The 71,472-nt window shown below is 31.0% G+C and overlaps 6 protein-coding genes and 1 long non-coding RNA gene across 9 annotated transcripts; 4 read left to right on the top strand and 3 right to left on the bottom strand.

The window, feature by feature from the left end:
• Window positions 1-14,021: 14,021 nt before the first annotated feature.
• LOC133038703 (cellulose synthase-like protein E6) lies at window positions 14,022-18,191 on the bottom strand. The gene is made up of 8 exons (XM_061116869.1): window positions 18,052-18,191; window positions 17,538-17,757; window positions 17,311-17,445; window positions 16,443-16,908; window positions 16,034-16,358; window positions 15,509-15,637; window positions 15,171-15,311; window positions 14,022-14,761 (listed from the first exon to the last, which is right to left on the bottom strand). The coding sequence occupies exons 4-8, from the start codon at window positions 16,652-16,654 to the stop codon at window positions 14,519-14,521; spliced, it is 1,050 nt and encodes a 349-aa protein (XP_060972852.1). The 5' UTR covers window positions 16,655-16,908; window positions 17,311-17,445; window positions 17,538-17,757; window positions 18,052-18,191; the 3' UTR covers window positions 14,022-14,518.
• On the top strand, window positions 18,116-21,065 carry LOC133038702 (uncharacterized). 2 transcript variants are annotated; one of them, XM_061116868.1, is made up of 11 exons: window positions 18,116-18,255; window positions 18,396-18,536; window positions 18,825-18,869; window positions 18,950-19,116; window positions 19,233-19,311; window positions 19,387-19,475; window positions 19,647-19,776; window positions 19,906-20,038; window positions 20,122-20,276; window positions 20,367-20,565; window positions 20,654-21,065. In XM_061116868.1, exons 4-11 carry the CDS (start codon window positions 18,950-18,952, stop codon window positions 20,884-20,886), a joined length of 1,185 nt encoding a protein of 394 aa, XP_060972851.1. In that variant the 5' UTR covers window positions 18,116-18,255; window positions 18,396-18,536; window positions 18,825-18,869; the 3' UTR covers window positions 20,887-21,065. The 2 variants fall into 2 exon arrangements, with proteins under 2 accessions (XP_060972851.1, XP_060972850.1); XM_061116867.1 differs by having other exon boundaries at window positions 20,651-21,065.
• A 22,594-nt stretch (window positions 21,066-43,659) lies between these two features.
• On the bottom strand, window positions 43,660-47,828 carry LOC133038701 (cellulose synthase-like protein E6). Its single transcript, XM_061116864.1, has 9 exons — window positions 47,689-47,828; window positions 47,175-47,394; window positions 46,948-47,082; window positions 46,080-46,545; window positions 45,671-45,995; window positions 45,147-45,275; window positions 44,809-44,949; window positions 44,187-44,399; window positions 43,660-44,093 (listed from the first exon to the last, which is right to left on the bottom strand). Exons 4-9 carry the CDS (start codon window positions 46,289-46,291, stop codon window positions 43,914-43,916), a joined length of 1,200 nt encoding a protein of 399 aa, XP_060972847.1. The 5' UTR covers window positions 46,292-46,545; window positions 46,948-47,082; window positions 47,175-47,394; window positions 47,689-47,828; the 3' UTR covers window positions 43,660-43,913.
• Window positions 47,753-50,821, top strand: LOC133038700 (uncharacterized). Of its 2 annotated transcripts, none has more exons than XM_061116863.1 (11): window positions 47,753-47,892; window positions 48,033-48,173; window positions 48,462-48,506; window positions 48,587-48,753; window positions 48,870-48,948; window positions 49,024-49,112; window positions 49,284-49,413; window positions 49,543-49,675; window positions 49,759-49,913; window positions 50,004-50,202; window positions 50,308-50,821. In XM_061116863.1, exons 4-11 carry the CDS (start codon window positions 48,587-48,589, stop codon window positions 50,538-50,540), a joined length of 1,185 nt encoding a protein of 394 aa, XP_060972846.1. In that variant the 5' UTR covers window positions 47,753-47,892; window positions 48,033-48,173; window positions 48,462-48,506; the 3' UTR covers window positions 50,541-50,821. The 2 variants fall into 2 exon arrangements, with proteins under 2 accessions (XP_060972846.1, XP_060972845.1); XM_061116862.1 differs by having other exon boundaries at window positions 50,305-50,821.
• A 332-nt stretch (window positions 50,822-51,153) lies between these two features.
• LOC133038988 (NAC transcription factor 29-like) lies at window positions 51,154-51,926 on the bottom strand. Its single transcript, XM_061117721.1, has 2 exons — window positions 51,501-51,926; window positions 51,154-51,411 (listed from the first exon to the last, which is right to left on the bottom strand). The coding sequence occupies exons 1-2, from the start codon at window positions 51,924-51,926 to the stop codon at window positions 51,154-51,156; spliced, it is 684 nt and encodes a 227-aa protein (XP_060973704.1).
• A 2,859-nt stretch (window positions 51,927-54,785) lies between these two features.
• On the top strand, window positions 54,786-55,894 carry LOC115708961 (uncharacterized). The gene is made up of 2 exons (XR_009688189.1): window positions 54,786-55,226; window positions 55,306-55,894. It is a non-coding gene; the product is annotated as an uncharacterized LOC115708961 (long non-coding RNA).
• Window positions 55,895-59,947: 4,053 nt separating this feature from the next.
• On the top strand, window positions 59,948-61,457 carry LOC115725535 (uncharacterized). Its single transcript, XM_061116861.1, has 4 exons — window positions 59,948-60,357; window positions 60,448-60,525; window positions 60,644-60,798; window positions 60,892-61,457. Exons 1-3 carry the CDS (start codon window positions 60,178-60,180, stop codon window positions 60,647-60,649), a joined length of 264 nt encoding a protein of 87 aa, XP_060972844.1. The 5' UTR covers window positions 59,948-60,177; the 3' UTR covers window positions 60,650-60,798; window positions 60,892-61,457.
• The last annotated feature ends 10,015 nt before the right edge of the window (window positions 61,458-71,472 follow it).

Here is a 71,472-nt window from a genome sequence, read left to right as displayed (position 1 = left end):
TTCCTATATATATATATATATATATAGAGACACAAAACCTTTCTTTATATTATGCTCTGTTTTGGATAAATTTGATTAGTGTGTGGTTATAGACGGAAAGCTCAAAGTGGCGAGGTTAATGTAAATATTGAAGAACATGGTTCATTTCATATGTCCACAAAATATACAGCTTCGTATTGATACTGTTATTGTTTCAATGAATAGTATAGTAAGGAAAAGCAACAATATTCTACTCATTTTTGCTATATCAATTCATTTGTACAGACTGAAATAAAAATTAATAATCTGCAATAGCTGACAGTAAAGTTATCACATTTGTCTCTGTTTTTATGTTTTATTAATATTGATGATTGTTTTCTTTCATTGAATGTCACAATAGTTTTCTTTAAACTTTTTTTCTATAAAATTAATTCTTGATTATAGATTGCTTCTTAAAGTCTGATTTTATCTTCACTTTTACAAACAAGAGCTGCTAATAATAATATCTTGCATTTGTATTTGTTATCTATTTTTGCTAATGACAACTTTTATTATTATTATTACTAGTGTGTTAGATTGGGAAGAAAGATTAGCTAACACCAACCTGGGATTGTTACAGTTTTTGATTTTTGTTCAAATTTATTATGCACTATTTAACTACTTCAAATCATCTGTAGCATTCAACAAAATTTCTTGTATTAATATTTTCATATAATTATCAAGTTTTAATTTAGTTTAAATTCATGTATAATAAATTGTGAAATAATGTTACTATCAAAATATTGAAACAAATATAAAATTTGTCCGCTTAAAAAAATATAAAATATAAAATTTCAAAATAACAAATAAAATTAAAATATTATAAATATGAACATTAACTTTGCATGCGCAAATGCAAGCACTGATAAATTTATTCTATTAACGATATGATTGAATTGTGCTCAATTATAGCAAAATTAAAAAATAACATTTATATATTAATCTAATAGAAAAAATAAAGAATATCTAAAGTAAGCCTCTAATGCATCCCCTAGGGATAGTTTGATACTTTGAACTAGTTTTCAATATAGCAACATCAGATGAAGACGATAATAGATTATTATTACTGTTTTTATTACTATTACTGTCACCGTTAACAACATTCTTGTTTCGCGATAATGGTAATGAAAAAGATTGATCATTAATAGAAGATAAACTCAAACTCAAGCCATTCTCCTCCTTCATGTTCCGATCATCATCATCATCATCATCATAATCGTCGTCCAAATAATCATACTTAGAGAAAGGTGGCGTCGAGGGTATTTTCGGTATTCCAGGTTGAGACTCCCACTTAAATGGAATTGCAATAGGCCTTCTAAAGTTATCTTTGTCAAAATTTGATGATGTTGAGTTTGACCTTGCCATAATTTTCTTCAAAAATTCTGGATTTGTAGATTGTAAAATTGAAAACGAATCTGCCCTTTCTCCATTTTTAAATTTCTTATGAAAGTGATGATTTTTTGCCATGGTATTGTTGACAGAGATGGCTTTGAGTAAGTTTTAAATAAAAAATGTCATTAATTAGCAGTTATAATAATATATATTTAGTTAGTTAATTAATAATATTAATTATTTGAAATTTCGTGATATTTATAATCAAAACTTATTTGAAATTGTAGAGTGTATAACATCTTTTTCTCAAAATTAGTTTATTTTATTTTAAATATACTTATTTTGCTCAACCAATCGAGCATGAGTGCATAGATAGAATATTTTTGGGGTAATCAATTAATTTTTGAATTAGCTTTGTTTCAAAAACAAACAATAATTAAAAGATCTTTAAATATATATACTATAAGTATAAAAATGAAAAAACCTTAAAAAAAAAAAAAACTTAATTACCTGATAACTTTATGTTATTTAATTTTTGACTAAAATATAATATTCAGATATAAATTGTTATTAATTTAGTATTAGTTACAACAAGTATTGTAACTAAAAAGTAAAAATATATTAATTTATTTGTGACTACTTTTAGTCGTGATTTATAATTTGTCACAATTTTTTTATAATCATAAATTTTATAAATATTAGGGTTTAGTTAGTCTTTAATTAATTGATTTATTTCAAAATGGTTGGCTTGAGTTCAATGGCTTTGTTTGCCCCCCTCCATTGTTTGTGGCCATGATATTATCTGCCTCCCTTTATATGGAAAAATATTTTGTTTTTTTTTTTGTGTTTATGAGAATTTTGAGTTTTAGAGCAAAAAAAAGCACCCTATAAAGATTACTATTAACTGACAAAATAAGAAAGTATTGTGTGAAATTGATAGAGTCTGAGATGGAATATGAGTCTTGTTTACAAAGGTATATATAAAGCGAAATATATATTTTTGTAATCATTAGGTTCTTTGTTAGAATTAGTTATACATATATATAACAATTTTTTTAATTAAAAAAATTTAGTGATAGAAACACTAAAAAGAAATAAACCAATTATATAAAAATTAGGTTCTGTATATATAAACCCTAATGTTGACCCAAATACAGTTTAACCCTAAAAATTACTAAAATCAAATGAGATACAAACAAATGATGCAACAATTAAAATCAGATATGTAACGTGACAAGCATGTAAGATATTAAGAAGAAAAACTACTTACTGTTTGAAGTTAGGGTTTGGGGCGATAGAAAGCTCTTCGGCCTGTGAATCTTTGAATGTAGTGAGGATCTCTTTGAGAATGTGAAGTCGGAGAAAACTTGCAGAAAAAATGTTAAGGATAGGGATGGCATACAAATTCTCAGGCAAACTCGATGCTGTTTCTTAGCAAAGAAGCTTAAGAGTTTCTCAAAATTTCTAAAATGGAGGAAATAATGAAAGGTGGTTCCTTTTTTTTTACTTTATACCTGTTACAAAAATTCTGTTTATTACGCAAGTGTACGTATCAAGTAGTATCTCACGCAAGTGAGGTCGAACCACAGGGAATTGGATTAAGTACTACTAAACTATACTTATGATTCTATTTGGTAAAATAATAAGTTGCAATTTTAAAAGTAAATAACTCAGAAATTAAAGAGAAAATAAACGAAGATTAATCAAGATGAGAGATTAGGGAGGTGAATCCTATTGATAAGCTACCTATGTCAATACCTAATTGCTATCCTTATCTCAATGTGAAAGACAGATTATAAATTAACCTAACTCTTTTCAGATATTTTAGGTTCTAAATAATATGTTCTCTAATTAACTTCTTAATTAGATCAACACAAAATCAGCATTAAGCAATAATCTATTAGTCACTAAGGTTATGTAAATACTTTCGTTTTACATCAAAACCTAGACTATCCAAATTTTAGCATTCCCAATTCTCACTTTTCAGATTTCGAATTAGGATCATAGAACATGTAAAAGGTGATCAAGCTTGCACATGAAATTAAACACAAATAAAGATAGTATTCACACATAAGATGAAGGAATGGCAATTATTTATTAACTAGGCATAAACTTAAACAATAATCATCATCCTCCCTTATTGGGAAATTTAGTTCATAATAACTCTAAAAACATCCATGATTAATTCAGAAATAAAAACAAACATAAAGAAGAATAAAAATGGTAAAAGAAAGAAACTAGAAGGTGGTATCGCTCCGGGTCTTCAAGATAGCTTCCTCTCCACTTGCCTCCACTATTAGGTCTGTTTTTGCTTAGTTCTGACCTTCAATGTCGTATTCCTTATATAGGGATGAGTGGTGAGCCTCCAATTGAGTGAAAAATAAAAATTAGGTCAAATCTGCGATTTCCGTACCTAGTCGCGACTAGCATTTAAGCTGGTCGCGACTACAGGCAAAACTCAAAAAACCGAGTTTCTGCCAAACTCACGAAGTCGCGACCAGGGTCGCGACCAGGAAAAAGGGTCGCGACCTGGCTCTCTGGAGGTCGCGACTACTGATGCTTCTGGAACCGAATTTTCCAATTTTTTTCCAAGTTTGTCCCAGTTTTTCGCCATTTGACTGAATTCGAACTTTAACACCCCGGGAACCTGAAATAATGAAAATCAAGCGTAAAACTGCTCCAAAAGACACCAATAGACGAGATAATGCTAACTTTAAAGACCCGAAACATAGGCTAATTATAACCTAACAATACCCTTGAAATCAGTTTCGTCGGATCAGAGAGATGTTTGATCCTATGGACAAAATTCAAAGTAGAAGTGGAAAAGATGGTCATTTAATGCTGATGTACCTCGAAACTGCAAAACCGCCAAAATCAGAGGACATGCATTTTTTCAAAAGGAATTATGACAAATATACCCTTTGTAATCATTAAAAAGCACTTTTTAAGGGGCAATTGTTATACCCGAAATTCGGCTAGCACATCAGAGAAAAACACGTGTCAAGCTGGGAAGAATACAAATTAAGGCATGTAATTATAATTACATTTGAGGTGGAATAACTCGTTAAGAACATAATTGACAGAGTATATTTAGAACTCTGTTGACTAAATAGTCTTATGCAAGATAAAGATATACAAACCGTTGCCTTGCACATCAACGAGAAACCATGTAACTTTAGGTGTATAAGACAAGGCATTAACCTCGATTACGTGGATGAGATATACTGACTGTGAAGACACTTAGCGTATAATATGCGGTATACAATCTAATTATAACAGACGGGTGAACCAAAGCAAGTGATTGTGAGGCGTCCACCTCGCCATATGAAGACATGCACACGAAAAAGATCACCTCGTCACTAAAAACTGCGATTGTCAGATAGGGTGTTATGTTCCCAGAGTAAAAGCGACGAGATTTACATTATCAACCTTGAAAAGAAATAGGGAAAGCTCCAGCTCGCTATCAAGGTTACCGCTGCTTTATTTCCAGCGAGACGTCCCAGAACGATACGGTTTACAATGTATTTAATACACGTTTTATTTTGACCCAGTAAAAGCGGACTAGTAATCACATCTGTGTGATATTCAAATAATAATCGCATTTATTTTACGTAATATGTAATCAGACTCTATAATTTCAGGGGATAATCGTTGTAAAAATATCAATCAACTCAGTAATTAACTGCCTACTATGTGATTATAAATAGAGGCAAGATAGACTAAGAAAGGGGCGAAAAAATTCATAAGAAAAAAGGCCCTGAAAAACCGTCATAAATCTAATAAAATAGACTCGTGGAGTAGGCAGAATTTTAACATCAAAACCACGTAAAAAACCTTTGTGTTCATTTTCTTTTCTATACTGTATTTATTTTTTTGTACAAGTTTATCATTCAGACTCAAATTTAGTTAACGAAAATTTGTATTAGCAAGTCATATATTTTTTCAAGATTTAAGCTTTTTGAATTTTATTCATATATACAAACTATATATTTAAAAACCAATTAACTCTTTAATAATGTATATTTATAATAAATAAATCAATTAAAATTATCATATTTATTAAGTATAATTAGAAAAATTACGATTTTATAATATTTATTTATTTTATTTCTTTTATTAAAAGTAAAAAAAAAATTATTATAATAATTAATCATATTATTAAAATAATTTATATAAAAAAACTATTAAAATTTGAACTTTGATATTGTCTTTTTTTTTTTTTTGTTTGATGAATCAGGATTGTTGTATATCATTGATACTAAAAAACATTACAATGTTACCCTTTATTCAGTGCCAGTAAAGCTAGCCTGAAAAAAACTATGTCAAGATACAAACTTTAATAGAGACTTTCAATCCATGCTTTGTCTAAATAACTAATATGTTTGAAAGTATTACCTACTAATACTATTCTCTACCTTTGACAACACTCTTTGTACATTGTATGATCTGCTCAATAGTATGGTTATTTAGGCTCTAATATTTGTCATTCCTACCACACCAAATGTTGTAAATGAGAGCAACACTAGCCATCATTTGACTATGTCTCCAACTGTTTGGGCCGAAGACCTCCATTGCAGCTAAATTTTAAGAGCCACGAGGCAGTCTGCATTTTTTGAACAAACGAAGAACATATGCTCTGTAGTTTCTTCCATCTAACCCATTGAGAACCTGAAGAACAAGATCTTGATCTTGAACTGGAGCACCAGCCACAGTGAGAGCGTCAGCAATGGTTTGAACTTTCTCCACATATTCGGAGATGGATAGATTGTCTTTGTGAACATGAGAGAATTTGCCCTTTAGTTAAGTAATCGAGCTTTAGTTTGGCTAGAAAATTTTTGCTCTAATGCGCGCCAGAGAGAGTGAGATGAAATATGATTTGCAACAGATGCAAGAATGACTTCAGACATGGATGACCGAAGCCATGAGAGCAGGCCCTTCTTTTTCCATTGAGTATACTCAGTATTTACAGCTCCATTGACAAGATTATGAGGTGGGGGTGTGCCGGTGAAGAGGATTTCATCCAGATCATGTCTGATCACCGTTGGTATGTGTAGAATCTCAGAATATGAGATTTGAGAGAACAAGAACAAAGAAGCAGAGAGAAACAGAGGAAAGAAGAAAAGAAAATAAAACCAGAACTTCTATTCTATTGATTAATGTTCAGTATATATATACAGCCTTTTTACTTTAATAACCGACTTAGTTACAAGCAAGAAAAGTCAAAAAATACAGTTAAAACTGTTTACAGGAAAATAGGAAAAACTAACAACTAAAACAGACATTATACAGCTATATTAACATCCCCCCTCAAACTAAATGGTGTGGAAACCATTTTTAGTTTGGATTTTAAGTAGAGAAACCTGTCGGTGGACAGTGCCTTAGTTAAAACGTCTGCAGCTTGATCGATTGAGGGTACATAGCGAACCGAAAGTTGGTTGTCGAGAATTTGGTCACGGACAAAATGAAGATCAATCTCGATATGTTTAGAGCGTGCATGAAAGACAGGATTTGCTGCGAGTGCCGTGGCACTTTGGTTGTCAACCCATATGACAGGAACTTGAGCAATTGATACTTGAAGTTCTTGTAGAAGAGACCGAATCCATTTGAGTTCAGCAGCAGTGTTTGCAAGTGCTCGGAACTCGCTTTCAGTGCTGGAACGGGCAACTACTTGTTGTTTCTTGGCAGACCAGCTGATTAGGTTGTCTCCAAGGAACACTAAATATCCACTAGTAGACCGTCGGTCATCGACACAATTGGCCCAGTCAGCGTCTGAATAAGCATGAAGAGTCATGATTGAGGAAGGTCTTATCCATAGTCCATCTTTGATAGTTCCTTTCAAGTACCGGAGTAATTTTTTGCAAGCCTCCCAATGAATTGTTGTAGGAGCATGCAAGAATTGACTTAACTTGTTGGTGATGAAAGCCACATCGGGTCTTGTTAAGGACAAATATTGAAGTGCACCCAATGTGCTTCGGTATAAGGTGGGGTCATGAAATGGTTCTCCTTCAGTTAGAGAGAGTTTGATAGTGGAACTCATCGGATTGGGACTTGCCTTGGAACCCTCCATATGTAGTTTAACTAACAGATCTGTGATGTATTTGGTTTGAGACAAGTACATACCAGTTTTGTCTCGGTATATTTCAACACCTAAGAAATAATGAACTTGACCAAGATCTTTTAGAGAAAAAGATTGATTGAGATCATTAATAAGACCTGAAATGATAGTAGGATTGGGACCAGTGATTAATATGTCATCTACATATACAAGTAGGATGACTAAATTTGTACTTTTGCCATAGATAAACAATGAGTTGTCTGCTTTGGAATCTTGAAAACCCCATGACTTTAAGGTAGTTCTTAGCTTATCATTCTATGCTCTTGGGGCCTGTTTGAGTCCATAGAGAGCCTTTTGTAGTTTGCACACATGAGTTGGTTTAGAGGTGTCTTCAAAACCTGGTGGTTGACACATATAGACAGTCTCATTTAAAGGTCCATTCAAAAATGCATTGCTCACATCTAACTGAGATACATTCCAGTAGTGAGTTACAGCCAATGAAAGGACTGTTCGAACAGTGGTTGGTTTGACAACTGGACTGAAAGTCTCATCAAAATCTATTCCAGCTTCTTGTAAGTATCCTTTGGCTACTAATCTGGACTTGTATCTGTTGAGAGAGCCATCTTTGTTGAGTTTTACTCTATGTATCCATTTGCACCCTATGACATGCATTGAAGGATCATATGGAACAAGAATCCATGTGTTTGCTTTCTTAAGAGCCAAAAGTTCACTGTCCATAGCTCCATGCCACTTAGGATTAGACAAGGCATCCTTTAATGTTCTAGGTTCAGTAGGTAGAAGTGACTCAGGCAAAGGGTGTTTGGTGGCTAGGAATGATTTGGGTTTGAATATGCCACTTTGGGATCTAGTACGCATAGCATGGGTTCGGGTAATGCATGGTGCATTTGTATGTGGCTCGATCAAAGGAGGGGGTACCAATTGTTGACCAGTAGGTAATGGTGAGTTGGTAGTGATAGGCGTGGGGGCTATTGGGGAGTTGTTGGTATTTTGGACAGTAGTGTTTTGGGAAATAGATGTATGGTCTGTTGTAGTGGGGACCATGACAGAGGGTTGGGCGGGTATAGGTGTATGGGAAATAGTGATGGGACCATGGGTAGGTGTACTATGAATAGTAGATGGCATAGTAGGTAATGGATAGAAATTTGTAGTAGGAAAATGACAAGGCAAGGAGGGTTGTACCTTAGTGGCAGAGGCGTGATTCAAGGCTAGAAAAAATTGTTCATTGAAAACAACATTTTTGGCTATGAATAGTCTACCCTCAGAACTTTCACATAAGTAGCCTTTGTGTGATGATGAGTATCCAATGAAAATACATTGTTTTGTCTTGAATTCCATTTTGTGTAGATTATATGGCCGTAAATGTGGATAGCATGCACAACCAAATGGCTTTAAAATATTATAATCTGGTATTTGTCCAAATAATACTTCGGTTGGTGACTGATTTCCCAATACTGGTGTTGGGAGTCTATTAATGAGAAATACTGCAGTGTGAAAGGCATGCCACTAGTACGAGAAAGGAAGACCCGACTGAGCAAGAATTGTAAGTCCCATTTCAGTGATGTGTCTGTGTTTGCGTTCGGCTCTTCCATTTTGCTCACTGGTTTTGGGACATGGATGTTGAAAATGGATTCCCTGATCACTAAGAAAACGAGAAAATGGCCTGTATTCCCCACCCCAATCAGCTTGCACTTTCTTGATGGGAAGGTTAAATTGTTTTTCAACCATGACTTTGAATTTTAGGAACATGTCAAGAGCTTGAGATTTTTGAGTGAGAGGATAAATCCATGTGTATCTGCTATAGTCATCAAGAAAGTGAATGTAGTAAATATATCCATCTTTAGATTTGATGTGAGATGGTCCCCATAGATCAGTATGGACAAGTTCAAGGGGCTTGTGGCTTTTGTATCTGTGCTAGGAAATGGTTGTTTGTGGCTTTTACCAAGTTGACAGGCATGACAAAACTCAAGTTGATTAATGGTGCTAGAGTGAGAAACATGTGGTAATATTTTGGCTAGGACAGTAGGGGAAGGGTGACCCAACTTATTATGCCAAATATTAACATGATTCTTGAGATGAGTTTGCATAGCAGTAGGTTGATAGACATTTATAGGAGCAATATTGTCTTTATTGATTTGTGTAGTAGTACAAATATGGTCATTTATTACATTTTGTGATGAAAGATGACTACTACAATTCATGGCAGTAGGACTATAACCACTCGATGCACACTGCTGCAACTTCGCCTTTCTTGAGTCGTGAGAGACTTGTTCTAGCACATATAAGCCATCTTTAAGTGTCCCCTTGAGCAGTACCTTCCCTGTTTGCTTGTCCTTGACAAAGCAGCAAGATTTATGGAATTCAAGAAACACATAATTGTCATTAGTGAGTTGAGATACACTAACCAAATTTTCGGTTATTGCAGGAACATGAAGGACAGAATTAAGTTTAAGATGATTAGAATTGTAAGTGGGTAAAGAAGCTAAGCCAATATTAGATATTAGTAGTTTCTTACCGTCTCCAACAGCAAGACCTTCATTTCCTGGATATGTTGCTGCAGTGTCAAGGTTATCAAGCCCATTTGTCACATGATTTGTGGCACCCGTATCCACGAACCAACCGGAATCATCACCAAAGTCAGGAATGAAAGAGGTGGAAAATGCTTGAGGGTCATACTCGACTTCATGCTCGGCCATGTATGCCCGAGGTGTTGTGTTGGGAACCGATGAAGAGGGGCTATGTGTTCCTGGTTTGGGTGTGACCCAAGATTTATCAAATCTATAGTGACAAACTGGTGCGGTGTGTCCATATCGAAGGCACAATTGGCAGAGAGGTGGACGATAAGGGGTGTTGCGTGAGCCAGTAAATGCAACATGAGCTTGAAGTTTGAGGGTGGAATCGGTGATAGAACTATGATGCTCAAGCCGAGTTTCATGGGACAGTAACAAGGCTTGAACCTCTTCAAATGTTAGAACATCACTTCTAGCAGTAATGCCGGAGACAACAGGATCATATTCGGGTCCGAGACCGTTTAGCAATTGCAAGATTAAATCTTGATCAAGAATTGGGGAACCGGCTACAGCAAGGGAGTCAGCAATGGCCTGAGTTTTGTCAACATAATCTGAAATGGACTGGCCTCCTTTGCGAATATTAGAAAATTGATTCTTGAGTTGTAACAACTGAGCTTTGGAATGGCTTGAGAACTTTTGTTCAAGAGCACGCCAGACCGCATGAGAGGAGGAAAAATTTGCAACAGAAGCTAAGACTCCTTCGGTCATCGACGATCAGAGCCATGACAAGAGGAGCTGGTCTTTGCGTTTCCAGAGATTGAATTCTGGGTTCGGTTCGCCATTGACAAGAGTCTGCAACGGAGGAACACCAGCAAGAAGAATGTCATCTAATTCATGGCCGATCACCGTGGGAATCACTTGTGATTTCCAAGACAAGAAGTTAGTTCGATCAAGCTTAACGGTTAAAACAGAGGATAACGAATGAGAAAACAGGTTCCAGTTGGAGTGCATCTGGGTTGTCGTGGTGGACGGAGTTCTGGGAATCGGAGCAGGATCTGAGGCAGAGGACTCCATTGTCGACGCTAGTCAGAGGCGACTGATACCATGTAGAATCTCAGAATATGAGATTTGAGAGTACAAGAACAAAGAAGCAGAGGAAAGAATAAAAGAAAATAAAACCAGAACTTCTATTCTATTGATTAATGTTCAGTATATATATACAGCCTTATTACTCTAATAACCGACTTAGTTACAAGCAAGAAAAGTCAAAAAATACAGTTAAAACTGTTTACAGGAAAATAGGAAAAACTAACAACTAAAACAGACATTATATATCTATATTAACAGTATGACTTGGGATTTCCACGAGAGAAAGTTGTTACGATCGAGCTTGATGGTAAGGTTGGATGTGAGGGAATGAGAAAACGGGTTCCAAGGAGGAACCATAAGAGGATTTGAACGAGTCGCCATGGCAGCAGTAGCAATAGTTCCAGGATCAGTTGAGGAAGATGACATATTGAATGTCAGTAGGCGATTGATACCATGTTAAGTCAAAGCAAGAAAAAGGTGCAGAGCACCAAGAACTAAGGAAACAGAGTTTCTTGAAGAAGAGTAATAATGCATCAAAAGCTACACCCTCTTCATTAAGTGCCTTTATTTATATCCCAAAAGTAAAGCAACAGTACAACGAAAATAACTGTCTAAAACAGTAATAACCAACTAACCACAGAAAAGTCCTAACTGAAAGTAATAACTAACTTTCTATACTAACACATCGAGCTACAATCCAAACACCATGGATCATTACTAATATTGTGTTTGTGCAACAAGGATTTTGTTTGAAGTTTTTGCAGCATTACTAGCCATAGCGTGAAGCGATGTTTGGGAAGAATAGCTCTTCCCCAAACCTCTCTGTGCCATTTCACCACTGAGCTTTCTGGTTTAATCAACTTGTAGCCCCTATTGATGCTATATGCTATATGCTATATGCTATATGGTTTAATCAATTTTGGCTTTAAATTTCTCTTTTACAATAGTGATTTGCTTCCAGTACTAATTTGTCGGATCTAAGAGCTATATACTCCCATCAAGTCATATTATCAATATTTTCAGTAATAGGTAAATGTGTAGTAATTATTAAAAAAGTGTCTTATATTTATATGGAAGAGGTTTCAATGGTTACATTTTTATTGTAACCATCATTGTTATATTTTTTTAAGCCATTGGATTACTATTAAATGGTTATGATTAATTTGGAAATTAAATAAAAATAAATAATAAATAACTTGTAACCTGAAAGTAATCTAATTATTTATTTCCTTATAAAACTTTAATTAAGATTAATTATATTTTAAAATTAAATTAATTATAATTATTAATTATTTTTTTTGCAATTTATTACTATATAAGGATCTTTTAGCAACTTATTTTTTATACTTAAATTATTTAAAATTTTATAGCAAAACTTTTATAATTTAAAATTATACACATATAATTTCATAATTTAAATTTTATTATACTTGTAATCTTAATTTTAAATTATTACACTTAATTATTTAATTTTTTTATTTAAATATTTAAAAAGTAAAAAATGAAATAAGTTGAAGGATTTTTTAGAAAAAAAAATGGCTGCACTTGTTATCCATTGATTAGCTTGAGGCCTCATACTTAGTTCATATAATTGTAACAAAATAATTAATTATTTGAAAATTTATTATAAGAAGAGAATATTAATTTGTGTCAAAAGAAGTTTGATTTTTGTAAAAAAAAACAAAATTTATTGTAAATATTATAATTAAATGGCTTAATTATTAAAATAATTCAAGTAAGGATTTAAATATAAATATTAATTGATAAAAGAGGTCTTGTTGAATATTTAATTAATTATTTTAAGAAAATAGTTAATTATAATTAATTAATTTTAAAAAAAGAATGTTTACTATTTAATTAATTATTTTAAGAAAATAGTTAATTATAATTAATTAATTCTAAAAAAGGAAAATTTACCTATTAGTAACCTGTTATTACAGGTCAAAGAAAAATGTAACTATATGGTTACAATAAAAATGTAACCATTGAATAGTCACCCATATTTATATTTATATCATCAAATATTATAGATTTAAGTGCTATCAATACTTTTATTATATTGTTCTAAAAACTTATATATTCGCTTTTATTTTTATCTACTCTTTGTTTGATTATAAAATTTAATTTTTAACATTTTGACACTACCAACAAAAATTTATTAAAGTTATTTTATTTACTTATCAATTCAAAATTTACTAACAAAAGAATGAAAATATTTACAAAAAAGTTTGTTACTATGACCAATTACTGCAAAGCTTTCGAACAATAATTTTACAATATTTTTGACTAGTCTTACAATGCCTACCACACGATTAATTCAATGGGATGCAAAACATGTTTAATCAATAAATTATTAAATTATAATCATAATGTAAGAATTAGATCTCAAGTTGTCATTTGTGTCCTTTATATAGGAGTTTTTATAAAAAAAAAAAATAGTGATTTTAGATAAAAGTTTATAATTTTACTGTTACACGAATTTTTTTACAAAAATGCTATCTTTTTATAAATATTTAAAACCACCGAAACAGAACAATTAAGAACACAACAATAGAACAACTAAAAAACAACCGTAGAACAACAATGGAAACTTAACACAGTACACAGTATGAAACTTACCCAGTATTTTTTCTAAGAAAAAAAAACACAGTATTTTTAAAAAAAAAATTCACCCCACAATAAAAAAGAAAAAATTAAAAATTTTAATATATAATGTAAAAAACCCCTTATATATGTATATAACATCATAATTAATAAGTCCAAATGGGAAATGTAATTCTTGATGATTTTTTTTTTTTTTTGAAAAATGCATATATATATATATACTAGTTAGAAGTTACGTGCCGAGGCACGTAAATATTAGTCTTATTTAGAGTTTAGTTCTTTGTTGTTTTGTTTAAATTGTATCTAAATGTATGATCATGTGAATGATTTGTTTTATTAAAGTAATATGTGTGCTATCATATTTGATTAGTAAAATATAATTGGGTATATTTAAGTCATAACAAAATAATACTTATTATTTACTTATAGAGAATTTAGAGGAACAAGATATAAGTTTTGCAAAATTTAAAACAAACATTATGTAACTAAAATTAAAGAAAATGTTCGATCTTAAAATAGAAGAAAAAATTATTAAAAAAGTCTTAATATATGGAATATTATTTGAAAAACTAAAAAGAGTATAGTGAAACTTCTCCCTACTCTTCCATTGGTTCAGCTGCTTGAATGGTGTATTGATTGTACTTTGAACTCATAGTAAAATGCTTATCTTCTGCACTAATTCCCTTATCTTCATTCTTTCTTTTCCATTCGAGTATACTTTATTACTTGCCTCATTGTATTTCTTACCAGACAGAGATTCCCTTCTATGAAAGCACCCGATGCCAATATAGCAAGGCCCTCCATTAGAGTCAAATCCTCGAAGATCAACCTTGGGATCATCATATACATGCATTGGTTTGGTCTTATCAAATCAAATTAAAGAAAATGGTGCTCAAAAATCTCTGGCTATGGGCAAATTTACCTCCATTGTAAGTCTCAAGGAACTGCTGTAAATATCATTCTCTGTGAGATTCTCAAATGCTTGTGGAAACTGAACATATGCAATCTCATGACCCTTTTCTTTATCCAAAAAGAAGTACATTGCATCTCTCACTGATTCTAAGTAGTTCGAATACATGTCACAGTCCACGTTGAGAATTATCAGAGCATTGCTGATTTGGGCCGATACTCTTATCTAGTAGGACACAAAAAGATTAGTGCATGTTTGACATCATAACTAAAAAACTGTTTTTTATTTTTAAAAACAGAAAACTATTTTTTGAAAACAATTTGGTTTGTTTGGCATTGTTTTTTAAAAACAGTTTTCAGAAAACAAAGTTACAAAAAACAAGAATTTTGAAAACAACAAAATGTTGTTTTCTGTTTTAAAAACCAATTCACTTTTGGTCAATATTGTTTTTAAAAAACACTAATCAAACATGACTTATTTTTAAAAACTTCAAAAACTATTTTTTGTTCTCATTTCTAAAAATAATTTTTTGAAAACAAAAAACAGAAAACAATACCAAACATGCTCTTAGCTTTTAAGTTTTCTTTCTTAGATAGCTATAAAAAAAGTATTCAGCCAAAGAAAAGCTTAAAACCAGTGAGTTCATCGCCCCTACTTTGAAGTTGTGGTGGTATTGGGGTCTCTTTTCACGTGCCAAATATACCAAAGTTGGCAAAGCATGCCCATCAATGTCCACAGCCTTGGGATCTCTTCCATGTTCCATCGATAATAATACGTACAAAGCATATATGCATGGGAAAAGAATGAGCATTCTTACATACATAATATAGTTACTTGTTATTTAACCTTAATCACAGATGGTTACTTTTACAGGATTTAATGATCAAGATCCTAATTTCTACTTTTAGTAAGTAGAGCATTAATACCATCAGAATTATAATGGTAGTAGGATATTAATTAATATGTATGAATAGGTAAATGGTAATGCCTTGAAACCGAGTCCCACTCAAGAAACCCCTTGTGTGTTCTTCGTAACATTTCTGAAATTTTGCCAACTTTTGTAGCACTTTTAATTCTTGTCTTCATGTCTTCATATAATCTCTATAAAAATGAAAAAAATACATGATTTTTTTTTCACATATAACCTAATTAATCTTCAAATAAAAATATAACTACTCGCTGTTTTGATTAGGTATCTCTGTTTTGTTTTGATTTGATATTAAGACAAAAGGGATCTCTGTTTTAATTAGTGTGCATATTAGATTTATTATAATATGTCTCAGAGAGAACTATAACTTGACTCTAAAAATACATGAGAATTTAAAAAGCCATATATCTTTTAAAACATAAAAAAAATGGTACAAAGATTAACAAATTGAAATTTCAATAAAAATAATTAAAGGCAATGAAAATTGCACAACATAGAATAGTATAATGCAAACCCATAAAACCACTATGTAGAAGAGGAGAGTTGCTTCACATATAAATATAATATACCTTGATGGAGGTCCATTGACCATGATGATCATCGAGTGGTTGAGAAGCTTCATTGTTGGTCAAATAAGCCTCAAGAGATCTGGGTTCTATTTTGAACTTGTTACAGAAAGGAAGCCATTTCTTTGAGAATTCAGAGGCCTCTAACAGAGCATAAAATGTCAACTCCGAAGCACCATCGTCAGAAAGGTACACGCTAAGCTTGTGTGGAGGGTAGTCATAAGCCATCACTGACAACACCGTGTTCACCACCATCAACGGTGGCTCTGCTTTTGGGTCAGCTGTGCACACAAATATGTCCACCCCCGGCAAATCCTTCTCCCCATACCTGCTATTTAATTACAAATTATATATTACTATTAGAATATATACTATACATACATGATAGAGATATGGATAATAATATGCTGACTTGTGAATTAGCCTGTCTTTGAAAGTGTGACGATATACGGGATTCCATCGAACCACAAGTGTGACAAGCCAATAAAGAGTGAACCAAAACTCAGACAGAAACAATCCAATCCAAACCAATAAGATGACTACTGCATCTTCTTCTTCTTTGGTTGGGAATGGCATATACCTTAATCTGTACACAAAAATAAAGAATATCCCCACTAACATCATTCCTTTAAATCAAATACCATGACATGTTTCTTTATGCAAATATGTTAAACTACAAAGATACACTAAACATAACAAACAAGAACTAAATTTTATCATCACTATCATTATACATAAAATCTATCCAAAAAGCATGTCTACGACCAAAAAGATTTCTTTTTGGAAGAAACAAATCAAAAGGAAAGTTAATGTAAGTCATTGACATCAACACAATATCAAGTGTATCTTTAGGGAGTTGAAACTTCACTCCACTTCACCTGAAGAAGATGTCAAAAAAAATATTTAGTGTATAAAATGAATAAGAATAAAATGCAGTAAAATGATTAGAAATAACTATTCTCAATTATTAGAAAAATCAGTAAAATTACACATCAATTAAATAAAAAATAAAAAAGAAAGAAATTGAACATGGTAAAAATAATATCTAATCTATGTAGATTATAGAGAAAGAAAAAGCATAGAAACAATAAGTTATATAGTAAAGTAATCGTATTCTATATACATTACAACCAAGCAACATGAACATGTTATTATGTCAAAGCTTAGAGGAAGGCATACTATTTACTCTAATTAAAAATACCAACATATAGTGAGAGAGCTTTGTATCTCAATATATATAGAAAACAAACAACAATTATATTAAATAATTAATGACATACCTCAATAGCTAAAGAGAGATCCCCTTTCTTCTAATTTTATCACCTTGCAACTTCATCTGTGAAATTGTATTAAACCTCTTTCCTTTCCCTCTATTTTTTCCAGTGGATAGATATGATATATATTCCGACCATAATCTAAATTCACATATGAGTACTCTATTAAAAAATTACCTTATTGATAAGCATTATTCAGTAATCTTTCAAAAGGAAAAATCAGTTCAATGTACCTTTGAGAACCATTTGTAAAACCTTGAAATTACAATTTTCAATTAAAATTGAAGGTTGAAGGTTGAAACTCACGTGGCCAAGAACTTGTGTTGATACATTTCAGTACTATAAATGAGGCTGTAAAATAAAAACTTGTGGAAACTTTTCCAAGAGCATCCCTCTGACCGTCAGTACCAGTGCTTCGACCAGAAAATGATGCACCCAATAAGAAATGTTGATCTTCACAATAACAAAAGTACAACAAAGTATAAAATTTTTGATAACAAATACAAAGATTTAATATTATAGTATTCTTATAATTTCAAAATAGTTATGGTAAATCAAATAGACCTTTCCTTTTACGATTCCTGTAATGTCCACATATAGGCCTAGAAAAAAATGAGGAACACCTAATGAAATACCAACTTCAAGAATTTCATCTTTTGTGATAAGAAATTCCCTCAATTTTCTTAGCATGAACCTCTTCAAAAAAATCCATTGAGTAACAATAATAATTTAAAAGAAGAAGATAACCTGTAAGAAAATGGTGCCTTCTTTTTCTGGAGCTTTGACCTGAGAGCCAATATTGTCATAGAAGAGAAATGAAATGGGAATCCTAGCACCCCATTTGTCCCAATGAGACCATGTCGCCCAGAATTTGGGGTCATGATGCTGGGATTGGCTTTGATAATACGAGTGGGTTCATGGGCACACCAATGAATCGGATTGGGATTTAAGGTGTGGAGAAAGGAATTACGATTGTTTCTTCTCACTAAGTGCACACGCTTTTCCCTTTCATTTTACATTTTTTTTACTGAATTTATTGTTGAGAACTAAGTATGATATTAAGCTTAGGAGTTGTCTTTTGTGTTTTCCAGCTTCCCGTCTCACATCCCGAGATAAATGAGAGTTTATGTAGCAATTTTGCATTTGATTACTCTGCTGGATTGGTTGCATTAAGAGCAGAGAACTATTGCGTTCAATTGTACAGCTTGCTTGAAGACCGTGAAGTTTCTGAGGTGAGCCCAATCTATTTTTGTGTGATATTTCAATTAATAAATGTCAATTATCGCTAATGAAGGATCTTCATTTTTCTTGGTTTGTAATGGTTAGGGTGACTCATGCATAACCCCAATTTGTTTCTTAGCCTGTATTTATTTTAATTAAAAAAGAACAAAAGCATTACTGTTAATGAATAATAGAATTTGGTGCTTTATTATATCCAGGAAATTTAGGTGCCTTACATATGATTGATTGTCGGTCACAGGCAATGCATAAGACTTATTGTCAGTTTTGATTTATTTCAGATTCAAGTCTGTGAGAGAAATCATCAACCTGTAGATGAAGTGACTGTAAGTTGTTGATTTGCTTAATTGCTTTTCTAGCTAGTCATATTATCGTTTGTTTGATTAACTTTTTGTTGGGGTTGCAGATGGGAGTAACTCGAGTGGCTATTTCCAAAGATGGTTCTACAGTGTGTACTTCTGATGTTAAGCTTCCTGAAGATGGAATTGGGAGTCTTGTTTGTCTTAAGTTTTGGGAATCTGATTCATTGAATAAAAATTTTAGCTTGTCCACAATCGTTTATGAACCTCACAGGTTCGTACCTGGCTCAACTTTATGATTCTGATTATATTGCATATGAAAAGTTTATTTCATTGTAAATGTTTAATTTCTTATTTATATGTAAAATATATGCACATCTTGTTTTACAGGGATGCTGGTGTCTCTTCAGTTGCTTTCCATCCTAGTCGCCGAATGGCTGTTAGCACATCAAATGGTGGCGACTTCAAGGTATGTTTTGAAATGTTGCATTTTTTTTAATGAGAACCTTCTAGCATGATACAATTTAATTTTGTGATGTTGCAGATATGGGTTTCTCATGATGAGATTAAGAAGAATATTGGTGAGACAGTTAAGAATTCTGGTTGGCTGTGTCACTCTGTGGGTTCCTACAAGTATGCTCTTTCTTTGCTTTATTTATAGATAGTGAATTCTTCCCTTCTGTCCTTTGTGCTGTAGACTGAAGTAATTATTGAAAAATTTGTCCAGTTCCATCACTTTGTTTGTAGTAATGCCTTTTTCTGGTCCTAGGTTTTAGTTTAAACTCTTTATTTGGTCATTTGCAGAAAGAAGCCAATGACAGCTGCTGCATTTTCTGCTGATGGCTCTGTTTTGGCGGTTGCAGCAGAAACTGTTATCACATTATGGGACCCTGAACACAATGTCCTTGTTGCTGTACTCGGAGAAATTCAGAAGGTAAATTTTCATTTCGCTCTCTTTGCCATTTGATTGTTTGTTGGAAGGTCTGAAATTTGGGGCATGCTTGCAAAATTTCCAACCACCACATGTTTATATTGTTGTGTGTATTTGTATCTGTATTTGCAGCCAATTAGGTCTCTATCGTTTGCTGGAAAATCAGACTATCTTGTGAGTGTGTCCGAAGGTTCACAACCACAGCTGTCAGTATGTAGTATGTCGAAACTCTCTGTATCCTGGTCATACAAGCTTCAAGTAGAAGGTACGGACACAAGCTCTCCAATGATAATATGTATTGTGTGTGTGGTAATTAATATTGTTGTTTTTGGTTTTTTTTTTCTGTAGATGTAGCTTGTGCTGTTGATGCATCAATGTTTGCAGTTCTTGTTGTTAGTAAATCGTGTAATAATGAGACAACAGTACTTAAAGGAAGAGATGGGGTAATCTTATTATTCAATGTCACAGATCCACTTCCTGTGGCTACTTGGTCTGTAAGGAAGGTACTATTATTATTGTCTTCTTATCTCAGTTTTGATTATAATTGTGTTGGTGAAGATTGGTAACACAAGTTTTGATATAATAAATTGCAGGCCAAGGGGGGAGGACTTGGTTTTATTCAAGCAAATAATCAAACTAAAAATATATTCAAAGCAGGCAAGCCATCATCTCAAGAGTTGCTTGTGTATGTAGATGGTGATCATGAATTTGTTGTATTTGACCCGCAGAGTAGCGAAACACATGAACTTAGCCTAACTGGACAACAAAACCTTGCTACCATTGAGGAAACAGGTGGACATTAATTCCTTGCTTCTTTCTACTCTGTTTTATAAAACATGTTTTTACTATAACTAATTTAATGATTTTTGGTATAAAGTAGAACAACTTGGATATGCATCTGTGTATGGTGAGCTACCTGAGTTTGAGTTGAAGAGCAAGGATGATGAGTTGTGGGAAGCAACGGCTCCCTCGAGACCCTCGGAGAGACCGTGGGAGAGTATATTCAGTGGATCAAGTCATGATCTTCCACCCCTCACTAAATTATGTTCACCTTTTTTGGAGTCTTTGCTGGAAAGGAGGACTACTACTTCTACTACTGCCATTGTTGAATGATCATTTCCAATTAAGAAGCAACCAATGAATGTTGTTGCTTTGCTGATAGTTTTGGTCAAATTAATTATGATTAGCTCAAAATTAAGGCAAATCCATTTTGTTATTGGATTTTACATGATGATGTTTTTGTACCAATGTTTGTGAGTCACAAAAGTAATATAATCTTATGTTTCAATTTCCTTTTCTGTTACAAAACAAAAAATTATTACAGTAGAGATAATACTTTGAGATATTGTAATTTACATTATTATTCTGTAATGACAATTTTTGTATTCTTTTTCCTATTGATTTACATGGATGAAAAGTAACAAACAATAACAGCATGAATGATTAATTTCTTACTGATTACATTTCAATAACAATAATAAAGTTAAAAGAAACAAACAAATTAATAAGATCGTCTACTACATTAAATTTCATTCCCTTTGCTTCTCTATAATCTTGTTCCCATTGCGATTGGTTAGCTTTTGTTTTGTTAATAAATTGCCAATTTTATCAGCGGAATGTTCTTGTTGTCTTGCTTCGAATTGATGGTCGGTCATAAAAACCCTTCAATACTACATCATAACGGGAATTCTTTGGCGGTTGCTTTTTCGGTTTCGGCTTTGGCTCATCAATGTCTTGCGTCGCTGCAGCGATCTTATTTTGACAGATTGGCTCATCAAGGGTTGGCTCTTGTTCTTCTACGACAACCTCATTCTCTGTTCGTACTGCTTCTTCTGTCACGGCTTCCTTCTGATATCCTTGTTCATTATTTGGTTCCATTAATTTCTGTCTTTTTGCGTTTTGCTCTTTATACTCGTTTTCGATTTTATTCTTCAATTCCTTTGATTTCATTTTATAAATCTTGCATAACATCCAATGGCATTGCTGCAAAAGATAAATTAAAATTAATAACTTGTTTAAATATTATGCAAAAACAATAATATAGAGTGATTTAAGTAGGAGTAGGTAGTTACCTGTGGGTGATTAGATTGAGTCAATTGATACTCAGTCATTTTCCAATAAGTAAGTGTTTTATTTAGGTCCTTGAAATCCAAAGTCCTTTTAACACCTATTTCGTTGTTTTGTTCATCAAATATTTTCTTCTTTGTTGCATTTCCATGCCATGTTCCACCTTTAGCTTTTCGAGTCGACCTCTTTTTATTATTATTATTATTATTATTATTATTATTATTATTGGGATAATAAAAGTACCACTCATTTTGGTTGATGGGCGGATATAAGGCTGTTAACTCATCTGGATGAAAGTCATTAATCGAATGAAGTTGTTGAATGTGATTAAGTGGGAGTAAATGAGGGTTCAAATTCTTATTAGTCAAATAAAATTGAAGAAGCTCTTGATCATTTGGGGAAAATATGACCCCAGGAACAGAAGTCATAGTCTCCATTGATGGTTGGTTAATTTGTTGTGTGTTGTGATTTGGATTGGTAGAAGAAAGAACCAGCTTGCTTTGCTAATATCAGTGATTAAGTAATTAGCCACGTACTACTCTTCACTGTCTTCAGTCTTCACTTTCATTTTCATTTAATGTCTTAGTTAGTTATATATATATAGGACAAAAACCCTCATTTGATTAGGAATAGGTTTCTTTTTCCTTAACATATATTAGGTTTAAATTTAAATATAATTATCTTTTTCATAGAAAATATCTTTTTTTTTTTTAATTTTTTAAAACAATAAAAAAAAAAGAAAAGAGAAAAACACTCGGTCATTACCCAGGCACAACAAATTTAAATATATATATTTGTTGCCTTCTCTAGAATTTTCTATTGTTTTTGCTTCTAATTTTTAGTAAGATCAGTTCCTTTGATTTTCTAGTAATCTTTCCAATTTCTGAATTCATTTGATAATAATTTTCTGTTCTCATGATTACTTAGCATTGTATTTTCTGTTCATTTAAGCTTTCATTTCAGATTTTGATTTGTATCTATTACTTGACCTATTATCTTTCACTTATAATAATGCTTTTGTTTTATGCTTTATCGATTTCAAACAGAGCAAGTTCTTCAGAGAGTTCTCTAATTTTGTTCAATAGAAAGGTATAATCACATACTGAGACTACTATAGTTTCTGGTTTATTTAACAATAATTTGCTATTGTTGAACTAATTATTCTGATTTTTAGTTTGCCCAAATCATTAATAAGTTTAATGCTTGTACTAAATTATATCTTTAAATTTTAAAATATACAAAATCGTGCCCCCAAACTTGACATGTACAAAATCGTACCCGGATCTGACTGTGTAGTATTGTTCTATCTCTCTTTGTGATTTTGATAATGTTCTCTCTGAACTTTTTATCTTGTTTGTTGCTTTTTTTTTTTTATATATGCGAAATTTGAATCTTTGCACGAATATTTCTGACAAAGTATGCTTGCATAAATTGATGATAAGGTTTTTTCTTTCACAAATCTAAATCTTATCAGGTCTGGTTTGCTTTAAGATAAGAGTTTCGTTTTCTTGGTGAAGTGTTCTACTAGGTTTTATAAGCATGTATAAGTGATTCACTCAGTAGAATGTTATTATCTGTTCGATTTTCATGACAAGCAAATCGTAGGTTGCACCTTTAATGGTTTTGGTACTGGCTTAGATGTGTGTTCATAGTGGGTTTAGCTGTGTTTGAACTTTTTGTGCCATTTGATTTATGTTTTTAAATGTATTCTTTTTGTGCTGTGCTGTGTCACTTCGAGAGGTTATTCAATGTATTCTTTCATAATGAGCAAATCTTTCATACCGTTATGAACCCTATATTTTTAAAAAATAGTAAAAATAGAACTTTGAGCTTAATTTTCAAAAATTTTATTTTTTAACATAACTAAAGAAAATTTTAACACGAACAGACAGAAAATGTAACCAAGTTTGTCATAACATTTTTAGATGAAATTATTATTAAGTTTTATTTTGACAAAAAATCAGTTCAGAGTCTTGTTTGTACAATTTTAAAAAAATACCGAGTCCATTTTGTCATTTAACAAAACAGAGGATCAAATTTATAACTTTTGCAAAACACAAGATCCAAAATAGTAATTACCACTTTCTTAACAAAACAAAATAACTATTTGTAAGAAAATACATTTATTTATTTATTTAATACACAATATTTTTTTTTGTTAACTAAATCTAATAAAGCCCATTAATACATCCCAAAGCCATATTTTTGACCTTGGAAATCTTTTTCCTCATTAAAATGTTACAATAATTAGAGTTCATAGTAGGTGAAGACGAATAATAATCTAAAAATGAACCCATTGATGGAAAAGAACCAAATTCAGCACCTGAAATCGAACTTTTATAATTATAATCCATTAAATAATAATACGACCGCTCATTCTGATCCTCCTTTGTTGTCGCTTCAACCTTATTATTATTATTATTTACCATTGACTTCTTAAGCACATTTGTCTTGTTGGGGAGCTTCCACAATCTCCTAGGGCCACCCCGACCGCCACCCCTCGTTGTCGAGGACAACACTACTCGAGCACTCCTCGCCTCGATTATTGGAGGTGGGTGATCTCGATGGAGCTCAATAGAGGGCGCCTTAGGAAGATCTTTAGGTATTCCAGGCCGAGATTCCCACTTGAAAGGAATGGTAGCTGCAGTGTTGAAATTTGATAAACCATTATTATTATTATTATTTTCTCCAATGGAAGAGCTTCTTGAGAGGATTTTTTTGACAAACAACTCATTTGCTTGTAAAATAGAGATTGGAGAGGTTTTTTGAAGCCTTGTGTTGATCTCCATTGTTTTTCTTGTGTGATTTTCTTTGGTGATTTTTCTCTTATTTAAAAGATACTAGTTACATACAATTACAGTTTAAAATAATTCGCTTTTCGGAATGTTTTTAATTAACAAACATTTGTAAACAATTTTTTATTTTTTTTTATATAATATTCCCAATGTGAAGCAAACTTAGTCAGTACATACTTTAAGCAGTATTGTGTCATTCTAATATTTCATTTAACTTGAGAATTTCTATTCAAGAGCTCTCCATACTGCAAATGAGGTATAATATAATAATTGGCAACTGAAGCAACAACGACTTTAATCATGGAAAATCAGAGCCAAGAAAGAAGGAGCTAATCACGTTTCTTCCATTGTAGGTAGACAGGATTTCATCCAAATTATGTCCAATAACTGTGGGAACTACTTGGACTTTTACAAGAGAAAGTTAACTCAATATATCGAACAAATTTTTGTGCGCACGACAGTCTAGCAACCACGGCGTCTCCAGGATAAAACAGGTTTTGTATACGATATATTATGCACCAAATTTTATCGCTCGATTACACCCTAAATTTTGCTCTGAGAAAAATCATAAGGAAGAAAGAATTTTTTTTGATGCTGAAAAGGATGTAGTTTTTGTTATTCTGATACGACTTATATAGAGAAGTCGATCCAAGGTTAAACGGTAAGAAAACAGTAATATAATCGTGAAGAATCAGAGATGCATATGTGTAAAAGAGTGCCCTTTTGAGAATGTTTTACGGTTAGGCTCACGATGGGAGTTGGTGGCAGTTTTGCGAGCTAGAAATCAATTCTTCTTTGGAAACAGGGCTTTTGACTTGGCCTCTGTTTCAAGATAAGTGTTTGGAGATGTGGTGGAGTTCACTAGAATTCAGGATAAACCAGGGACCAAATCTGTATTCACTCGGACTGCACAACTCTCGTTCATTAATGTCCCTTGTATTGTATGTTTCTTTGTTCTCCATTCTCTTGGATAAAGTTTTACAAGTTGTATTTACTTCTTTACTTTTTACATGCAGTCAGTCAGTGGGTAGAGAAGAATGTATGTGAAGAGTTCCAGTGGGCTTGTAAATATGGAGTTACATGGCTGCAAGGAAATCATTATGAGAACTTGACTGCTCAGAAAATGGAATGTGTAAGTTTTGTTTGTATACCAAGCCCAACAATGAATGAGTACAAAATACACAAACCAATGGATTTCTTAAGATATGGTGTTTTGAGGAATAACCGCTTTAACGGTTTTCTACAACTTATGTCAAGCTGTCTCAGTCGACCAAAGCCAATAAATAAGGCTTCTATACACTTGGTTCAAGAGCAGATTAGATCAAGAAGATTGAGGCAAAAACAAATTAGGAATTAGTGAGAGTTTATGAGGGTTGCAAAAGAGTGTCTTGTGTGTTTGATCAAGAGCTCTCATGTGAGATATGATATCAAGAGCTGAGTTTATGTTTTGGTAATTAATTAATATATTTGTTCATATTTTAAAGTTAAAGCATGACAATAAAGTTCACTTTATGGTTTACTATTGTCTCTTCCCCTTAATATCATTTACTTGATCAAATTTTACAAATTCATAGGACTTATGATGTCTACTATTGGTTATAGGTTTGTTAGATCTTTCATTTCATGTAAGATATTGGTAACATTTTTTTTGCTTATGTTTATTGTTATATATGTGTCTAGGATCCTGTTATTCAGCCTCTGGTGGACAAGATAATAAAACTTTTCAAGGGTTACTTTCAAATTTCTTAGGCAAACCCCATTAAATCAAATAATATTGATGGAGGAAAATCGGACTATAGGAATAAAATTTAAATAAAACTAACATTGTCTTGGCTCGACAATACAAAGAATCTATATATATATATATATATATATATATATATCTAATGAGTATTATTGATGACAATACAAAGAGTCTATCTGCTGTCATGTTATTGTGAAAAAAATATGCCGATCCGGCTAGAATGAAAAGATGGACAATCCAGTTATATGCGGACCAGACTAGAATGAAAAGTACAAAATACAAAAATTACACTATTGTCTCTATCAAAGCAAATGAAGATTGAAATCCACCAATGAGTATCATTAGTTTTCTTATCTTCAATTTTTAGACAAATGCTATCTTCAATTATCAACAATTTAGAGATTGATTTTTAATTTTCTTTTTATCTTACATCCATTTAAGTAATGTTTCTTTAAGTATTGGAACATCAATTTTTAGTTTATTTTTGGATTAATTTAAGAACATATTTAAATCATCAAACTTTCTTAAACACTAATATATTGCATTCGGTATTCACTTTTAATTGACAACATTATAAACTATAATATTTAGATACACATAACAATAATCTCACCTAATAACTAATAATATTTTTCTTTCATTTTTAATTGTATCACTTTTAAATAACATAGAAAAAAACTAGCATAAAATTTAGTATACGTATTATCAGAGGACAAGATTTCACTTTCCTTCATGTCATCTCTCTTGGTAATATTGTAAGTAAACCATGCACATTTAATTTCTACTTATAATAAATTACTTTCCTCTAAAAAAAATAATTTCTAATTTATATATTATAATTTTTCTTTGTGACAAATAATATTCTTTAAATTTTGATATTGATGTTGCATATTCTTAATATTCTCTAACAATACACGATGTTAAAGAACAACTTGCATATTCTCAAATATTTGTAACAAACTTGAAGATTTTTTTTTTTTTTATCTTTTTTAGATATTATTAATTAGTTAATTTACAATATTAATAATTAATATTTTTAAAGAAAAAATATTTATTTTCCTTATTCCACTTTATGTTATTTTATTTTAAAAAATTAAATTTATCAATTAATTATCAACATTTTAATTAAATAGTTTAAATAATAATTCTTATTATTTTTTTTTTTTAGAAAAGTTATCTATAACAAAACGAAGGTTATCTATAATAATATTTTAACCAAAAAAACTTCATTGTCGTCAAATTTTTTTTAAAAAAATGTATACAACAAACATATTTTCTATACTATAATTTTATATTAATATTTTTAGATATTAATAAATTAGTATATATATATATATATATTAAAACTATAAAGGTTAAACTTCTTAATATACATTATTATTATTTTTCTTATTTGCTGAAGTTTTATTTTTTTAATAAATAAAATTATTAATAATAACAAGTAATTAGATAATATAATTTTATTATAGCTATATTTTAATTTAGAATGACTTTCTAATTAGTAATTTTTTTATATATTATTTTAATAGTAACTTTTTATTAATAATTATTATTTATTATTATTTTTTATGATAATGATGCACTATTTATTATTATTAAAGTGCCTATCTAACGGCAATTCTTGGTTTAAAGATTTGTTTTTATTTTTTTCTGTTAACTTTAACAGAGGTTAACAGATCCGTTAGTTTATTTAATTAATATTTGTTTTAATTTTTTATTGAAGTTAACTTATTAATCGTGTTAAATTTTAAAATAAATAATAATATAATAATAGTTATGTTTGTTTATATTACCGAAAGAAACTAATTGTAGGTGTTTAATCGCGCATCTTACTAATATTTTTTTATTTATTTCTTATTTAAATTAGGCGGTTAATATTAAGTTTAAAATAAATAATATTAATAGTACTTATATCGGTTATATTAACGAAAGAAGCGAACTGCAAGGTATCGCATCCCACTATTAATATTCCGCCATACTCAATTGAGATTCTCTCATCTCAATCCAATCTACTTCTCCCTGCAGAGTATTATTCAGTTTCTCAAAAGATATTTTACATAGTATAATTAAAATATTGGTGGCACGTATGTACTTAGTTGATGAAGCTTCTTGGGTTCTCTCTCTACTTTAGGTAGGTGTTAATCTCTCTTCATTGGGAGAACCATTATTAGTAATTCTTATTTATTAATACTGTTTCAGTATTTATTTTTATTTGCCCATTTCAATCTGCATTACATTAAATTATCAAAATGAATGTATTATGTTAGGTGCTTTATATTTATCTTTTGAAGTTGAAATGGCACACCTTATTTTATAAAAACATGACATTCTCAATGTTGATTGGAGACACATTTGTTTTTCTTCGAAACTTTTGGTTTGTAGAGGGATCAACTGCTAAGACACTACATTGATTGTTCGAGATCAAGTAGAGTGGTTTCTGATTTTTCGCTTTCCCATTTTTTTCTTTCATTGTGTGTTAGATTTTTTCAAATTTCATTGAAAATAGATATAATCGGACTATTCTATTTTCGTGGTGGAAGGTATAAATGAAGATCATGGACTTGTGACACATTGTATGAATATCATATGGTTGGTTGGATGTGTAATATATATAATTTTTAATGTAAATGAAATATACATATTTGACAATTCCCTTTTTTAGTTGTTAGGATATTGTTTCAAAACTTCGTTTATATATCTGTTTCAAATAAAAAATAATTTATATCTATCCTTGAAATTTCTTTCTATTTAATTTATTTATTTTTCAAAAGGTCTATTTTATATGTTAGTAGCTTAGAGGAATGTGGAGATTATAAAAAGTGTATGAAAATAAGTCCCCGCAGATATTATACAAAAAAAAATGGATACAAATTATTTATTAGATTGTTGTGAACTAATTTATTGAACACAACTTATCTCAATGTGATTTGTAGGTGAACCATACTCTCACTACACTTCATCATGTCAACGAAATTGATGTAGTATAACACTTCGAACAACATTTGAAAGAGAATTAAGCTTCCTTACACAAGGAGAGTAAATATTAATATCATACTGTGACAGTCAGTAGTCCCGTGATCCGTAAGGGGAAATACTGGGTAAGCTGTGCAATCCCATACCGCCTGGGGAAGGTCAAGTGGGATGATTCTGAGACTGTGTAGGTATGGGACTACACAGTTGAAGAGGGCTTAAATGGATTGATTGGTACTACCTATGTCAACAAGGTGCATCTTATTTTTCGGTAGCCCATCTCGAAAGAACTCCACAGTTAAGCGTGCTTAGCTTGGAGCAATTTCAAGGATGGGTGACCTCATAAACAGTGGAAGAACTAGAATTGGAGATCAAAAGGAGACTTGTACTTAAATGATGCTTTCTTCACAAGATTTGTGAAATCAACTTCTTCAAACTATGCCAAAGCCTCAATCTTGTCAGCTAGACCATCTTCTCTTGTAAACTCATTTGAGTAAATTATTTCAAATTTACTTTGCATCATAGAATTTGCAACTCTAACATGTAATAGAGTAATAACAATATTGCTTTTTGTCAAACTAGAAATTGAAATTCAAGAATTCAAAAGCTAACACACCACTGCAAAATTGATTTTTCATGACTATCTCTGCATCAAAAAACAAAGAAAAAAACAGAGACCTGGTATTAAGTCCAAGCCCCACGCACTACTAGCTACTAGCCCTATCAAAGCAACTATTAATTTGAGTAAGATTGAAAGAACTAAATCTTTATCGTGGATCTCCCGAGCTATAAATCTGGTTTGGCTTTGAAAATCTAGTTACTATTAAGGTTAATATGAAGAAAAAAGAAGTAACAGTGTCAACTCATTTATCTTTAAAATTCAAATAAAAATATAAAATAAGAACTTACCACTGGTGGCTCATTCATGAATAGACATTTGGGCAGAAGATCGAGGCACCAAAAGTTCTTAATGGAATGGAATGGTTTGAGGTAAAACAGCAAAAGTTCACCAAACAATTTTGACACTACCTGCGAGGGTACCTCCGGGATGCTTGCAACGGAGACTCGAGCTCTGTTTCGGATGGGGGCAAATCTGAGTAGAAGCCCAACCAACGTATTTTTGCAAAATAAAATGTAAATGTGCATAGTTTTTAATATTAACGTATTTTTTAAAATAAATTTTATTAAAAATACAAAAGTATAAGTAGTGGCTATTACAGTTTTTGATTTTTGTTCAAATTTAATATTTTCATATAATTATCAAGTTTTAGTTTAGTTTAAATTCATGTATAATAAATTGTGAAATAATTACCATAAAAATATTGAAACAAATATAAAATTTGTACGCTTAAAAAAATATAAAATATAAAATTTCAAAATAACAAATAAAATTAAAATATTATAAATATGAACATTAACTTTGCAGGAGAAAATGAAAGCGCTAATAAATTTATTCTATTAACGATATGATTGAATTGTGCTCAATTATAGCAAAAAAATAACATTTATATATTAATCTAATACTAAAAATAAAAAATATCTAAAGTAAGCCTCTAATGCATCCTCCAGGGATAGTTTGATACTTTGAACTAGTTTTCAATATAGCAACATCAGATGAAGACGATAATAGATTATTATTACTGTTTTTATTATTATTACTATTACCGTTAACAACATTATTGTTTCGCGATAATGGTAATGAAAAAGATTGATCATTAATAGAAGATAAACTCAAACTCAAGCCATTCTCCTCCTTGATGTTTCGATCATCATCATTATCATCATCATTGTCGTCGTCCAAATAATCATACTTCGAGAAAGGTGGCGTCGAGGGTATTTTCGGTATTCCAGGTTGAGACTCCCACTTAAATGGAATTGCAATAGGCTTTCTAAAATTATCTTTGTCAAAATCTGATGATGTTGAGTTTGACCTTGCCATAATTTTCTTCAAAAATTCTGGATTTGTAGATTGTAAAATTGAAAACGAATCTGCCCTTTCTCCATTTTTAGTTTTTTTATGAAAGTGATGATTTTTTGCCATGGTATTGTTGACAGAGATGACTTTGAGTAATTTTTAAATAAAATAATTTATGTTATTAATTAGCTACATATATAGAATCAGTTATAATAATATATATTTAATTAGTTAATTGATATTATTTAAAATTTCGTGATATTTTATTATCAAAAACACATTTGAAATTGAAGAGTATAACATCTTTTTCTCAAAATTAGTTTATTTTATTTTAAATATACTTATTTTGCTCAACCAATCGAGCATGAGTGCATTGATAGAATATTTTGGAGTCATCAATTAATTTTTGAATTAGCTTTGTTTCAAAAAAAACAAACAATAATTAAAAAGATATTTAAATCATATCATATATCACTAAAAAACTTTGATAACTTTTTTAGTCAACGTGTTTAGATATAAATTATTATTAATTTTATTTTAGTTACAAATTAAAATTATATTTAGTTACAACAAATTCTGATTTTTTGTCACTAATATTTTAGTCCTTTTTAGTCAAATTATATATATAAAAAAATTATAGTGTATAAAAATTAAATATTAGGGTTTGGTTGGAGTCTTTAATTAAATGATTTATTTCAAAATGGCTTGTTAATTAATTTGTTTGGCTCGAGTTCAATGGCTTGATTGGTTGTGGCCATGATATTAAAATATTAAAAAAAAAATAAACCAATTATATAGCTAAAAAATTAAATATGATATAAATATTTTATTTTAAACTATATTTATCTTATTATATAGAAATAAACCTATGATTATGAACCATAGATTCATAGTAATTAATAGTATTACATCCTTAGACACAAGTAGTATTAACCCTAACCCTACGAGGATGGTTAAAAACTAAAAGAAGAAAAAGACCCTAACTATATATATAATACAAATCTAAAAGAAACCCTTGAGGTATCCCAAGTGTTCGAAGTATAGCAGATTTAATCATGGTGGCAGCCACCGCCTGCGCGCGACAGTGAAAAAGATGATTTGGTAGATGAAACCACTGACAACGAAGAAGAACACGATTCAACAAATGACATGGAACCATCAAAAAATGACACATCTAACTCTTTTGCTTCCTCATTCTTATCATTATTATCTTCATCATCATCACCGCCCTTCACCACCGCCACCATTTCAACATCATTATTATTTTTATTAGTAACCACGTTATTTTTCCCAGCCAACCACTGTCTCAGATCAAAACTCATCTTTTTTATTATTTTCGCGATCACTTTCTCTGTCGCTGAATGTTTTTTTAGGATTTTGTTCACTGTGTTTCTCTCTATTTCCATTGTTTCTCTATGATACTAATTTTCTATAATTTCAAAATTAATTGTAAAATATTTGGTTATTTTAATTTTTTTTCTTAATTATGTTAGGTATTTGTTGGAGATGCTTTGTTTATATAAATTTAACAGAAATTTTCAAACTACATATCTTTTTTGCCTTTTAATTTATTTTTTGGATATTTTTTCTACTCTTAGGATAATTATTAATTAATGGTTTTTTTTTTAAAAGATAAGATTAAAAAAAAAATTCTAAACGCAGTCAACCAAATCATATGTAATTAAAATACGGTTAAAACAAAACCATATACTATAGTACTATATACCAAATAACGTAATATACTAAATGATAAAAAAAAAAATATAATTGTTCAAAAATATATATAAATAATTTATTAGACTTTGATATTTAATTGGACGAATAACAATATACATGTAGAAAATACCCCTGTGCTTCTTAGCATTTACTTTAAATTTTATACACAATTTTTTTTAAAAGAAAACATTAATAGTATTCTTTTATATATATATATATATAGGGTAAATCTATTGTAAGGCCAATTGTTACTACCTCATGGTATGGGGAAGGTTATTGGACCAATAAGAGTAAAGCAAATTAATTGTCCAAATGATGTAAGATTATTTTTATACAGCTGATTTTCTCTCTAAATTAAAAATAATTAAAAAAGGAATGCAGCTGCTTTATACTTGTTGTGGGTCCTACGTGTATGGCCTTCAGAAGTAATAAAGCAGGAAGTAATAAATCATTTGGGACTCGGTCATTCCTCCAGTGTTCACCAAGTTAAAACATCAATTCTCCATTTTCAGATTCGAGGTTCAAATCATTTTACCAAATTTCTTCATAGAGAAAAAAAATAACAAAATTAAAAAAAACTGCCATTATTATTTAAACGCACTTAAACAATGATCAAACTATTCTACTGTTTTGGTTGGGCAAAGATTAAGCCAGAGAGAATGAATGAGAGTGAGTGCGGTTGGCCAAGGGAGAGAAAGAGAGATCAATAAGAAGAGAGAGATATAGATAGATATAGGCTTAATATTTTGGACTAATTAGTATTTATATTATTTTATTTTATTTTTAAAATATATATATAATTAATTTTTTTTTATAATAATATATAAATCTTTAATTCAATACATGACAATTTATTATAAGAATGTATACCTTATACAATAATTACCAATCAATTTAAAATCAATACTTAAAAAAGCTTCCATACTATAAAAAATTTATGCTAAGTCCTACTATAGTCTTGTCATGTCCATATATATATTTATATAAGATAGTGTAGGGACTAGAGACATAACTAATATATTTTCCTTGAAGGTGTTACAATTATTATAGTCACAACTTGTTTTAATTAAAAGATGTTACAATAATTTTTTTTTTCGATAAAAAATTTAAATAACTAAAAAATTTGAGAGTTCTTTCCCTCAATATATGTTGGCTCAACGAACAGTGGATCAAGTTTTTAAAGTATTATTACCTAGCTGCTAAAGTTATATATATAAGACTATAGTAGTCAAATTATTTTTTAAAAATAAATACCAATATAAAAATAATTTAAATTAATTTTATAAAAAAATAATAATTCAAAATAAAAATTAATAAAATTTTTAATTATTAATATTATTTTATTTTTTAAAAAATAAATATTATTAAATATTATTATAATATGTATAAAGTTTTAATTGTATACAAGCAGTCCTATCGTAAGAATATACACCTTACATCATAATAACCACACAATCTAAAATCAATGGTCAAAAAAAGTTCCCTACCAGTAAGGAACTTTTGTTAGGTGCTACCATAGTCTTACCCTATATATATATATAAAAAAAAATAGTAACATGACAATAAAGTGGATGTTGGTAGGAATGGCAAATGGGGCGGGTCTGCCCCGCCCCGCTTCTGACCCGCCCCGTCCCGACAAGCTATTGCCCCGCCCCGCCCCGATTACCTTGAAAATTTAATTGGGTCTGACCCGACCCGACCCAACTGGGTCGGGTTTGACCCGATTTTTTTTTTTTTTTTTTTTTTTTTTTTGCAAATTTACTTCTTCAAATTTTATTTTATAAGTGACTTTATAAGTTAAGAGAAAAATATTTTCCTAAAATTTTATAAGAAGTTTTATTGAATCAATTAAAGTATTTAATTATATTTTATAATTATTTTAAAATTATCAAATTTAACATTAGGAGTTTTTTTAATAAAAAATTTATATTCTCTTTTTTTTTTATATTCCTTAATAAACATTTTTTACTAACCGAGTAAATCCAAAAATTACTTTTACCATGTAAATCGATGGAAAAAAGAATATGTTGGCTTTATATAGATATTTAGTAATGCATTGCATGCAACAAAATTCACTATAGGCTATAGCATATATTTTGTGGTAGAAGATATGTCACATATATAATATTATATTTATATACTACTTTTCAAACAAAACAAACAAACAAAAATGTGGTAGAACATTTTAATAAAACGTGTTAGTTTTCTTAAAAATAAATTTCTAAAGATGTTCATATTAAAATTAAACAATACCCAAAAAATAAAATTCTAAACAAATTTCCTAATTATAATTTGAGTTGAAATATCAATTACATTCATATTACTTAACTAAGAAGGGACTCAAACCTGTGCAAGCCATGATATTCACATAACACAAGTGTTAATATAAATATTACTTCATATTCATTATGATAATAATACTCGTATATATTGGTCGGATTGAGGAAAGGCCAAAACAGAAAACAAAGAGTTGAGCTGGCGAGACATATAGATAATAATAAATCTTTCATTTCATAATAAGGATTTTTTTTTTCTTTTAAAACAACTTCTCACCTGACCAGTGGACTATTCCCCTGACAATATAATTAAATTCATCAACGACTCTAAATCCCCAAAAAAATACAAGTTTATCACCACACAACGTACAACGGATAGGAAGGGTATCCTCATTCATACTCAACTACAATGCAAATATTTATGGAGACGACTCTCTGGAAAGTGCCAAAATGACTTGGTAACGAACCATCATAACCAACACTTTTTTAGCTACAACATTTTCTATCAAAACTAAAAACAAAAAAAAAAAGAAGAAGAAGAACATTACCGTTTGGAAATTCCAGATAGTGAAGAAATGTCGTTTTATCGAGACAGTGAAGAAATAACGTTTAAGGATTTAGGGTTTTAGTAAATTTTTTTTTTTTTTTTTTTTTTTTAATTATCGAATCGGGTCAGCCCCGACCCGAAAAAATTTAACCGGGGCGGGGCGGGGCGGGGCAAAGACCCGATTAGAGACCCGATTGTGTCGGGGCGAGACTGCCCCGTCGGGTCGGGGCCCCGACCCGATCCGCGAAAAAGCTTCAATTTGCCATGCCTAGATGTTGGGGAGCCCATTATTAACATAAGATTGACCAGGTCAAATGTAAATATTAGTCAAAGTACATTAATATAAAAAGTAATGGGGATAATATATTACACTTTTGTACCATTAATCTTTTCCAAAGTATACAAATTGCAGTTGATCGAAGAATGAGGCTGATTTTTTATCGAAAAATAAAAATAAAATAAAGAATTGAGGGTGATTACTAAGGATTTTCCATCTCATTGTCTCATTTTGGTAGCCTTAATTGGAGAGGCTTTTAGTTTTTGGATTAGTTATATCAATAAAGAATTAGGACATTGCTACCATGCCCTGGCACAGGATGAATGTAACTAGAAGCTCTTCAGTCCGCTGAGGGAGATGATGATGAATAGGCTTTTATTGTTGTTTTGAAATATTGTAGTTTTTTTTAATGAGAACCTTCTAGCATGATACAATTTAATTTTGTGATGTTGCAGATATGGGTTTCTCATGATGAGATTAAGAAGAGTTAAGAATTCTGGTTGGCTGTGTCACTCTGTGGGTTCCTACAAGTATGCTCTTTCTTTGCTTTATTCTATATTTTATTGTTAATTTCCTTTTCTGTTACAAAACAAAAAATTATTACAGTAGAGATAATACTTTGAGATATTGTAATTTACATTATTATTCTGTAATGAAAATTTTTGCATTCTTTTTTCTATTGATTTACATGGATGAAAAGTAACAAACAATAACAGAATGAATGATTAATTTCTTACTGATTACATTTCAATAACAATAATAAAGTTTAAAGAAACAAACAAATTAATAAGATCGTCTACTACATTAAATTTCATTCCCTTTGCTTCTCTATAATCTTGTTCTCATTGCGATTGGTTAGCTTTTGTTTTGTTAATAAATTGCCAATTTTATCAGCGGAATGTTCTTGTTGTCTTGCTTCGAATTGATGGTCGGTCATAAAAACCCTTCAATACTACATCATAACGGGAATTCTTTGGCGGTTGCTTTTTCGGTTTTGGCTTTGGCTCATCAATGTCTTGCGTCGCTGCAGCGATCCTATTTTGACAGATTGGCTCATCAAGGGTTGGCTCTTGTTCTTCTGCGACAACCTCATTCTCTGTTCGTACTGCTTCTTCTGTCACGGCCTCCTTTTGATATCCTTGTTCATTATTTGGTTCCATTAATTTCTGTCTTTTTGCGTTTTGCTCCCTATACTCGTTTTCGGTTTTATTCTTCAATTCCTTTGATTTCATTTTATAAATCTTGCATAACATCCAATTGCATTGCTGCAAAAGATAAATTAAAATTAATAACTTGTTTAAATATTATGCAAAAACAATAATATAGAGTGATTTAAGTAGGAGTAGGTAGTTACCTGTGGGTGATTAGATTGAGTCAATTGATACTCAATCATTTTCCAATAAGTAAGTGTTTTATTTAAGTCCTTAAAATCCAAAGTCCTTTTAACACCTATTTCGTTGTTTTGTTCATCAAATATTTTCTTCTTTGTTGCATTTCCATGCCATGTTCCACCTTTAGCTTTTCGAGTCGACCTCTTTTTATTATTATTATTATTATTATTATTATTATTATTATTGGGATAATAAAAGTACCACTCATTTTGGTTGATGGGCGGATATAAGGCTGTTAACTCATCTGGATGAAAGTCATTAATCGAATGAAGTTGTTGAATGTGATTAAGTGGGAGTAAATGAGGGTTCAAATTCTTATTAGTCAAATAAAATTGAAGAAGCTCTTGATCATTTGGGGAAAATATGACCCCAGGAACAGAAGTCATAGTCTCCATTGATGGTTGGTTAATTTGTTGTGTGTTGTGATTTGGATTGGTAGAAGAAAGAACCAGCTTGCTTTGCTAATATCAGTGATTAAGTAATTAGCCACGTACTACTCTTCACTGTCTTCAGTCTTCACTTTCATTTTCATTTAATGTCTTAGTTAGTTATATATATATAGGACAAAAACCCTCATTTGATTAGGAATAGGTTTCTTTTTCCTTAACATATATTAGGTTTAAATTTAAATATAATTATCTTTTTCATAGAAAATATCTTTTTTTTTTTTAATTTTTTAAAACAATAAAAAAAAAAGAAAAGAGAAAAACACTCGGTCATTACCCAGGCACAACAAATTTAAAGATGCTGAAATAGTTAGGGTTGCAACAAATATAAGAATTATTTACTTATCAATTCAAAATTTACTAACAAAAGAATGAAAATATTTACAAAAGTTTGGTACTATGACCAATTACTGCAAAGCTTTCGAACAATAGTTTTGCAATATTTTTGACTAGTCTTACAATGCCTACCACATGATTAATTCAATGGGTGCAAAACATGTTTAATCAATAAATTATTAAATTATAATCACTGTGTAAGAATTATAATCAATAAATAGAAGTTTTTATAAAAATATTAGATTTTGAATAAAAATTTACAATTTTACTATTACACGGAATTTTTTACAAAAATACTGTCTTTTTTATAAAACAACCTAAAACTACCGTAAAATAACAAAATAGAACAACTAAAAACCAACCGTGGAACAACAGTGAAAACTTAATACAGTACATAGTATCAAATTTACACAGTATTTTTTTCAAAAAAAAATACAGTATTTTTAAAAAAATTCTGCCCTACAATTAAAAAAAAAAAGTTAAAATTTTTAACATGTAATGTAAAAACTCCTTATATATGCATATAACATCATAATTAATAAGTCTAAATGAGAAATGTAAATCTTGATTATTTATTTATTTATTTTTTTTGAAAAATGCTAAAAAAGTATAGACATCCCTACCAAGTATTAGAGTCCCACATTTTAATTTAATAATTATCTATTTATCTCTATATCTATAAATATGATATTTTGAGAGGAATGAAGTAATATAAGTATACTCTTCAAGGTTTACATTTAAATTTAATCATTTTTAAATATTTAGTTAATGATATTAACAAAGAAAATATCTATAAATATATAAAAGCATTTTTGAATTTATAATAATTTTAGGAAAGATTCATAATATAGCTTTAATTTTCTATTGTTTTTGCTTCTAATTTTTAGTAAGATCAATTCCTTTGATTTTCTAGTAATTAGTGTGGTTATAGATGGAAAGCTCAAAGTGGCGTTAATGTAAATATTGAAGAGCATGGTTTCCACAAAATATACAACTTCGTTTTGATACTGTTATTGTTTCAATGAATAGTATAGTAAGGAAAAGCAACAATATTCTACTCATTTTTGCTATATCAATTCATTTGTACAGACTGAAATAAAAATTAATAATCTGCAATAGCTGACAGTAAAGTTATCACATTTGTCTCTGTTTTTATGTTTTATTAATATTGATTTTTCTTCATTGAATGTGACAATAGTTGTCTCTGTAGTGGTAGTTTATCTTAACTTTTATAAACAAGAGCTGCTAATTAATAATAATATGTTGCATTTGTATTTGTTATCTATTTGCTAATGACAACTATTATCATTATTATTAGTGTGTTAGATTGGGAAGAAAGACTAGCTAACACCTACCTGGGACTGTTACAGTTTTTTATTTTTGTTCAAATTTATTATGCACTATTTAACTACTTCAAACATCTGTAGCATTCAACAAAATTTCTTGTATTAATATTTTCATATAATTATCAAGTTTTAATTTAGTTTAAACTCATGTATAATAAATTGTGAAATAATGTTACTATAAAAATATTGAAACAAATATAAAATTTGTCCGCTTAAAAAAAATATAAAATATAAAATTTCAAAATAACAAATAAAATTAAAATATTACAAATATGAACATTAATTTGCATGCGCAAATGCAAGGGCTGGTGAAAATAAAAAATGGTAAAAATTAATTTCAATAAACCTCAATAAACAAATAAAATTTACTATAGAACATAAACCCCAATAAACAAATAAAATTTTCTTAATAATACTATTCTCTACCTTTGACAAAACTCTTTGTACATTGTATGATCTGCTCAATAGTATGATTATTTAGGCTCTAATATTTGTCATTCCTACCACACCAAATGTTGTAAATGAGAGCAACACTAACAGCCATTTGACTATGTCTCCAACTGTTTGCGCCGAAGACCTCCATTGCAGCTAAATTTTAAGAGCCACGAGGCAGTTTGCATTTTTTGAACAAACGAAGAACATATGCTCTGTAGTTTCTTCCATCTAACCCATTGAGAACCTGAAGAACAAGATCTTGATCTTGAACTGGAGCACCAGCCACAATGAGAGCGTCAGCAATGGTCTGAACTTTCTCCACATATTCGGAGATGGATAGATTGTCTTTGTGAACATGAGAGAATTTGCCCTTTAGTTAAGTAATCGAGCTTTAGTTTGGCTAGAAAATTTTTGCTCTTATGCGCGCCAGAGAGAGTGAGATGAAATATGATTTGCAACAGATGCAAGAATGACTTCAGACATGGATGACCGAAGCCATGAGAGCAGCCATTGGCCCTTCTTTTTCCATTGAGTATACTCAGTATTTACAGCTCCATTGACAAGATTATGAGGTGGGGGTGTACCGGTGAAGAGGATTTCATCCAGATCATGTCTGATCACCGTTGGTATGTGTAGAATCTCAGAATATGAGATTTGAGAGAACAAGAACAAAGAAGCAGAGAGAAACAGAGGAAAGAAGAAAAGAAAATAAAACCAGAACTTCTATTCTATTGATTAATGTTCAGTATATATATACAGCCTTTTTACTCTAATAACCGACTTAGTTACAAGCAAGAAAAGTCAAAAAATACAGTTAAAACTATTTACAGGAAAATAGGAAAAACTAACAACTAAAACAGACATTATACAGCTATATAACAGTATGACTTGGGATTTTCAGGAGAAAAAGTTGTTACGATCGAGCTTGATGGTAAGGTTGGATGTGAGGGAATGAGAAAACGGGTTCCAAGGAGGAACCATAAGAGGATTTGAATGAGTCGCCATGGCAGCAGTAGCAGTAGTTCCAGGATCAGTTGAGGAAGATGACATATTGAATGTCAGTAGGCGATTGATACCATGTTAAGTCTCAGTAAGAAAAAGGTGCAGAGCACCAAGAACTAAGGAAACAGAGTTTCTTGAAGAAGAGTAATAATGCATCAAAAGCTACACCCTCTTCATTAAGTGCCTTTATTTATATCCCAAAAGTAAAGCAACAGTACAACGAAAATAACTGTCTAAAACAGTAATAACCAACTAACCACAGAAAAGTCCTAACTGAAAGTAATAACTAACTTTCTATACTAACACATCGAGCTACAATCCAAACACCATGGATCATTACTAATATTGTGTTTGTGCAACAAGGATTTTGTTTGAAGTTTTTGCAGCATTACTAGCCATAGCGTGAAGCGATGTTTGGGAAGAATAGCTCTTCCCCAAACCTCTCTGTGCCATTTCACCACTGAGCTTTCTGGTTTAATCAACTTGTAGCCCCTATTGATGCTATATGCTATATGCTATATGCTATATGGTTTAATCAATTTTGGCTTTAAATTTCTCTTTTACAATAGTGATTTGCTTCCAGTACTAATTTGTCGGATCTAAGAGCTATATACTCCCATCAAGTCATATTATCAATATTTTCAGTAATAGGTAAATGTGTAGTAATTATTAAAAAAGTGTCTTATATTTATATGGAAGAGGTTTCAATGGTTACATTTTTATTGTAACCATCATTGTTATATTTTTTTAAGCCATTGGATTACTATTAAATGGTTATGATTAATTTGGAAATTAAATAAAAATAAATAATAAATAACTTGTAACCTGAAAGTAATCTAATTATTTATTTCCTTATAAAACTTTAATTAAGATTAATTATATTTTAAAATTAAATTAATTATAATTATTAATTATTTTTTTTGCAATTTATTACTATATAAGGATCTTTTAGCAACTTATTTTTTATACTTAAATTATTTAAAATTTTATAGCAAAACTTTTATAATTTAAAATTATACACATATAATTTCATAATTTAAATTTTATTATACTTGTAATCTTAATTTTAAATTATTACACTTAATTATTTAATTTTTTTATTTAAATATTTAAAAAGTAAAAAATGAAATAAGTTGAAGGATTTTTTAGAAAAAAAAATGGCTGCACTTGTTATCCATTGATTAGCTTGAGGCCTCATACTTAGTTCATATAATTGTAACAAAATAATTAATTATTTGAAAATTTATTATAAGAAGAGAATATTAATTTGTGTCAAAAGAAGTTTGATTTTTGTAAAAAAAAACAAAATTTATTGTAAATATTATAATTAAATGGCTTAATTATTAAAATAATTCAAGTAAGGATTTAAATATAAATATTAATTGATAAAAGAGGTCTTGTTGAATATTTAATTAATTATTTTAAGAAAATAGTTAATTATAATTAATTAATTTTAAAAAAAGAATGTTTACTATTTAATTAATTATTTTAAGAAAATAGTTAATTATAATTAATTAATTCTAAAAAAGGAAAATTTACCTATTAGTAACCTGTTATTACAGGTCAAAGAAAAATGTAACTATATGGTTACAATAAAAATGTAACCATTGAATAGTCACCCATATTTATATTTATATCATCAAATATTATAGATTTAAGTGCTATCAATACTTTTATTATATTGTTCTAAAAACTTATATATTCGCTTTTATTTTTATCTACTCTTTGTTTGATTATAAAATTTAATTTTTAACATTTTGACACTACCAACAAAAATTTATTAAAGTTATTTTATTTACTTATCAATTCAAAATTTACTAACAAAAGAATGAAAATATTTACAAAAAAGTTTGTTACTATGACCAATTACTGCAAAGCTTTCGAACAATAATTTTACAATATTTTTGACTAGTCTTACAATGCCTACCACACGATTAATTCAATGGGATGCAAAACATGTTTAATCAATAAATTATTAAATTATAATCATAATGTAAGAATTAGATCTCAAGTTGTCATTTGTGTCCTTTATATAGGAGTTTTTATAAAAAAAAAAATAGTGATTTTAGATAAAAGTTTATAATTTTACTGTTACACGAATTTTTTTACAAAAATGCTATCTTTTTATAAATATTTAAAACCACCGAAACAGAACAATTAAGAACACAACAATAGAACAACTAAAAAACAACCGTAGAACAACAATGGAAACTTAACACAAGACACAAGGTATGAAACTTACCCAAACATTTTTTCTAAGAAAAAAAAACACAGTATTTTTAAAAAAAAAATTCACCCCACAATAAAAAAGAAAAAATTAAAAATTTTAATATATAATGTAAAAAACCCCTTATATATGTATATAACATCATAATTAATAAGTCCAAATGGGAAATGTAATTCTTGATGATTTTTTTTTTTTTTTGAAAAATGCATATATATATATATACTAGTTAGAAGTTACGTGCCGAGGCACGTAAATATTAGTCTTATTTAGAGTTTAGTTCTTTGTTGTTTTGTTTAAATTGTATCTAAATGTATGATCATGTGAATGATTTGTTTTATTAAAGTAATATGTGTGCTATCATATTTGATTAGTAAAATATAATTGGGTATATTTAAGTCATAACAAAATAATACTTATTATTTACTTATAGAGAATTTAGAGGAACAAGATATAAGTTTTGCAAAATTTAAAACAAACATTATGTAACTAAAATTAAAGAAAATGTTCGATCTTAAAATAGAAGAAAAAATTATTAAAAAAGTCTTAATATATGGAATATTATTTGAAAAACTAAAAAGAGTATAGTGAAACTTCTCCCTACTCTTCCATTGGTTCAGCTGCTTGAATGGTGTATTGATTGTACTTTGAACTCATAGTAAAATGCTTATCTTCTGCACTAATTCCCTTATCTTCATTCTTTCTTTTCCATTCGAGTATACTTTATTACTTGCCTCATTGTATTTCTTACCAGACAGAGATTCCCTTCTATGAAAGCACCCGGTGCCAATATAGCAAGGCCCTCCATTAGAGTCAAATCCTCGAAGATCAACCTTGGGATCATCATATACATGCATTGGTTTGGTCTTATCAAATCAAATTAAAGAAAATGGTGCTCAAAAATCTCTGGCTATGGGCAAATTTACCTCCATTGTAAGTCTCAAGGAACTGCTGTAAATATCATTCTCTGTGAGATTCTCAAATGCTTGTGGAAACTGAACATATGCAATCTCATGACCCTTTTCTTTATCCAAAAAGAAGTACATTGCATCTCTCACTGATTCTAAGTAGTTCGAATACATGTCACAGTCCACGTTGAGAATTATCAGAGCATTGCTGATTTGGGCCGATACTCTTATCTAGTAGGACACAAAAAGATTAGTGCATGTTTGACATCATAACTAAAAAACTGTTTTTTATTTTTAAAAACGTAAAACTATTTTTTGAAAACAATTTGGTTTGTTTGGCATTGTTTTTTAAAAACAGTTTTCAGAAAACAAAGTTACAAAAAACAAGAATTTTGAAAACAACAAAATGTTGTTTTCTGTTTTAAAAACCAATTCACTTTTGGTCAATATTGTTTTTAAAAAACACTAATCAAACATGACTTATTTTTAAAAACTTCAAAAACTATTTTTTGTTCTCATTTCTAAAAATAATTTTTTGAAAACAAAAAACAGAAAACAATACCAAACATGCTCTTAGCTTTTAAGTTTTCTTTCTTAGATAGCTATAAAAAAAGTATTCAGCCAAAGAAAAGCTTAAAACCAGTGAGTTCATCGCCCCTACTTTGAAGTTGTGGTGGTATTGGGGTCTCTTTTCACGTGCCAAATATACCAAAGTTGGCAAAGCATGCCCATCAATGTCCACAGCCTTGGGATCTCTTCCATGTTCCATCGATAATAATACGTACAAAGCATATATGCATGGGAAAAGAATGAGCATTCTTACATACATAATATAGTTACTTGTTATTTAACCTTAATCACAGATGGTTACTTTTACAGGATTTAATGATCAAGATCCTAATTTCTACTTTTAGTAAGTAGAGCATTAATACCATCAGAATTATAATGGTAGTAGGATATTAATTAATATGTATGAATAGGTAAATGGTAATGCCTTGAAACCGAGTCCCACTCAAGAAACCCCTTGTGTGTTCTTCGTAACATTTCTGAAATTTTGCCAACTTTTGTAGCACTTTTAATTCTTGTCTTCATGTCTTCATATAATCTCTATAAAAATGAAAAAAATACATGATTTTTTTTCACATATAACCTAATTAATCTTCAAATAAAAATATAACTACTCGCTGTTTTGATTAGGTATCTCTGTTTTGTTTTGATTTGATATTAAGACAAAAGGGATCTCTGTTTTAATTAGTGTGCATATTAGATTTATTATAATATGTCTCAGAGAGAACTATAACTTGACTCTAAAAATACATGAGAATTTAAAAAGCCATATATCTTTTAAAACATAAAAAAAATGGTACAAAGATTAACAAATTGAAATTTCAATAAAAATAATTAAAGGCAATGAAAATTGCACAACATAGAATAGTATAATGCAAACCCATAAAACCACTATGTAGAAGAGGAGAGTTGCTTCACATATAAATATAATATACCTTGATGGAGGTCCATTGACCATGATGATCATCGAGTGGTTGAGAAGCTTCATTGTTGGTCAAATAAGCCTCAAGAGATCTGGGTTCTATTTTGAACTTGTTACAGAAAGGAAGCCATTTCTTTGAGAATTCAGAGGCCTCTAACAGAGCATAAAATGTCAACTCCGAAGCACCATCGTCAGAAAGGTACACGCTAAGCTTGTGTGGAGGGTAGTCATAAGCCATCACTGACAACACCGTGTTCACCACCATCAACGGTGGCTCTGCTTTTGGGTCAGCTGTGCACACAAATATGTCCACCCCCGGCAAATCCTTCTCCCCATACCTGCTATTTAATTACAAATTATATATTACTATTAGAATATATACTATACATACATGATAGAGATATGGATAATAATATGCTGACTTGTGAATTAGCCTGTCTTTGAAAGTGTGACGATATACGGGATTCCATCGAACCACAAGTGTGACAAGCCAATAAAGAGTGAACCAAAGCTCAGACAGAAACAATCCAATCCAAACCAATAAGATGACTACTGCATCTTCTTCTTCTTTGGTTGGGAATGGCATATACCTTAATTTGTACACAAAAATAAAGAATATTCCCACTAACATCATTCCTTTAAATCAAATACCATGACATGTTTCTTTATGCAAATATGTTAAACTACAAAGATACACTAAACATAACAAACAAGAACTAAATTTTATCATCACTATCATTATACATAAAATCTATCCAAAAAGCATGTCTACGACCAAAAAGATTTCTTTTTGGAAGAAACAAATCAAAAGGAAAGTTAATGTAAGTCATTGACATCAACACAATATCAAGTGTATCTTTAGGGAGTTGAAACTTCACTCCACTTCACCTGAAGAAGATGTCAAAAAAAATATTTAGTGTATAAAATGAATAAGAATAAAATGCAGTAAAATGATTAGAAATAACTATTCTCAATTATTAGAAAAATCAGTAAAATTACACATCAATTAAATAAAAAATAAAAAAGAAAGAAATTGAACATGGTAAAAATAATATCTAATCTATGTAGATTATAGAGAAAGAAAAAGCATAGAAACAATAAGTTATATAATAAAGTAATCGTATTCTATATACATTACAACCAAGCAACATGAACATGTTATTATGTCAAAGCTTAGAGGAAGGCATACTATTTACTCTAATTAAAAATACCAACATATAGTGAGAGAGCTTTGTATCTCAATATATATAGAAAACAAACAACAATTATATTAAATAATTAATGACATACCTCAATAGCTAAAGAGAGATCCCCTTTCTTCTAATTTTATCACCTTGCAACTTCATCTGTGAAATTGTATTAAACCTCTTTCCTTTCCCTCTATTTTTTCCAGTGGATAGATATGATATATATTCCGACCATAATCTAAATTCACATATGAGTACTCTATTAAAAAATTACCTTATTGATAAGCATTATTCAGTAATCTTTCAAAAGGAAAAATCAGTTCAATGTACCTTTGAGAACCATTTGTAAAACCTTGAAATTACAATTTTCAATTAAAATTGAAGGTTGAAGGTTGAAACTCACGTGGCCAAGAACTTGTGTTGATACATTTCAGTACTATAAATGAGGCTGTAAAATAAAAACTTGTGGAAACTTTTCCAAGAGCATCCCTCTGACCGTCAGTACCAGTGCTTCGACCAGAAAATGATGCACCCAATAAGAAATGTTGATCTTCACAATAACAAAAGTACAACAAAGTATAAAATTTTTGATAACAAATACAAAGATTTAATATTATAGTATTCTTATAATTTCAAAATAGTTATGGTAAATCAAATAGACCTTTCCTTTTACGATTCCTGTAATGTCCACATATAGGCCTAGAAAAAAATGAGGAACACCTAATGAAATACCAACTTCAAGAATTTCATCTTTTGTGATAAGAAATTCCCTCAATTTTCTTAGCATGAACCTCTTCAAAAAAATCCATTGAGTAACAATAATAATTTAAAAGAAGAAGATAACCTGTAAGAAAATGGTGCCTTCTTTTTCTGGAGCTTTGACCTGAGAGCCAATATTGTCATAGAAGAGAAATGAAATGGGAATCCTAGCACCCCATTTGTCCCAATGAGACCATGTCGCCCAGAATTTGGGGTCATGATGCTGGGATTGGCTTTGATAATACGAGTGGGTTCATGGGCACACCAATGAATCGGATTGGGATTTAAGGTGTGGAGAAAGGAATTACGATTGTTTCTTCTCACTAAGTGCACACGCTTTTCCCTTTCATTTTACATTTTTTTTACTGAATTTATTGTTGAGAACTAAGTATGATATTAAGCTTAGGAGTTGTCTTTTGTGTTTTCCAGCTTCCCGTCTCACATCCCGAGATAAATGAGAGTTTATGTAGCAATTTTGCATTTGATTACTCTGCTGGATTGGTTGCATTAAGAGCAGAGAACTATTGCGTTCAATTGTACAGCTTGCTTGAAGACCGTGAAGTTTCTGAGGTGAGCCCAATCTATTTTTGTGTGATATTTCAATTAATAAATGTCAATTATCGCTAATGAAGGATCTTCATTTTTCTTGGTTTGTAATGGTTAGGGTGACTCATGCATAACCCCAATTTGTTTCTTAGCCTGTATTTATTTTAATTAAAAAAGAACAAAAGCATTACTGTTAATGAATAATAGAATTTGGTGCTTTATTATATCCAGGAAATTTAGGTGCCTTACATATGATTGATTGTCGGTCACAGGCAATGCATAAGACTTATTGTCAGTTTTGATTTATTTCAGATTCAAGTCTGTGAGAGAAATCATCAACCTGTAGATGAAGTGACTGTAAGTTGTTGATTTGCTTAATTGCTTTTCTAGCTAGTCATATTATCGTTTGTTTGATTAACTTTTTGTTGGGGTTGCAGATGGGAGTAACTCGAGTGGCTATTTCCAAAGATGGTTCTACAGTGTGTACTTCTGATGTTAAGCTTCCTGAAGATGGAATTGGGAGTCTTGTTTGTCTTAAGTTTTGGGAATCTGATTCATTGAATAAAAATTTTAGCTTGTCCACAATCGTTTATGAACCTCACAGGTTCGTACCTGGCTCAACTTTATGATTCTGATTATATTGCATATGAAAAGTTTATTTCATTGTAAATGTTTAATTTCTTATTTATATGTAAAATATATGCACATCTTGTTTTACAGGGATGCTGGTGTCTCTTCAGTTGCTTTCCATCCTAGTCGCCGAATGGCTGTTAGCACATCAAATGGTGGCGACTTCAAGGTATGTTTTGAAATGTTGCATTTTTTTTAATGAGAACCTTCTAGCATGATACAATTTAATTTTGTGATGTTGCAGATATGGGTTTCTCATGATGAGATTAAGAAGAATATTGGTGAGACAGTTAAGAATTCTGGTTGGCTGTGTCACTCTGTGGGTTCCTACAAGTATGCTCTTTCTTTGCTTTATTTATAGATAGTGAATTCTTCCCTTCTGTCCTTTGTGCTGTAGACTGAAGTAATTATTGAAAAATTTGTCCAGTTCCATCACTTTGTTTGTAGTAATGCCTTTTTCTGGTCCTAGGTTTTAGTTTAAACTCTTTATTTGGTCATTTGCAGAAAGAAGCCAATGACAGCTGCTGCATTTTCTGCTGATGGCTCTGTTTTGGCGGTTGCAGCAGAAACTGTTATCACATTATGGGACCCTGAACACAATGTCCTTGTTGCTGTACTCGGAGAAATTCAGAAGGTAAATTTTCATTTTGCTCTCTTTGCCATTTGATTGTTTGTTGGAAGGTCTGAAATTTGGGGCATGCTTGCAAAATTTCCAACCACCACATGTTTATATTGTTGTGTGTATTTGTATCTGTATTTGCAGCCAATTAGGTCTCTATCGTTTGCTGGAAAATCAGACTATCTTGTGAGTGTGTCCGAAGGTTCACAACCACAGCTGTCAGTATGTAGTATGTCGAAACTCTCTGTATCCTGGTCATACAAGCTTCAAGTAGAAGGTACGGACACAAGCTCTCCAATGATAATATGTATTGTGTGTGTGGTAATTAATATTGTTGTTTTTGGTTTTTTTTTTCTGTAGATGTAGCTTGTGCTGTTGATGCATCAATGTTTGCAGTTCTTGTTGTTAGTAAATCGTGTAATAATGAGACAACAGTACTTAAAGGAAGAGATGGGGTAATCTTATTATTCAATGTCACAGATCCACTTCCTGTGGCTACTTGGTCTGTAAGGAAGGTACTATTATTATTGTCTTCTTATCTCAGTTTTGATTATAATTGTGTTGGTGAAGATTGGTAACACAAGTTTTGATATAATAAATTGCAGGCCAAGGGGGGAGGACTTGGTTTTATTCAAGCAAATAATCAAACTAAAAATATATTCAAAGCAGGCAAGCCATCATCTCAAGAGTTGCTTGTGTATGTAGATGGTGATCACGAATTTGTTGTATTTGACCCGCAGAGTAGCGAAACACATGAACTTAGCCTAACTGGACAACAAAACCTTGCTACCATTGAGGAAACAGGTGGACATTAATTCCTTGCTTCTTTCTACTCTGTTTTATAAAACATGTTTTTACTAGAAGATTTAATGATTTTTAACTAATTTAATGATTTTTGGTATAAAGTAGAACAACTTGGATATGCATCTGTGTATGGTGAGCTACCCGAGTTTGAGTTGAAGAGCAAGGATGATGAGTTGTGGGAAGCAACGGCTCCCTCGAGACCCTCGGAGAGACCGTGGGAGAGTATATTCAGTGGATCAAGTCATGATCTTCCACCCCTCACTAAATTATGTTCACCTTTTTTGGAGTCTTTGCTGGAAAGGAGGACTACTACTTCTACTACTGCCATTGTTGAATGATCATTTCCAATTAAGAAGCAACCAATGAATGTTGTTGCTTTGCTGATAGTTTTGGTCAAATTAATTATGATTAGCTCAAAATTAAGGCAAATCCATTTTGTTATTGGATTTTACATGATGATGTTTTTGTACCAATGTTTGTGAGTCACAAAAGTAATATAATCTTATGTTTCAATTTCCTTTTCTGTTACAAAACAAAAAATTATTACAGTAGAGATAATACTTTGAGATATTGTAATTTACATTATTATTCTGTAATGACAATTTTTGTATTCTTTTTCCTATTGATTTACATGGATGAAAAGTAACAAACAATAACAGCATGAATGATTAATTTCTTACTGATTACATTTCAATAACAATAATAAAGTTAAAAGAAACAAACAAATTAATAAGATCGTCTACTACATTAAATTTCATTCCCTTTGCTTCTCTATAATCTTGTTCCCATTGCGATTGGTTAGCTTTTGTTTTGTTAATAAATTGCCAATTTTATCAGCGGAATGTTCTTGTTGTCTTGCTTCGAATTGATGGTCGGTCATAAAAACCCTTCAATACTACATCATAACGGGAATTCTTTGGCGGTTGCTTTTTCGGTTTCGGCTTTGGCTCATCAATGTCTTGCGTCGTCATAGCCGATCTTATTTTGACAGATTGGCTCATCAAGGGTTGGCTCTTGTTCTTCTACGACAACCTCATTCTCTGTTCGTACTGCTTCTTCTGTCACGGCTTCCTTCTGATATCCTTGTTCATTATTTGGTTCCATTAATTTCTGTCTTTTTGCGTTTTGCTCTTTATACTCGTTTTCGATTTTATTCTTCAATTCCTTTGATTTCATTTTATAAATCTTGCATAACATCCAATGGCATTGCTGCAAAAGATAAATTAAAATTAATAACTTGTTTAAATATTATGCAAAAACAATAATATAGAGTGATTTAAGTAGGAGTAGGTAGTTACCTGTGGGTGATTAGATTGAGTCAATTGATACTCAGTCATTTTCCAATAAGTAAGTGTTTTATTTAGGTCCTTGAAATCCAAAGTCCTTTTAACACCTATTTCGTTGTTTTGTTCATCAAATATTTTCTTCTTTGTTGCATTTCCATGCCATGTTCCACCTTTAGCTTTTCGAGTCGACCTCTTTTTATTATTATTATTATTATTATTATTATTATTGGGATAATAAAAGTACCACTCATTTTGGTTGATGGGCGGATATAAGGCTGTTAACTCATCTGGATGAAAGTCATTAATCGAATGAAGTTGTTGAATGTGATTAAGTGGGAGTAAATGAGGGTTCAAATTCTTATTAGTCAAATAAAATTGAAGAAGCTCTTGATCATTTGGGGAAAATATGACCCCAGGAACAGAAGTCATAGTCTCCATTGATGGTTGGTTAATTTGTTGTGTGTTGTGATTTGGATTGGTAGAAGAAAGAACCAGCTTGCTTTGCTAATATCAGTGATTAAGTAATTAGCCACGTACTACTCTTCACTGTCTTCAGTCTTCACTTTCATTTTCATTTAATGTCTTAGTTAGTTATATATATATAGGACAAAAACCCTCATTTGATTAGGAATAGGTTTCTTTTTCCTTAACATATATTAGGTTTAAATTTAAATATAATTATCTTTTTCATAGAAAATATCTTTTTTTTTTTTAATTTTTTAAAACAATAAAAAAAAAAGAAAAGAGAAAAACACTCGGTCATTACCCAGGCACAACAAATTTAAATATATATATTTGTTGCCTTCTCTAGAATTTTCTATTGTTTTTGCTTCTAATTTTTAGTAAGATCAGTTCCTTTGATTTTCTAGTAATCTTTCCAATTTCTGAATTCATTTGATAATAATTTTCTGTTCTCATGATTACTTAGCATTGTATTTTCTGTTCATTTAAGCTTTCATTTCAGATTTTGATTTGTATCTATTACTTGACCTATTATCTTTCACTTATAATAATGCTTTTGTTTTATGCTTTATCGATTTCAAACAGAGCAAGTTCTTCAGAGAGTTCTCTAATTTTGTTCAATAGAAAGGTATAATCACATACTGAGACTACTATAGTTTCTGGTTTATTTAACAATAATTTGCTATTGTTGAACTAATTATTCTGATTTTTAGTTTGCCCAAATCATTAATAAGTTTAATGCTTGTACTAAATTATATCTTTAAATTTTAAAATATACAAAATCGTGCCCCCAAACTTGACATGTACAAAATCGTACCCGGATCTGACTGTGTAGTATTGTTCTATCTCTCTTTGTGATTTTGATAATGTTCTCTCTGAACTTTTTATCTTGTTTGTTGCTTTTTTTTTTTTTTATTTTTTATATGCGAAATTTGAATCTTTGCACGAATATTTCTGACAAAGTATGCTTGCATAAATTGATGATAAGGTTTTTTGTTTCACAAATCTAAATCTTATCAGGTCTGGTTTGCTTTAAGATAAGAGTTTCGTTTTCTTGGTGAAGTGTTCTACTAGGTTTTATAAGCATGTATAAGTGATTCACTCAGTAGAATGTTATTATCTGTTCGATTTTCATGACAAGCAAATCGTAGGTTGCACCTTTAATGGTTTTGGTACTGGCTTAGATGTGTGTTCATAGTGGGTTTAGCTGTGTTTGAACTTTTTGTGCCATTTGATTTATGTTTTTAAATGTATTCTTTTTGTGCTGTGCTGTGTCACTTCGAGAGGTTATTCAATGTATTCTTTCATAATGAGCAAATCTTTCATACCGTTATGAACCCTATATTTTTAAAAAATAGTAAAAATAGAACCTTGAGTTTAATTTTCAAAAATTTTATTTTTTAACATAACTAAAGAAAATTTTAACACGAAGAAAATGTAACCAAGTTTGTCATAACATTTTTAGATGAAATTATTATTAAGTTTTATTTTGACAAAAAATCAGTTCAGAGTCTTGTTTGTACAATTTTAAAAAAATACCGAGTCCATTTTGTCATTTAACAAAACAGAGGATCAAATTTATAACTTTTGCAAAACACAAGATCCAAAATAGTAATTACCACTTTCTTAACAAAACAAAATAACTATTTGTAAGAAAATACATTTATTTATTTATTTAATACACAATATTTTTTTTTGTTAACTAAATCTAATAAAGCCCATTAATACATCCCAAAGCCATATTTTTGACCTTGGAAATCTTTTTCCTCATTAAAATGTTACAATAATTAGAGTTCATAGTAGGTGAAGACGAAGAATAATCTAAAAATGAACCCATTGATGGAAAAGAACCAAATTCAGCACCTGAAATCGAACTTTTATAATTATAATCCATTAAATAATAATACGACCGCTCATTCTGATCCTCCTTTGTTGTCGCTTCAACCTTATTATTATTATTATTTACCATTGACTTCTTAAGCACATTTGTCTTGTTGGGGAGCTTCCACAATCTCCTAGGGCCACCCCGACCGCCACCCCTCGTTGTCGAGGACAACACTACTCGAGCACTCCTCGCCTCGATTATTGGAGGTGGGTGATCTCGATGGAGCTCAATAGAGGGCGCCTTAGGAAGATCTTTAGGTATTCCAGGCCGAGATTCCCACTTGAAAGGAATGGTAGCTGCAGTGTTGAAATTTGATAAACCATTATTATTATTATTATTTTCTCCAATGGAAGAGCTTCTTGAGAGGATTTTTTTGACAAACAACTCATTTGCTTGTAAAATAGAGATTGGAGAGGTTTTTTGAAGCCTTGTGTTGATCTCCATTGTTTTTCTTGTGTGATTTTCTTTGGTGATTTTTCTCTTATTTAAAAGATACTAGTTACATACAATTACAGTTTAAAATAATTCGCTTTTCGGAATGTTTTTAATTAACAAACATTTGTAAACAATTTTTTATTTTTTTTTATATAATATTCCCAATGTGAAGCAAACTTAGTCAGTACATACTTTAAGCAGTATTGTGTCATTCTAATATTTCATTTAACTTGAGAATTTCTATTCAAGAGCTCTCCATACTGCAAATGAGGTATAATATAATAATTGGCAACTGAAGCAACAACGACTTTAATCATGGAAAATCAGAGCCAAGAAAGAAGGAGCTAATCACGTTTCTTCCATTGTAGGTAGACAGGATTTCATCCAAATTATGTCCAATAACTGTGGGAACTACTTGGACTTTTACAAGAGAAAGTTAACTCAATATATCGAACAAATTTTTGTGCGCACGACAGTCTAGCAACCACGGCGTCTCCAGGATAAAACAGGTTTTGTATACGATATATTATGCACCAAATTTTATCGCTCGATTACACCCTAAATTTTGCTCTGAGAAAAATCATAAGGAAGAAAGAATTTTTTTTGATGCTGAAAAGGATGTAGTTTTTGTTATTCTGATACGACTTATATAGAGAAGTCGATCCAAGGTTAAACGGTAAGAAAACAGTAATATAATCGTGAAGAATCAGAGATGCATATGTGTAAAAGAGTGCCCTTTTGAGAATGTTTTACGGTTAGGCTCACGATGGGAGTTGGTGGCAGTTTTGCGAGCTAGAAATCAATTCTTCTTTGGAAACAGGGCTTTTGACTTGGCCTCTGTTTCAAGATAAGTGTTTGGAGATGTGGTGGAGTTCACTAGAATTCAGGATAAACCAGGGACCAAATCTGTATTCACTCGGACTGCACAACTCTCGTTCATTAATGTCCCTTGTATTGTATGTTTCTTTGTTCTCCATTCTCTTGGATAAAGTTTTACAAGTTGTATTTACTTCTTTACTTTTTACATGCAGTCAGTCAGTGGGTAGAGAAGAATGTATGTGAAGAGTTCCAGTGGGCTTGTAAATATGGAGTTACATGGCTGCAAGGAAATCATTATGAGAACTTGACTGCTCAGAAAATGGAATGTGTAAGTTTTGTTTGTATACCAAGCCCAACAATGAATGAGTACAAAATACACAAACCAATGGATTTCTTAAGATATGGTGTTTTGAGGAATAACCGCTTTAACGGTCTTCTACAACTTATGTCAAGCTGTCTCAGTCGACCAAAGCCAATAAATAAGGCTTCTATACACTTGGTTCAAGAGCAGATTAGATCAAGAAGATTGAGGCACAAACAAATTAGGAATTAGTGAGAGTTTATGAGGGTTGCAAAAGAGTGTCTTGTGTGTTTGATCAAGAGCTCTCATGTGAGATATGATGTAAACGAAACTTTTGATTCCATGTACTTCAAATTGTTGTACTGTTCTTGCTGATTGATCAATAAAGACTCAGGACAAACTAAGTGTTTTCTGCCCAAACTAAGTGTATCACCATTCTTGGTTTGTGTCTTGTAATCTGTCTGTAACTCTTGGTTAATTAATAGAATTAATCCCTCTTGCATATCTTGTTTGTTGCTGAACTTGATGATATGTATTTGTGATTTTGTGGCTGTAGCTCATTTGCATTGCACAATCAAACACTAATTAAGCAAATATGATAACTCGTGTTATAAAAATTTAAAGGTTATAATTTTAGGTCTTGGCAGCATGAGTTGTTCAGTTCATAGGATGTTCAGTTTAATAGTTTTGTCTTAATTTTACTTTCTTGAATAGCTGAGTTTATGTTTTGGTAATTAATTAATATATTTGTTCATATTTTAAAGTTAAAGCATGACAATAAAGTTCACTTTATGGTTTACTATTGTCTCTTCCCCTTAATATCATTTACTTGATCAAACTTTACAAATTCATAGGACTTATGATGTCTACTATTGGTTATGATGTCTAAATCCAGGATCCTGTTATTCAGCCTCTGGTGGACAAGATAATAAAACTTTTCAAGGGTTACTTTCAAATTTCTTAGGCAAACCCCATTAAATCAAATAATATTGATGGAGGAAAATCGGACTATAGGAATAAAATTTAAATAAAACTAACATTGTCTTGGCTCCACAATACAAAGAATCTATATATATATATATATATATATATCTAATGAGTATTATTGATGACAATACAAAGAGTCTATCTGCTGTCATGTTATTGTGAAAAAAATATGTGGACCCGGCTAGAATGAAAAGATGGACAATCCAGTTATATGCGGACCAGACTAGAATGAAAAGTACAAAATACAAAAATTACACTATTGTCTCTATCAAAGCAAATGAAGATTGAAATCCACCAATGAGTATCATTAGTTTTCTTATCTTCAATTTTTAGACAAATGTTATCTTCAATTATCAACAATTTAGAGATTGATTTTTAATTTTCTTTTTATCTTACATCCATTTAAGTAATGTTTCTTTAAGTATTGGAACATCAATTTTTAGTTTATTTTTGGATTAATTTAAGAACATATTTAAATCATCAAGCTTTCTTAAACACTAATATATTGCATTCGGTATTCACTTTTAATTGACAACTTTATAAACTATAATATTTAGATACACATAATAATAGTCTCACCTAATAACTAATAATATTTTTCTTAATTTTTAATTGTATCAATTTTAAATAACATAAAAAAAAAAACTAGCATAAAATTTAATATACGTGCCGCGCACGTAGCTTTTTACTGGTTTAAATATAAGTTGTTATTAATTCAGTATTAATTATAATAAGTATTGTAACTAAAAAGTAAAAATATATTTAATTTATATAATTATTTGTGACTATTATAATTTGTCACAATTTTTTTTAGAAATTTTTACACCATAAATACAAAATGCATTCTTTATTACTGAAATACCCTCACATGGTTATTGTTACTTTTTTACTCATCAAGTTTATTTTATTACACTTTTACCACTTTGCACACACATTTTCATGCATCACACTTGTTGCTTACACGTGAGGGGTCTAGGATTGACTTCTATCAATCAATCCATCATTTCACTCTCTTTTTTTCTTCTTTTCTTTTTATTTTTAATTTTATTTCAGTTTTTAATTTTTAATTTTTAATTTTTAATTTTATTTCAGTTTTTAATTTTTAATTTTTTTCCATAACAATTCTTCTTGTCTTTTTATTTTTAATTTTTAATTGTAAAGCTAGTTTCTTATATATTCTTACGAAGAAACGGACCTTGATAACATATGGAGCGACTGTTTAGAGAATAAAGCCAGTAAGAGTATAGACAACAAAAGCTAATACCTGAAGACAAAATCAAATAATAAAGAATAGTCGAAGTCAAGGAAAGTGTTCTGAGAAATGAAAAATATTTTCACTGGTTTTAGGCACAATCTTAGGAAATCATTGTGCTTCTTATGTATGTTTGCTCAACAAATAATGCAGAGATTTCATTGTCAACGTTTCTGGGAAAAAAGCTAATGTTGGTGCTGAAGTTCGAACCGAGGTTTGTTTTCGGTTTCTTTTTGGTTTTCTCCCATATTTGAAATTTTACACCTTCTGTATGTATTTTTTTTAATATGTTTTTTATCTAGTTATTTCCTGTCCATTTTTATATCATCAATGGGTAACAATGAGATTTATCATGGATGTTGATGTTCAAAGAGTGTTTCCTGTATTTTAGTTTGTATACAGTTGTTTTGTAGTTTTATTATAGTTTTGCTACTTGCATATGTTATTTCACTATAAAATTAATATGCAACTATTTGCACAAAACTTACTGTGTATAACTACTATTTCTTAGTCCCCATCAAATTAAATTCTTGCATAATATATAAACTATCATAAAACGATAATGCAACTATAAGGCAACTATTTGCACTTGCATACAGTTGTTTTGTAGTTTTATTATAGTTTTGCTACTTGCATATGTTATTTAACTATAAAATTAATATGCAACTATTTGCACAAAACTTACTATGTATAACTACTATTTCTTAGTCCCCATCAAATTAAATTCTTGCATAATATATAAACTATCATAAAACAATAATGCAACTATAAGGCAACCAAAACAAAAAATAAACAGACTTATACATAATTGGTTGTACCTTAATTCGATTTTACTCTTCTTATTTTATTTTTCAAAAAATATATTTATATTGAAAACCAGTAATCAATCAAAATGTAACTGTATATAACGTAGATGTATTATTCATGAGGTTTTTTTAAAAATTTTTACATCATACATTGTTTTGAATTTGGTGGGAGCCCCAGATCTGTTTGTTACAGATCTACATTTCATGAATCTGGATTTCGATATTAGGGGGAGTTGTTTTGATCGAATAAAACAGAAAACAAATGTGTAATTTCAGTTTCTTCACAGTTTTTCTGATTTTTTTTTTTCGTCATTTTCAGTTTAGATCATTGCAGGTCTTCTTTTCCAGTTGATTTTGCCAGAATTAATAGTTGTATTTTTCTCGTTTTGGTTTCATTTTGGTTGTTTTGCGGTTTTGAAACGAGCACGTATTTTCATCTTCATGGTTCGCTCTGTACAGCTGAAGGCTTAGTGCATGTGGTATTTTTGTAAATATTTATATGTGGACTGTATAAATGTTTAATGGGCCGGCCCAAAGTATTTTTGTAATTTTTTTTTCCTTTTTTGTATTTTTCTGTTTTTTTCCCTTTTTTTTTTATAATCATAAATTTTATTGTGATTTTTATAATGTATACATATAAATATTAGGGTTTGGTTAGAGTCTTTAATTAATTGATTTATTTCAAAATGGCTTGTTAATTAATTTGTTTGGCTTGAGTTCAATGGCTTTGTCTGCCCCCCTTCATTGTTTGTGGCCATGATATTATCTGCCTCCTTTTATATGGAAAAATATTTTGTTGCTTGTGTATGTAGATGGTGATCATGAATTTGTTGTGCTTGATCCGCGTACTCCTCTTGCTGGGATTTGATCCTATGACCTCCCTTATGTATGTCATATAACTTAATCATTATGCCAAAGCTTATATCATGTTTAAAAATATCACTTTTAATCAAAAATAAATATTTTGACTAACTAAAATATATACATATATCCTCAATTTTTTTTTTTTTCAGGAGGGGCGACTACCCCACCTCGCTTCAATGTGGGAACGCCCCTCGTTACAACAGTAGTGATGTTCAAGAACACACAAACACTACTAGAATTAATCACAAAATCAAAAACTAGAACTTAGATGAAATTAGACAAGAATAAACTTAACTCAGAATAAATAAATCATGTATCTTTATTGATTGAATAGTAAAACACAATGACATATGTCCAAAAATACAACTCAACACAATAAACAATTACAAAAAAAATATCTCACAATGAGAGAAATCACTTTAAGAGTGATACTCCCACTACATCTCTTCACACACACACTCACTATAATCTTGGACTCTCTCTCTCTCAAAACTTGACTCTGAAATCTGAAGTATGAGCATTGGAGATTCCTTCATAGAGTAGAGACACTTCTATTTATAGATGTTGGTGGAGCTCTCTTTAAGTTTGTGTAAAAGCCAACTGTTATAACTAACAACATGAAAGATAGAACTACTGACTTTGACAAATTAAGTGAGTTTAATCCCATTATACCATATGTAGTGTGATATTAAGCTTAAAGAGTTATGTATCAAGTTTGCATTTGATTACTCTGCTTGATTGGTTGCATTAAGAGCAGAGAGCTATAATGTGTACTTCTGATGTTAAGCTTCCTGAAGATGGAATTGGGAGTCTTGTTTGTCTTAAGTTTTGAGAATCTGATACATTGAATAAAAATTTTAGCTTGTCTACAATCATTTATGAACCTCACACGTTCGTACCTGGCTCAATTTTATTTGATCATTTGCAGAAAGAAGGCAATGACAGCTGCTGCATTTTCTGCTGATGGCTCTATTTTGGCAGTTGCAGCAGAAACTGTGATCACATTATGGGACCCTGAACACAACGTCCTTGTTGCTGTACTCGGAGAAATTCAAAAGGTAAATGTTCATTTTGCTCTCTTCCCTATTTGATTGTTTGTTGGAAGGCCTGAGATTTGGGATTTATTTTTGTTGTGTGTGTATTTGTAGCCAATTAGGTCTCTATCGTTTGCTGGAAAATCAGACTATCTTGTGAGTGTGTCCGAAGGTTCACAACCACAGCTGTCAGTATGTAATATGTCGAAACTCTCTGTATCCTGGTCATACAAGCTCTCCAATGATAATATGTAATTATGTATTGTGTGTGTGTGGTACTTAATATTGTTGCTTTTGTTTTCATCTGTAGATGTAGCTTGTGGTGTTGATGCATCAATGTTTGCAGTTCTTGTTGTTGGGAAATCATGTAATAATGAGACAACAGTGCTTAAAGGAAGAGATGGGGTAATCTTATTATTCAATGTCACAGATCCACTTCCTGTGGCTACTTGGTCTGTAAGGAAGGTACTATTATTATTATTGTCTTCTTATCTCAGTTTTGATTATAAATGTGTTGGTGAAGATTGGTAACACAAGTTTTGATATAATAAATTGCAGGCCAAGGGGGGAGGACTTGGTTTTATTCAAAGCAGGCCAAGAGTTGGTTGCTACCATTGAGGAAACAGGTGGACATTAATTCCTTGCTTCTTTTACTCTGTTTATAAAGCATGTTTTTACTATAACTAATTTAATGATTTTTGGTATAAAGTAGGAAAACTTGGATATGCATCTGTGTATGGTGAGCTACCTGAGTTTGAGTTGAAGAGCAAGGATGATGAGTTGTGGGAAGCAACGGCTCCCTCGAGACCCTCGGAGAGACCGTGGGAGAGTATATTCAGTGGATCAAGTCATGATCTTCCACCCCTCACTAAATTATGTTCACCTTTTTTGGAGTCCTTGCTGGAAAGGAGGACTACTACTTCTACTACTGCCATTGTTGAATGATCATTTCCAATTAAGAAGCAACCAATGAATGTTGTTGCTTTGCTGATAGTTTTGGTCAAATTAATTATGATTAGCTCAAAATTAAGGCAAATCCATTTTGTTATTGGATTTTACATGATGATGTTTTTGTACCAATGTTTGTGAGTCACAAAAGTAATATAATCTTATGTTTCAATTTCCTTTTCTGTTACAAAACAAAAAATTATTACAGTATAATACTTTGAGATATTGTAATTTACATTATTATTCTGTAATGAAAATTTTTGTATTCTTTTTTCTATTGATTTACATGAATGAAAAGTAACAAACAATAACAGCATGAATGATTAATTTCTTAATGATTACATTTCAATAACAATAATAAAGTTAAAAGAAACAAACAAATTAATAAGATCGTCTACTACATTAAATTTCATTCCCTTTGCTTCTCTATAATCTTGTTCTCATTGCGATTGGTTAGCTTTTGTTTTGTTAATAAATTGCCAATTTTATCAGCGGAATGTTCATGTTGTCTTGCTTCGAATTGATGGTCGGTCATAAAAACCCTTCAATACTACATCATAACGGGAATTCTTTGGCGGTTGCTTTTTCGGTTTCGGCTTTGGCTCATCAATGTCTTGCGTCGCTGCAGCGATCCTATTTTGACAGATTGGCTCATCAAGGGTTGGCTCTTGTTCTTCTGCGACAACCTCATTCTCTGTTCGTACTACTTCTTCTGTCACGGCCTCCTTCTGATATCCTTGTTCATTATTTGGTTCCATTAATTTCTGTCTTTTTGCGTTTTGCTCTTTATACTCGTTTTCGATTTTATTCTTCAATTCCTTTGATTTCATTTTATAAATCTTGCATAACATCCAATTGCATTGCTGCAAAAGATAAATTAAAATTAATAACTTGTTTAAATATTATGCAAAAACAATAATATAGAGTGATTTAAGTAGGAGTAGGTAGTTACCTGTGGGTGATTAGATTGAGTCAATTGATACTCAGTCATTTTCCAATAAGTAAGTGTTTTATTTAAATCCTTAAAATCCAAAGTCCTTTTAACACCTATTTCGTTGTTTTGTTCATCAAATATTTTCTTCTTTGTTGCATTTCCATGCCATGTTCCACGGCTACTGTTGTACCAATTCAGCCTACACATCCCATGATTACTCGAGGCAAAGCGGGTATTTTTAAACCTCGAACGTTTCTTGGTCAGTCAACATTCTCTCTTGATTTTCTTGAACCTGCTTCAGTGGCTGCTGCCCTTCAGCATGAGGGGTGGAACAAGGCTATGTCAACTGAGTTTCTTGCCTTAATTCGAAACAAGACCTGGACCTTGGTTCCATTCTCAGCTCTTTACAATATTGTTGGCTGTAAGTGGGTGTTCAAAGTCAAATATAATGCAGATCGAAGCTTCCAACGACTCAAGGCCCGCCTAGTTGCTAAAGGGTTCCACCAAAGACCCGGTGTGGACTTTGGAGAGACTTTTAGTCCCGTTGTTAAAGCAGCCACGGTTCGTGTTGTTCTCACCTTAGCCGTGGCATATGATTGGGAAGTAAGACAAGTGGACATCAACAACGCTTTCTTAAACGAAACTCTTGATGAAGATGTTTACATGGTTCAACCTCCGGGTTTTGAAGACCCTCAAAAACCTCACCATGTTTGCAAGCTTCATAAGTCAATCTACGGGTTGAAACAAGCTCCGAGGGCTTGGTATGACCAACTAAGAATGACACTTATACAGTGGGGATTTGAGAATTCAAAGGCTGACTCTTCGTTCTTTATGATGAAACAACCGAAGCATGTTGTGTTAGTCCTTGTCTATGTCGATGACATAGTGGTCACGGGAAACAACTCAAAAGAAGTTCATGCCTTCATTTCTAGACTCAATCTGACCTTCTCATTGAAGGATCTCGGGCCACTTCAATATTTCTTAGGCATTGAAGTGTTTAGAGACAACACAGGTATTTATTTATCTCAAGGGAAATATATTGCAGAACTGTTACAGAAGGCCAAACTTGAGAACACTAAACCCAGTGTAACTCCTATGACTGCTGGGAAGGCATTGTCCATTTCGGATGGAACTCCTCTCAGCCAACCAACCATGTTCAGAAGTGTAATAGGAGCTCTACAATATCTTAGCCACACCAGACCCAACATCTCCTTTGCCGTCAACAAACTCAGCCAGTTTCTCAAGCAACCGACTGATGTGCATTGGGGTGCAGCAAAACGAATACTGAGATATCTTAAAAGGACAATGCACCATGGTCTTCACATTGCTCCTAGTGTGAATCTCACTCTTGTTGGGTTCTCGGATGCCGACTGGGCATGTTGTCCCGATGACAGAAAATTAGTGGCAGGATACTGTGTTTATCTCGGAGATTCTTTGATTTCTTGGTCATCCAAGAAGCAAACTGTAGTGGCTCGCTCTAGCACGGAATCGGAATATAGAGCACTTGCTCATCTTGCTGCAGAATTGTCCTGGTTACAAGAACTGTTAAAGGAGTTGAACTTCAAATGCTCAGCCACTCCCGTGATATGGTGTGACAACCAAAGTGCAAGTGCACTTGCCTCTAATCCTGTTTATCATGCTAGAACAAAACACATAGAACTGGATGTGCACTTCGTCAGGGACAAGGTACTTGATAAGAAGTTGGAAATTCGATATGTGCCATCTCATGATCAAATAGCCGACTGTCTTACAAAGGCTCTCACTCCTACTCGGTTCCAGTTTCTTACTGCCAAACTCAATGTCACACAGTCCCCATTTCGTTTGAGGGGTGGAGTTAAAGAAAATGATTCAAAGGAATTGAATGATGAGCTGGCAATCTCAAAGAATACTAGAATGAGGGAATCCCAATAATGATTTTGCAATCATTATTGGCTAACAACTTTCTGTTATTATTGTGTACTGAGTATATTCCTTTTTACACGTGTAATGTTTGTATAGGTACTCTGTACCTCTCTAATCCCCAATTCTCTATATAATGAAATTATCTATTGCTCAGACCTTTGAGCTGAGTTTTCCCTTCAATATTGAATTTATTAAATCTTCACTTAAACTATATTTATCTTATTATATAGAAATAAACCTATGATTATGAACCATAGTTTCATAGTAATTAATAGTATTACATCCTTAGACACAAGTAGTATTAACCCTAACCCTACGAGGATGGTTAAAAACTAAAAGAAGAAAAAGACCCTAACTATATATATAATACAAATCTAAAAGAAACCCTTGAGGTATCCCAAGTGTTCGAAGTATAGCAGATTTAATCATGGTGGCAGCCACCGCCTGTGCGCGACAGTAAAAAAGATGATTTGGTAGATGAAACCACTGACAACAAAGAAGAACACGATTCAACAAATGACATGGAACCATCAAAAAATGACACATCTAACTCTTTTGCTTCCTCATTCTTATCATTATTATCTTCATCATCATCACCGCCCTTCACCACCGCCACCATTTCAACATCATTATTATTTTTATTAGTAACCACGTTATTTTTCCCGGCCAACCACTGTCTCAGATCAAAACTCATTTTTTTTATTATTTTCGCGATCACTTTCTCTGTCGGTGAATGTTTTTCTAGGGTTTTGCTCATTGTGTTTCTCTCCATTTCCATTGTTTCTCTATGGCACTAATTTTTTATAATTTCAAAATTAATTGTAAAATATTTAGTTATTTTAATTTTTTTTAATTATGTTACGTATTTGTTGGAGATGCTTTGTTTATATAAATTTAACAGAAATTTTCAAACTACATATCTTTTTTTCCTTTTAATTTATTTTTTGGATATTTTTTCTACTCTTAGGATAATTATTAATTAATGGTTTTTTTTAAAAGATAAAAGATTAAAAAAAAAATTCTAAACGCAGTGAACCAAATCATATGTAATTAAAATACTGTTAAAACAAAACCATATAACCATATACTATAGTACTATATACCAAATAACGTAATATACTAAATGATAAAAAAAATATAATTGTTCAAAAATATATATAAATAATTTATTAGACTTTAATATTTAATTGGACGAATAACAATATACATATAGAAAAATACCCCTGTGCTTCTTAGCATTTATTTTAAATTTTATACACAATTTTTTTTTAAAGAAAACATTAATAGTATTCTTTTATATATATAAAAAAAAAATAGTAACATGATAATAAAGTCGATGTTGGGGAGCCCATTATTAACATAAGATTGACCAGGTCAACTGTAAATATTAGTCAAAGTACATTAATATAAAAAGTAATGGGGATAATATATTACACTTTTGTACCATTAATCTTTTCCAAAATATACAAATTGCAGTTGATCGAAGAATGAGGCTGATTTTTTATCGAAAAAATAAAAGAAAATAAAGAATTGAGGCTGATTACTAAGGATTTTCCATCTCATTGTCTCATTTTGGTAGCCTTAATTGGAGAGGCTTTTAGTTTTTGGATTAGTTATATCAATAAAGAATTAGGACATTGCTACCATGCCCTGGCACAGGATGAATGTAACTAGAGGCTCTTCAGTCCGCTGAGGGAGATGATGATGAATAGGCTTTTATTGTTGTTTTGAAATATTGTAGTTTTTTTTTAATGAGAACCTTCTAGCATGATACAATTTAATTTTGTGATGTTGCAGATATGGGTTTCTCATGATGAGATTAAGAAGAGTTAAGAATTCTGGTTGGCTGTGTCACTCTGTGGGTTCCTACAAGTATGCTCTTTCTTTGCTTTATTCTATATTTTATTGTTAATTTCCTTTTCTGTTACAAAACAAAAAATTATTACAGTAGAGATAATACTTTGAGATATTGTAATTTACATTATTATTCTGTAATGAAAATTTTTGTATTCTTTTTTCTATTGATTTACATGGATGAAAAGTAACAAACAATAACACCATGAATGATTAATTTCTTACTGATTACATTTCAATAACAATAATAAAGTTAAAAGAAACAAACAAATTAATAAGATCGTCTACTACATTAAATTTCATTCCCTTTGCTTCTCTATAATCTTGTTCTCATTGCGATTGGTTAGCTTTTGTTTTGTTAATAAATTGCCAATTTTATCAGCGGAATGTTCTTGTTGTCTTGCTTCGAATTGATGGTCGGTCATAAAAACCCTTCAATACTACATCATAACGGGAATTCTTTGGCGGTTGCTTTTTCGGTTTCGGCTTTGGCTCATCAATGTCTTGCGTCGCTGCAGCGATCCTATTTTGACAGATTGGCTCATCAAGGGTTGGCTCTTGTTCTTCTGCGACAACCTCATTCTCTGTTCGTACTACTTCTTCTGTCACGGCCTCCTTCTGATATCCTTGTTCATTATTTGGTTCCATTAATTTCTGTCTTTTTGCGTTTTGCTCTTTATACTCGTTTTCGATTTTATTCTTCAATTCCTTTGATTTCATTTTATAAATCTTGCATAACATCCAATTGCATTGCTGCAAAAGATAAATTAAAATTAATAACTTGTTTAAATATTATGCAAAAACAATAATATAGAGTGATTTAAGTAGGAGTAGGTAGTTACCTGTGGGTGATTAGATTGAGTCAATTGATACTCAGTCATTTTCCAATAAGTAAGTGTTTTATTTAAATCCTTAAAATCCAAAGTCCTTTTAACACCTATTTCGTTGTTTTGTTCATCAAATATTTTCTTCTTTGTTGCATTTCCATGCCATGTTCCACCTTTAGCTTTTCGAGTCGACCTCTTTTTATTATTATTATTATTATTATTATTATTATTATTATTATTATTATTATTATTATTATTGGGATAATAAAAGTACCACTCATTTTCGTTGATGGGCGGATATAAGGCTGTTAACTCATCTGGATGAAAGTCATTAATCGAATGAAGTTGTTGAATGTGATTAAGTGGGAGTAAATGAGGGTTAAAATTTTTATTAGTCAAATAAAATTGAAGAAGCTCTTGATCATTTGGGGAAAATATGACCCCAGGAACAGAAGTCATAGTGTCCATTGATGGTTGGTTAATTTGTTGTGTGTTGTGATTTGGATTGGTAGAAGAAAGAACCAGCTTGCTTTGCTAATATCAGTGATTAAGTAATTAGCCACGTACTACTCTTCACTGTCTTCAGTCTTCACTTTCATTTTCATTTAATGTCTTAGTTAGTTATATATATATAGGACAAAAACCCTCATTTGATTAGGAATAGGTTTCTTTTTCCTTAACATATATTAGGTTTAAATTTAAATATAATTATCTTTTTCATAGAAAATATCTTTTTTTTTTTAATTTTTTAAAACAATAAAAAAAGAGAAAAGAGAAAAACACTCGGTCATTACCCAGACACAACAAATTTAAATATATATATTTGTTGCCTTCTCTAGAATTTTCTATTGTTTTTGCTTCTAATTTTTAGTAAGATCAGTTCCTTTGATTTTCTAGCAATCTTTCCAGTTTCTAAATTCATTTGATAATAATTTTCTGTTCTCATGATTATTTAGCATTGTATTTTGTTTTAGGAGAAGAAATCAAATGCTAAATTCACCACCTGACAATTTTCTTTAATGTAGGCTAACAATAGTTTTTTCTGTTTTTGACTTATTTTGAGTTCATTCCAAATTGTTAACTTGTATACAAATACAATATACTTCTAGTTTGTGTGTGTGTGTGTGTATGTATGAGTATGTTACTGAATTTTCAGTAGTTCCAACTGGAGAGACTATTTAAAAAGGGTTGTTGGTTAATAGTGAAATTAGGAAGTAGCAGAAGAGCAGTGAGCTCTTGATCCGGAAATTGGCATTCCAGCGCCTTATTTATCAGTTCAGTTTGAAGTTGTTTCAGCCTTAAACTAATATTGTATTTGTTGCAGAAGCTTATTTGGTGGGTTTGTTCGAGGACACCAATCTGTGTGCCATTCATGCCAAGAGAGTGACGATCATGCCCAATTGGCTCGCCGTATCCGCGGTGAGCGTGCGTAGATTCTATATCGGAGTTATCTAATACGTATTCCTGTTTGGGATACAGATTAATAATATCTTCACTTTTACAAACAAGAGCTGCTAATAATAATATCTTGCATTTGTATTTGTTATCTATTTTTGCTAATGACAACTATTATTATTATTATTATTATTATTATTATTATTATTATTATTAGTGTGTTAGATTGGGAAGAAAGACTAGCTAACACCTACTGCGATCGTTACAGTTTTTGATTTTTGTTCAAATTTATTATGCACTATTTAACTACTTCAAATCATCTGTAGCATTCAACAAAATTTCTTGTATTAATATTTTCATATAATTATCAAGTTTAAATTCATGTATAATAAATTGTGAAATAATGTTACTATAAAAATATTGAAACAAATATAAAATTTGTCCGCTTAATATAAAATATAAAATATAAAATTTTAAAATAACAAATAAAATTAAAATATTATAAATATGAACATTAACTTTGCAGGCGCAAATGCAAGCACTGATAAATTTTGTGCTCAATTATAGCAAAATTAAAAAATAACATTTATATATTAATCTAATAGGAAAAATAAAGAATATCTAAAGTAAGCCTCTAATGCATCCCCTAGGGATAGTTTGATACTTTGAACTAGTTTTCAATATAGCAACATCAGATAAAGACGATAATAGATTATTATTACTGTTTTTATTACTATTACTGTTACCGTTAACAACATTATTGTTTCGCGATAATGGTAATGAAAAAGATTGATCATTAATAGAAGATAAACTCAAACTCAAGCCATTCTCCTCCTTGATGTTCCGATCATCATCATCATCATCATAATCGTCGTCGTCCAAATAATCATACTTAGAGAAAGGTGGCGTCGAGGGTATTTTTGGTATTCCAGGTTGAGACTCCCACTTAAATGGAATTGCAATAGGCCTTCTAAAGTTATCTTTGTCAAAATCTGATGATGTTGAGTTTGACCTTGCCATAATTTTCTTCAAAAATTCTGGATTTGTAGATTGTAAAATTGAAACCGAATCTACAACCCTTTCTCCATTTTTAGTTTTTTTATGAAAGTGATGATTTTTTGCCATGGTATTGTTGACAGAGATGGCTTTGAGTAATTTTTAAATAAAAAAACTTATGTTATTAATTAGTTATATATATAGAATCAGTTATAATAATTATATATTTAATTAGTTAATTAATATTATTTGAAATTTCGTGATATTTTATTATAAAAAAAAAATTTGAAATTGAAGAGTATAACATCTTTTTCTCAAAATTACTTTATTTTATTTTAAATATACTTATTTTGCTCAACCAATCGAGCATCAGTGCATTGATAGAATATTTTGGAGTCATCAATTAATTTTTGAATTAGCTTTGTTTCAAAAAAAAAAAAAAACACACAATAATTAAAAAGATATTTAAATCATATCATATATCACTAAAAAACATGATTACTTTTTTAGTCAACGTGTTTAGATATAAATTATTTTTAATTTTATTTTAGTTATAAATTAAAATTATATTTAGTTACAACAAATTCTGATTTTTTGTCACTAATATTTTAGTCCTTTTTAGTCAAATTATATATAAAAAAATTATAGTGTATAAAAATTAAATATTAGGGTTTGGTTGGACTCTTTAATTAAATGATTTATTTCAAAATGGCTTGTTAATTAATTTGTTTGGCTTGAGTTCAATGGCTTGATCTGCCCCTTCATTGGTTGTGGCCATGATATTAAAATATTAAAAAAAAAATAAACCAATTATATAGCTAAAAAATTAAATATGATATAAATATTTTATTTTAAACAGTTAAAGAAAATGATAAGGAATTGAATGATGAGCTGGCAATCTCAAAGAATACTAGAATGAGGGAATCCCAATAATGATTTTGCAATCATTATTGGCTAACAACTTTCTGTTATTATTGTGTACTGAGTATATTTCTTTTTACACGTGTAATGTTTGTATAGGTACTCTGTACCTCTCTCTGTAATCCCCAATTCTCTATATAATGAAATTATCTCCGCTCGGACCTTTGTTGAGTTTTCCCTTCAATATTGAATTTATTAAATCTTCACTTGGTATCAGAGCCAATTTCCAAGCATCTGTAGATGTCGACGAATCAAAGCCAAACTGGTCAGGCTACACCAGAAAATGCTGGTGGTGGAAACACTCAAGGAAGCTCCATGGCGCATGCCAGTTCGTCAATGGCTGCTGCACCATTTACCCTGGCGACTCCATTCAGCAATACATTGAGTCAGCCATTCACTATCAAACTTGACAGGAACAATTTTCCTTTATGGAAAACAATGATTTATACTATAATCCGAGGACACCGACTTGAAGGGTACCTCAATGGGCAGAAGCCATGTCCACCGGAGTTTATCTCAGTGGAAAAATCTGGTGAAAATGAAGAAATCACCACAGAACTTCAAATAAATCCTGCTCTTGAAGCATGGATTGTCCATGACCAACTCTTAATGGGTTGGTTGTATGGATCTATGTCCGAAGCTATTGCCTCCGAAGTTATGGGGTGCAAGTCTGCTGCAGCTCTTTGGACAGCCCTCGAAGAACTGTATGGAGCACATTCTAGAGCCAATATGGACGATTTACGCACCAAACTCCAGACTACACGCAAAGGAGCTCAGTCCATGACAGATTACTTGAAGATGAAACGGATGTGGGCCGATTCTCTGGCCCTAGCTGGAGATCCATATCCTGAACGACATTTAATTGCTAATGTGTTATCTGGCCTTGATATGGAATATCTGTCGATTGTCTTGTTGCTTGAACACAGGTTGGATTTATCTTGGCAAGAATTGCAGGGGTCTTTGCTCAGTTTTGACAGCAAATTAGAGAGACTTGGTGCTGTCTCTCCTACCAACAAGGGCTTGAACAATCCCTCAGCCAACATGGCTCAAAGACCCTCCAACTCTAATAACCGTGGGAATCACTCAGGCAGAGGAAATGGTTACAGTAGTAGCAACAACAACCAAGGTCGTGGTAATGCTTATCATGGGAACTCATCTAGAGGCAGAGACAATCAAAACAGAGGCAGAGGAAGGTATAACAACAATAACTCTAGGCCAACATGTCAACTATGTGGGAAATTTGGCCATTCGGCTGCTGTATGCTATTATAGGTACAATGACAACTATATGGGGCAGCCACCTCAGAATGACAGCAACCAAAATCAAGACAGAAATGGTCATATGTCTGCTCTTGTTGCCTCT

The sequence above is a fragment of the Cannabis sativa genome, chromosome 6 (assembly GCF_029168945.1).
Source record: "Cannabis sativa cultivar Pink pepper isolate KNU-18-1 chromosome 6, ASM2916894v1, whole genome shotgun sequence".
NCBI classification, from domain to species: domain Eukaryota; kingdom Viridiplantae; phylum Streptophyta; class Magnoliopsida; order Rosales; family Cannabaceae; genus Cannabis; species Cannabis sativa.
The sequence above is the reverse complement of the archived record's forward strand: the minus strand, read 5'-3'. Positions and strand labels throughout refer to the sequence as shown.

Coding starts and splice junctions, on each gene's coding strand:
- LOC133038703 (XM_061116869.1), bottom strand. CDS start 16,654: ATGATGTTAGTGGGGATATTCTTTATTTTTGTGTACAGATTAAGGTAT. Junction 15,638..16,033: donor GTCAATGGACCTCCATCAAG/GTATATTATATT, acceptor TCATTTTTATAG/AGATTATATGAAGACATGAA. Junction 14,762..15,170: donor TAGGGGCGATGAACTCACTG/GTTTTAAGCTTT, acceptor GTGTCCTACTAG/ATAAGAGTATCGGCCCAAAT.
- LOC133038702 (XM_061116867.1), top strand. CDS start 18,950: ATGGGAGTAACTCGAGTGGCTATTTCCAAAGATGGTTCTACAGTGTGT. Junction 19,312..19,386: donor CAAATGGTGGCGACTTCAAG/GTATGTTTTGAA, acceptor GTGATGTTGCAG/ATATGGGTTTCTCATGATGA. Junction 20,566..20,650: donor TGCTACCATTGAGGAAACAG/GTGGACATTAAT, acceptor TTTGGTATAAAG/TAGAACAACTTGGATATGCA.
- LOC133038701 (XM_061116864.1), bottom strand. CDS start 46,291: ATGATGTTAGTGGGAATATTCTTTATTTTTGTGTACAAATTAAGGTAT. Junction 45,276..45,670: donor GTCAATGGACCTCCATCAAG/GTATATTATATT, acceptor TCATTTTTATAG/AGATTATATGAAGACATGAA. Junction 44,094..44,186: donor CCTTGAGACTTACAATGGAG/GTAAATTTGCCC, acceptor GATGATCCCAAG/GTTGATCTTCGAGGATTTGA.
- LOC133038700 (XM_061116862.1), top strand. CDS start 48,587: ATGGGAGTAACTCGAGTGGCTATTTCCAAAGATGGTTCTACAGTGTGT. Junction 48,949..49,023: donor CAAATGGTGGCGACTTCAAG/GTATGTTTTGAA, acceptor GTGATGTTGCAG/ATATGGGTTTCTCATGATGA. Junction 49,113..49,283: donor CACTCTGTGGGTTCCTACAA/GTATGCTCTTTC, acceptor GGTCATTTGCAG/AAAGAAGCCAATGACAGCTG.
- LOC133038988 (XM_061117721.1), bottom strand. CDS start 51,926: ATGGAGACTATGACTTCTGTTCCTGGGGTCATATTTTCCCCAAATGAT. Junction 51,412..51,500: donor CTCAATCTAATCACCCACAG/GTAACTACCTAC, acceptor TATCTTTTGCAG/CAATGCCATTGGATGTTATG.
- LOC115725535 (XM_061116861.1), top strand. CDS start 60,178: ATGAACCTCACACGTTCGTACCTGGCTCAATTTTATTTGATCATTTGC. Junction 60,358..60,447: donor TACTCGGAGAAATTCAAAAG/GTAAATGTTCAT, acceptor GTGTATTTGTAG/CCAATTAGGTCTCTATCGTT.